Here is a 72,089-nt window from a genome sequence, read left to right on the forward strand (position 1 = left end):
TGATGGTGCGGGACTAGCTTCTGTGCATACTTTCATCAGGGGAAGGTCGAGATAGCAGATGTTGTTTAGGTAGCAGGCTGCCCAAGAATTTAAGAAAGCCTTGAGTCCGTGGCTTATGTCTCTTTAGTGGCGTCGATCAGCCAAATCCGTGATTTCAGTCAATATTTGAGCACGGATTCCAGTTTCTCCAAGTTCTTGACCATCTTGCAGAGACGCTCCAAAACCGCAACAGTTTGTGGTTGAGCACAGTCGGAGCAGAAAGCAAAAGCGTCCGCCTTCGTCGAGAGCCAAGCAAGTGTGTACTTCTTCACATTTACATGCCAGTGCCACATTTACATGCCAGTGCAGCTTCAATTCCATCAGCTTTTCTATTTGAGTGTTTCCATCCAAACTCGCATTCAAATTAAGACCCCCACCACCACTGTTCTATCCCAACAAACTTCAAAAAGTTCTGACCCACTTACATTGTTTTGCATATTGGCAAACATGTTGACATGCACATTCTTTAAAATCAGATTCCCGAGTCCTACCCCGGTGAGGTCATTTGCACAGCAGACTCCCTTATCTCCATCTTTGAGAACAAAGGGGATGAGAGAGCCATTTGCGCCTTTGGTTGTCTCTTTGCAAGCATGCTTTGGTTTGTGCCTTCCCGGCAGACCTCTGGGGCTCGCGCACATGTCAGCCTTGGACCAGAAACATGAAATTTGCATTCTTTAATTAAACCATTCACTGGCAGTGGCAACTTAAAACTCTAGTTGCCGCTGGTTTTTTTTAGTCTCACACACACACACACACACACACACACACACAACTCGAGAGGGGATTTTTGCTTTTGTTCTTTTTTTTTTTGTCTGCAAATGCTGGAAAAAGGCGAAAAAGCAAGTTGATTGGGTGACATTTGAGAGAGCATTTGAAGCAATTGTCTTAAAACAAGCTGTATGTCCCCAAGGGCCCTTGTTCTGAATGTGAAGGGGGGAAAAGTTTTTTGCGTTTTTTTTCCCCTCTGGAGTTACATTGGTGTGAATGGAAGGTGGCAGCAGGTGTCAGGTTTGGTTTATGACACAGGAATGTCTGGCTATGATGTATTGATTTCCTTTGTAACGAAACAAAACAGGTAAAAGCTCCGGTGGATTTCTATTTAATCTATGTCAGTATAAAATGTGCAACTGCCTGTGACAGGTCAGTGCAAAGCATTGGAACAGTTCTTTTCTGCCCCCAAAATGTCCAATTATGTCTGCACAAATCACAGCCCATATTTACTTTGAACAAAGGAACAGATGTGTTCTAGGCATTGAGGCAAACATGAAATGTTAACTTCTTGTCTCAAGGGCTTCTTCAGGTTTCTTTCTTTGTTCAAATGTAAGATGTGAAAAGAAAATTAACTTCTGTGCAAAATGTGTTAAATGACCGTATTTTCCGCACTATAAGGCGCTATGGCATATAAGGTGCACCTTCAATGAATGGCCTATTTTAAGACCGTTTTCATGCATAGGGCGGACCGCATAATCGAATAGAAGCTCCCGTTGTGGCTGTGTTTGCATTATGCATTCCCTAGACGGAGCTACGCTAAAGGGAATGCAATACAATACAGTTTTGTTTATATGGAGCTTTCACAGCCGCTGCAGCTGTAACAAAGCACATATCTAATAGATAAGGCGCATCGGATTACAAGACGTAGTGTCGGCTTTTGAGAAAACTGAATGCTTTTAGGTGCACCTTATAGTGTGGAAAAACAGTACTACTTTTGTTTAAAATAAGTGGATTCCACTCATGTTGGTTGCAGGGAGGGAAAATATTTTTCAAGCATCGGATTCCAAGTAAGACTGATAATACTTTCTCAAGTTAGTATCTTGAGTATATGTATCCCCGTCGGCGCATGATGCAAAACAGCTAACAATGGAAATGGGAAAGTATCCAGCAAGAAATTCTGCACACTTCCTGGTGCTAAATACTGTCCAGGGTCAGGCAAAATGATCTGACACATTTGTAGGTTAAATAAAAGGCAAATAAAGGAAAGAAACAAAAGTGTTTTAATTTTCGAAAAGTACATATAATTCCATTCAGTTTCATTATGTTTTAAAGATGAAGTGGAGTTCTGGCGGTGTGAGGTCGCCCGGTTGATTTTCGTTTCAATGCAGATCCAGTAGCTCTGAAGTTGGTAACCCATAACAAGATGGTGTTTCGAGCTGGTACGGGATCATGTCTACCAAGATTGAAGTGCAAACGGAACACTCGTTGTGTAGCAGTCACAGATTCGTTTGTTCTGATAAACGATTCTCACCAGTCCAATTCATGGCAGCAACTGAAAAGGAAAAGAAAAACAATGCCATTATAAAGAAACAAAGCTAATTGGCATCATATGAAAAAAATACTTTATTCACCTATAAATGTGTCAGATCATTTTCCCTGACCCTGTAGACACTTCTCTGCAAGGACCCCACTTCAAACAATGGCTGTGCTCTGTCTGTCTGATTGGCATCACTGGTGTGTGCATTGCACTGATTATATCTGATGGCACAAAAAGAAGAAGAAAAAAAAACATTTAATGATCCCACTCTGTCTTGCATTTTATTTTAAGTTAATAAATGACAGTGTGGTACGGCAATAAGGGTAATCCAGAAGAGGACGTCATCATCGGCTTCGATGGGCAACTTCAAACAAATTCCCCTTGATCAAATCTGATTGATGCATGGAGATAGAAAATGGGCCATCAAATCAGTGACGGCTGGAAGAGTTTTCTCAAGACCATACCGTTCATAAAATTATTCATTTTTTTGTTTGCAAATGCTGGGCATTCAAGTTACGAATGCCCTGTTTACGTACGTTTCGAGTCAACTCAACTCAATTGTATTTCTAGTGCACTATAAAACAACCACCACTGTATACAAAGAGCTGTAGATGGAGCAAAAATAATTCATACAACAAACAATAAATGGCTAACAAAGGCAGTAGAAAGCACACACACACAAAATCAAGTCTCACGCCGAATGAAAAGCCAAAGAATTAAATGGGTTTTAAGACGAGTTTGAAAGATGGGCACTGAGAGGGGGACTAAAGTAAAACATTGTTGCAGAGAAATTACTTCTATGTAGGAACTACCTTTGATACACAGGTATGAATGTTCTCGGCACGGACGAGTGGATGGATCCATGTTGTAATTCTTCTTTAACCATTGTTGACGGCATCCATTTCAAATTGCTGTGATCTGAAAATTAATTATATCCATCTATGGCTGAAGGCAGAAGCTGTGTCATGTGAAGGCCTCTTTGACGTTCTTGATCATCCAATCACAAATCGCTGTTGCGTTTGTGACCTTGGAAAGTCATTCTTTTTCGGCCCCAAACAGCTATTTAAAAGTGTATGTTAATTATTCAAATGTAGCCTTTTTTTGTTGAAGAACTTTTAATGTCGGTGTAATAACGTTGAATAAGTTTTGTAACCAGACTACTGTACGTAAGTGTTGTGATTTTTTTTTTTTTTGTCTTTCATGTTGAAAACTGACATTATCCAAGGACGACTCTTGATATCCAAATGACAGCTCAAGTGTATAACACGACTCTTTCTGAGAGCCCCTCCCCTGGCCCGAAAGCAAAGTTCTCTTCCCCTCGACATTTTTTTCAGGTGATAAGAGTCGTAGAATGTTAATTCATCTGTAGATAGAAAACTTAGATTTTTGCTCTTCTGTACTGTATATCTGTTTTTAATGTCAGTGCACACTAAAATGGCCATACGAGGAAGGAGGAACACACAAAAGCTAAGCTTGAAAAGCTCCACTGGGGCTTTGTTACCGATCAGTATGTGTCACCACATGCAAGATAATCAATGCCAAAAGACATCGGTTAAGTTCTATCAGCAATTTCTGGGTTGTCACTTGCCACATCAGACCCGCTGTCCACCCACAATCCTACAATCACACTGACAAAAACGGATACAATGTTTCTTGTGTTATCACTTGGCCACATCAGGAAGGATTCTGATTGGCTACTGTGATGGCTGACATTTGTGTTCTTGTCTCTGGGGATTATGCGACATTGCAAAACTGTGCAGGCTAACATTTTCACTTCGATGACTTTGGTCTCGTTCAAATGACCGAGGGTCTTAGCAGGGAGATACATGACATTTTGTGACAGGAATCCATCATCTTTTTAGCACTAGCTAATCACAAATCATCCATGCAGCAGTACACTATAGACATTTCACAACTTTGCATCGGATTTAGTAACCTTTTTGAGTTTATTCAAGATTCAGAAACTATTTCAGTCAGTGTTGCTGCTCACTTTTAGTTCCTCCTTGTCCATTGCACAACAAACAATTAGAATATTTATGCCATATATTTATTCAGCCCAAATTCAAAAGTGAGTCAGCCAACTTGAAATTGGCTTTGGAATGTGTTTAATTAAAACTATGTGTATCCATCACAAGTGGCACAGAAGTAATGGGAAACTTTGCAGAGCCAGGGGGTCAAATTATGTTCTCCATCATCTTATCCATACATCGCAACACAAGATGCTAAGTTAAAGTGCATTGGTATTGCGGCTGAGAAAAATGAACCTGAAAAGGAGTCTGAAGGATTTACTTGGAGTTGTGCAGATAAACCCGTTCATCAGTCAGCTTGACCTTGGGAGCACAAAAGGTCAAGGGGCAGATTAAAGGGAAGGCCTAGCTCAAACAGTAGGTGCACTCAAACATGTCAGCAGCTCTGCTGGGTTCACAACGGATTCTGAGAAGTCAGAGGAAACTTTCAGGCCTGACGCCTTTTGCTCCACAAAAATGCGAAGGCTGAATCGGCAGTTCACACCACACGCTGCCTATTATGAATGCAAACAGAGACTTCTTTTGAGGACAGACAAAGGACAAGCAAACCTGAACACGCTGGGACAGGTGTGCGTTCTACACTGTCGCTGCACCATTTTCCAGACGATTTTGAAGGTCAACACCAGCTAGTCTCATACTGAAACAAACACAGCCATCGGAATTAAAGATCTGTAACGCCTGGTCAACGGTGCAGGGCGTTTTAGTTCTCCTGCTTACACTCTAGCCCACTAGAATGCGTGACCGGCTAGTTAACAATAAAGGACATCAACTACGACCGAAAATTAAACCCCACCTATAAGTAAACCCCATAGAAAAACAAACCAAAATGTTATAGTGACGTAACCAGCGGGACGTGGCTCGGAGATTGCTTCCTCCAGCGAAACCCGAGTGGAGTGGTGTACTCACCCCCCTCCACGGGTTACCGTCTGTTTGCAGGGGCCGCTTCCACCTTGTGGGGGGGAAGCAGGACTTGTGGAGCCAACCCGACTCGAGAGTGCGAAATGGAAAAAAAAATAATCCCACGCTGTCCTCACCGAGTACAGCGTTCTTTCCTCCCACGATGTCCTCAGTGACAGGGAATTGCGATCCAACGTATTCAGCTCGGTCCTCAATCGTCAGATCGAATGATCAAGAAAGAGTTAATTTTTTTCTCTAAACGAGTCCGACGTGACCAGTTGTCACAGCCTACTTGGTGCGTGGAAAACCAGTCAACAACACGAAGTCGTAACAGCGAGAGAGCACACACCTCTACCTGCACGAGCGGCCGGTGGCTAACAAACATTTCCTCTCTCCTACCACGCCGACGTGTCCGCTCCTTTACCAGTCGCAGCCAATTATCACCACCTGTGCTATTTCCCGTGCCGGACCGGCGGAACTACCTAACAGGCGCACACAAACAAATCAGGGGCTCCAGATCTATCCCAAAATCCTTTATGACATCATATCCATCCGTTAATCTCAGGTTGTTACAGTCAAGGATGACCAAAGTAAAAGGGACGCATTTACTATGGTCTACCCGGTGTTGCTCAGTTGAGGTGAAGAAAATACACATTCATCCATTTCCAACACCGCTTATCCTGGACAGGGTGAAGGAGGGGGGCGGGGGGTTGCTGGATCCACCCTGAACTGGCCGCCAGTCAGTCGCAGGGCACATACGGAGACAAACAATCAGTCACACCGGTGAGAGAAGTATTGTGGATAAATTGACTATGAATTTTAGTTACCATTTTGGTGGTTTTCATTTTTACCATGTCACCTTTGCGGTATGGATTTAAGAAAAAAAAAAGAAACATCTAATTTCCCATTAGTATGCATCTTTTTTCATGATTGATCTTTACATTTAACTTTTACTGAAGAGAAATTGTCAATATAATCTACATGGTTGACTGTCTTAAATGATAAATAATAGCTTCCTTGGTGTTATCAAAGCAACCCCAGGTCTGGTTTGTGGTTGTGGTACTTTTGTGAGCAGTTCTTGTACAAACCTTGCCACATTGCCACACAGTCAAATGACCAAACACTTTTTGTGTCCCCATGTTGATCACTGCCCCTAAGATTATGGCATCAAGGCATTGCTCTGTTATACTATGCTGTATAAATCAATTACAAAATGTTAAAATCATATCTTTCGATAGCCTTTTAATTTGACTCATCATGTCATAGTAATACATATTCTACTTTGAGACATACTTTGTAATAACATTGCTCATTAAGTCTTCCAACATATGTTTCGGAACTGATTGCAAGCAGTGCATCCTGCTGCACAGACTTTAAAAATACTAATGTAGGAAAGCGAGGTCACCAACTTGAATCGGTCGGTGAAGGCCCTCGTTATCGAGGAATGCGGCCCCCAGGACAAGGCGACGGCTCCTGGTGCTTGTGTCAATAAATCAATTACAAAATGTTAAAATCATATCTTTCGATAGCCTTTTAATTTGACTCATCATGTCATAGTAATACATATTCTACTTTGAGACATACTTTGTAATAACATTGCTCATTAAGTCTTCCAACATATGTTTCGGAACTGATTGCAAGCAGTGCATCCTGCTGCACAGACTTTAAAAATACTAATGTAGGAAAGCGAGGTCACCAACTTGAATATACCGTACTTCAAATTCAGGAAACAATGAGTCAAAATATCACTACTGTATCATAATGACAAGCCACGACTTCCCTATAAAAATCTGTCTCTCGCTCAATTTCTTTGAGTTGCCGCTGGAGATTAGAGAAAGGGTGTTTCCAGCACCATAAAGTATTACACCAAAAAGTTGTCACATGTGGAGGATAATTTGGACACAGAAGCATGGAAATTTGAACAGTAAAGGTATTTATCTATGAAAATATAAAGTAACTACAGAGAGCAGGGCTGGGGACAGAAGACACAGAAGAGAGCTGACAATCTGACATATTGTCAGTATGTCACTGAGTAATCCGAGTTCACATACTGGAAGATATCAGGCTTATATAACACAAAAATAAAGGCCCACAGAACCTGCACCAGAATTGATTCATTAAGGAACAGCCAGTCACAACACATGTATTCATGCAGAGTATCATGAGGTATAAAAAGACCACATCCATGTGAAAATGTCATGAAACTCACAGGTATCAAAATCTTTCCCGAGATGAGGAGGTGGCGAGACAGTGACAAGGGGTGGACATGGCTTCCCCTAGCCACCACCTAGCTCCACCCCTGATTAACGGTTCTTCAGAACGTGAAGCAGATTGGTGAGCGGCCCGCTCTCTCATACTTTGCATATTCCATAGCATGTTTAGTTGAGGGCGGCCCGGTAGTCCAGTGGTTAGCACGTCGGCTTCACAGTGCGGAGGTACCGGGTTCGATTCCAGCTCCGGCCTCCCTGTGTGGAGTTTGCATGTTCTCCCCGGGTGCTCCGGTTTCCTCCCACATTCCAAAAACATGCATAGCAGGATGATTGGACACTCTAAATTGTCCCTAGGTGTGAGTGTGGGTGTGGATGGTTGTTCGTCTCTGTGTGCCCTGCGATTGGCTGGCAACTGATTCAGGGTGTCCCCCGCCTACTGCCCGGAGGCGGCTGGGATAGGCTCCAGCACCACCCGCGACCCTAGTGAGGATCAAGCGGTTCGGAAAATGGATGGATGGATGGATGTTTAGTTGAGCAATGACATCTGATTTATTGTGCATTGCAACTTTCTCTGTGCATTCAAGACACGAGGGAGTGAGCTGTGTTCAACAAAATGGAATGGCCACCGGGCTGTGTGTTTGAGACCCGTTTTCTTTACTCTTTTCACCCAAACCTGCCCACTTGTAACCATTCAATTATTTCTCAAAGGTCATAAGTAACCAACCACATTAGCATGGAGAAACTTCAGTATACTGGACAAAAGAATATCGAGCGCCAACGATCCAAAAGGTACCTTCTAGGCTAGACTAAAAAAGCTTTTCCCACAGATCAAGTTTCACAGATATTTGCCTTTGTAACAAGGACCATGTGGATTTTGAATGCATAGTCATGTCTGTGATCTTATCATTCGCGAAACCAATTTTATTTTACACTTCACATCACACATGTGCAAATAGAGAACTAGGGATTTGGGGGGTAGTGGGGTTCTCTGTATGACCAAGGGCACTGCAAATGAAAGAAAGTAATCACCATAAAACTCATAAACAAGACATTTTCCCTGTGGAATGTCCGAAGGAGACATACTGGTGAAAGCAGACGCCGTTATTCTTACTGTGAGCATATGTACATACAGTATTGACCTCACACACATCTAAAGGATCCAGGCGTCGAGGGAAATATCTGCCAAATTGGACTCTAAGCAGGCTACCTGAGTGTTCCTAATAAGGCGCTGATCAAGAGTACATGAGTGCAGTTGTATGACAGAATGGAAAAGGAGTTTATAAGCGTTACCAGTTTTGATACATCGAGGTATTATTATTAGGTGTCAGTTCAGCACAAGAGGTGGGCAGGTCAAGTCCCCTTGGTGCAGGAAATGAAAATCATACCAGGACTGGGTATTGTATTTTCCTTCATTAATGTCTTGCATCGTAGACAACAAACACCACTAAATTACATCTGTGCTAAGACCGTGTAACCCTTTCAACACCAGTTCAGGTAATGTAAAGCAGTCTCGGAATACATAGCATAAAAGGGACACTTGGAGGGGCTGAAGATAAGTGTTTATATAATACTGTAGGTCTGTATGTTAGCACTAAAATTCACAACCCTAAATTTATCTGTCGTGATTTCAGTGTTTTTTTGTGATGACCTTTACCATAATTGGCTTGCCCCCTTTGGGAGCTTGCCATTTCTTTCATGTCAGCCTGCCCACATCACAGCAAGGAGGCAAGCAGTGTAATATTGCCTGGTTTGTCACATTCTGTTGTCATCTAATGCAGGGGTCCCCAACCGCCGGTCCGCGGACCGGTACTAGTCCGCAGGGCATTTGGTGCCAGGCCGCACAGAAAGAACTTGCCTTAATTCCGTTTTATTTATTTCGGAATACAAAAGATGTTTTATTTTGAAAAATTACCGGATTCTCCGTTACATCCGTCTCCGTCCCGATTGACACGCGTCAAACCACGCTTCTGCGTCACGTGACCGATTACGCAAAAAAAAAAAAGACTTAAAAAAAATTGGAAAAAAACTGCTGGAGATCGCAAATGACGGCGGCCTTAAAAGGACGTTCGAGACAACAGGATTAAAGTTTTGGCTGAATATTCTGAGATCGCCACAATAGCCCTGTTGCTATTTCCGACATGCTCTACCTGTGTGAGGCGGGGGTTTTCTGCAGCAACGGCGACTAAAACAAAATTACGAAGTAGACTGGACATAAACCACACACTTGAGGTGTCATTGTCTCCTACTACCACGAGATGGGACCGTCTGTTTGCAGAAAATCAAGCTCGGGGCTGTGGTGAGTCGTCATTTTCATGCACTTTAAATTTGCATTGTACCGTATTTTGAATGCATTAAACATTACCATCGCCATCAGAGTGTTGCGGCCAGATTATAAGATCCTTGTGTTTATTGTTATTATATTTCGATAACGCCACCGTTTTCATGCAGCTCATAGCATATTATTTTGTTGTATTATTTCCGCCACACCTTAAATGCCAGTCCCTGAATATATTGTCTGACATAAACCGGTCCGTGAGGCAAAAAAGGTTGGGGACCCCTGATCTAATGCCTGCAACGGTGTCCATTCACCACCATATCCAACTTTTGTCCACTCCAACTTGTGAAAATATGAAATCGATCTGCACAACATATTGAATTTGTTGACATCAAACGTGAGCTCATATGAGTGAAAACCATGTCAAAAATATTGTGCTGATCGTTTCTTGATTTATATACGGTCAAAGTTTTTGAATATTTAGTTACGCTGAAGTTTTGTTAAGTTTCAGGATGCAGCCAACCAGCCAGCCATGGATGTTTGGCAACAATTACTTTTTGGAGATTTTGCAGAACAAAATCAGCTTCTTACCATCCAGACATGGGGATCCGTCAGAAAAAATATATAAATAAAAGAAACTACAAAACTAAACTAAACTTTTTGTGGACATGAGACTGTTAAGGTGTGCAAGCAAAAATGACGAAAAGAGACGTCATGCTGAGAACTAAAGAGGACACCGTCAACGCCTCGGCTGCATGTAAAAATTCTGTTCATCAAGGTAATGAGTAAAATTATGAATAATGGGAGATGAAGGACACACTTGGTCAAATCTAAGCCTAGCTGAAAAAAAAAAATCTGACTTACTGTGGGCAATGTGGACCAAATTTTGAGAACCGTTATACGAGAACTGAACAGTCCGTATAAGACTGTTGAAAGTGGGGACCACAACAATCCAATCCAGTATCACTCCCCACAATGCTCATGTGATGTTGCAGAGACAAGTCAACCAGGACTTTCTCACGACCATACTGAGCATTTAGGAACCCGGGGGCAGATATCATCCACCCCTCAGTTCCTTCCACCAATGAGGTTTTTCAACAATTTGATGACTTCAACGCCAGCTATAGATGAAATTGAGATGGTCTTCATCGAATCTTGACGTTCCAAGCTGAAGTCAGCAGCGCCCTATTCCCACTATACACAATGTTGGTGGTAAACTGTGAAGCATACTATGTCAGGGTGAATATGGGCCTTAAACTGCTTTCATAATTACCACTGAGAGTCGGTGTGTGGGCCAGAGAGGATTTAAATTCTTTTGTCTCTTCTGATGACTTCTGATGCTGTAGCAGCTCTATCAGCCTGAGCTGCCTAATTGTATCTGACAATTGCAAACAGTCTAGCTTTGCCAATAATTAAGCCTGGCTAATTCTACGATGCTTGGAACGTAAGCTGGATGGGAAGGAGTAGGCCACTCTTTATTTTTCATTCACTCTTTAGGTCAAAACTAACATGTAGGTAAAAATAATGTATGCAAAGACAGGTCCACTAGGGATTGTACGGACTTTACTACCACACAATGACATTTAAAGAGTGACATCATTTATCCTGTGTTTTTGTTTTCAGGAGGAGGCAGAGCTGCCGTCAGCAACAGAGGAGTGTGCTCACTGAAATTATTCCATCAGTCCTCAGTTGATTTAAACTGTCTTAACTGGTTAGGGGTGGACAACCAGTAAAAGGGGCAAAAAAAGCAAGACTCAACCAGGATTTTCAACTTTTCAAACCATGCTATCAAAGTGGAAGGTTAGCACCGCACACAAAGAGGACAGTGATGATTGCAAACATGGCAAATAGGGATACATCACAATGAAAATTCGAGTCCGACACCAAACGAAGAAACCAATGCCAAAAACCAAAACATGGGGAAAAAAATTTAATTCTTAAAAACCTTTAAAAAAAAAATAACGTGTTCAGATGAACAGGTACAATATCAGGCTTCCACAGAGCTTGCTGATGATCTGATCATTTCAATCCGGTGTGTTGCAACAGGGAGAGATGGAAACATGCAGGATAGCAGCCCTCCAGGACTGGGATTGCACACCCCTGAGATAGATCCAACAAAACAAGACACACATTGTGTCCATTGTCATTTGCCTGGAGGACAGTGTACAAAATTCGTAACATGGCTGACTGTGCTTTGCATCATCTTGAAACCTGACTGGAAAATCTCTACAACATTATGTTTATCCAGAATAAGATTTTTTACTGCATGTGCACAACCTTTTCAGAATTTTAGAAATAAAAGGCGGCTTTCAAATGGTTCTAAAATTAGACAGCGTAACTTGATCAAGGTCAGGTTTTTTAAGCAGGGTTTGCACTACAGCAGGTTTAAAATGTAACACTAGAAGACAAACTGCTGTTGACAAGAGCCCAAACTGATTCGCCAATACTCTGGAGAACCTCCTTTAAAAAAAGAGGAATAAAAGAGTCTACAGGGGAGCCCGATAGTTTAAATTGTCAACCACATCCTATAAAATATCAAGGAAACTGCCTCAAAGGAATCCAACACTGTGGAACAAGGAACATGGACAGAGGGTTCAAATGTGGCGTTTGAAACGAGAGCTGTAGGAATCTTATCAGTGGAAAACTGTAAAAATCCATGCCACATTTCAGGGGATGAGTCTGTACAAATAGGCTGATGAGGTTTAAGCACAGAATCAATAGTGAATAGAGTATGCGGATTATGCCGAGTTTCCTGAATAAGACTTCAGTTTTGTATTCTTTCACTTTGCCTTGGTAGCAACAGCAACTTATTAGGATTTGATAAAAGACCTGCAGTCAGTCTTCTTTCCACCTGCGTTCAGCTTTGCGACATTCTTGTTAAGCTGCATGAATTCCATCAGTAAACCATGGTTTGGGTTAAAGGCCACATAATTTTTCATGGAACCATGGAATCCAATATATTAAGGCAAGATGAGTGAAACCAAGAGCTGAGTTCCTCTGTGTTTGAAGAGAGAACACAAAGCTGATCAAAATCATCAGAGAACCAATTTGCAGTGGGAGCGTGAAAAATCAGCTGCACTCACTAGTTGGTATTTTTTCGTTTGTTTGTTTAGCTTTTCGAGATGGCCACTGCGTTTGTCGCGGCACCGCTTCTGCTCTGAGGGGATTGCGTGGACACAGAAGAGCACAGACGGGATGTCAGCCAGCAATGACGGCAATGCCTTCCCCCTACCATACTTGAATGCACCCGGACCTCCAACATGGTACAGTAAATATTCTCAAGTACGGACTTGTGTTTGCGCTGTCCAATTTGTCCTGATAACAGAAATTCCTCATTTGGGAAATGAGCATGGTACATGTCCTTTATGAACCTGCAAGTATGTTGACAAAATGCACGTGTAACAACACAATCAATAAAATACAAAAATATATTATCCAAAAACTGTTTATATAACAAAAACTGCAATACAGGTGTATCCCCAAAAAATCACAACAGTAAAATACGTACAGTATTTGAATGTTTATTTTTTTCTGTCTTGGGAAAAAAATGTGTATTTTGGATTGTTTTGTTGGATGCATTCTTTGGTTTATGACAATGTTTGCCTGCGTGTCATACAGTTTTCTTGCTAGTTGCAAGTAACTGTCCCGTTGATCACCGATGTCTGGTAATTCTTGTGCATACTGAAGGATTTTTGTTGCCATTTGCATTGCTTCCTTGCTGGATGGTGGCTTGTCATCAGGAGTTGAATCGATGCATTGTTTTTTAAAGCTTTGTAGATTTGCGTCTTTCCGAATCCAAGTGTCTGCTGGATCTTTTTAACTTTGTGTCCAGCCTCGCTCAAACGGATGCATTTCACTCGCTCCGCTCCAGTCGTTACAGTTCTTCTACGTTTCGATGCGATGATCTACACGACGTAAGTGAATAAAGTTAAAATCTTTCGCAATTACAGTAAAACGCACGCCAATAAAAAGTCGCTGACACGTCTTCGTTTCGAATCTGATGAATGAAAACGGCGAAGCGAACACGTTTCTTCGGTCATGTCGAGTGGGTGCTGCTTTTAAGCTAGTGCCGCGTTCTCCAGGACGTAAGTGAATAAAGTTAAAATCATTCACAATTACAGTAAAACGCACGGCAATAAAAACTCACTTGCACGTCGTCGTTAGAATCTGATGATCGAAAAACGCGAAGTGAAAACTTGTTTCAGCGTTGTGTCTTTTCCGTTGCATCGGGTGGGCGTTGCGTGTATTTAAGCTCCCGCGGCATGACACCTCCATCCGGGTTACGGGTAGTGGAATTTCCGCTTACGCAAGTTCCGGTAACACGTAATATCGTAGTCAAAATGTTAATGCATAGGTTTTTATTCCGGGTGAAGGATATTCCTTTCCATAGAATTCCGGGGATGGGAATATTTACTGTATTGCATGTCCAATAAAGTAAAGTGATCATACACTCGTCAAGTGTCCGTCAATAAAGCACCACTCACTATAAACACAAAATAAAGCCCAAGTATCAAGAGGCTCGCCGCAGACATCGGCACACTGTTTGCAGTCTTGATCATCCATTCCAGGGTCGAACATATCATAGGTTCGGAGATATTTTAGTTGATAAAATCCGTGAAATTAGCATTGGAAGTGACTGAAAAAAATGAGCTATGATGGCAGGTCAGAGTAACATCACAAGGGACCTGTCTGTAAATTGACTAATTTACTTGAAATATGGCAGAAGCTTACAGAAATGCAAAATAATAAATAAATATGGACATGAGGATTTGAAAAATGGTCTTACTCATTTATCAACCACAAATTCAGTAAATGCTGACTGGGGCTTGAAATTGTCCACCTGTTTCGTGTCATTGTTAGTGGTGCGATGAAAAATGCGATCACAGTGATACACGGAAAACAGCGGATCTGTCGTCACTCAAAATGCAGAAACTTGTCCACATTGAGTGATGACTTTCGAGAGCCTTTCTGCAGAGGGCCCAGATATATCGAATAAGTATGACTTTTCTGGTTCCTTTGGGCTTCAGAGAGGATATCCTCAGTAGCCAGGCAGGCTTCTCATCCCGGGCCAATGCCCGGGTGCCACGACAGGGACATTTAAGGCTCATTTCTCCGCCACCCACTTGCTCAGTTCAGCATTCCATTGGCATATATACAGCCAACTAAGATGCATTGCGGGCAGCCCTGTCACCGTGATGCAGCGCTACCCATAGCAACCATCCGTAAAACAAACTGTAAACCCTTGCTTTCAAGTTTTTTGATTGCGTCATGGCAACTTCCCATTTCGGCAGTGGGGTTTTTTTTTTTTTTAGCTAAAGCCACAAAAGTCTTTTGGACCGAAACCAAAAATGCACTTCTGGGGCATTTTTGGCCAAAATATTTCGGTGACCACCATGCATGCTGCTGTGGTTTGTTCAAGAGGACAGGTTTCCTCATTTTCTCAACTTGATCAAATATTATCTGGCTGTCTGAACGTCCGTCACAACTGAGTGAGAAGATTTTTTTTTTTTAATCTGGCTGGAAATATGATCATGCGACAGCAGACGAACCAGTGCTCTTATGTTCTAACGTGTATGTCCTGCAAAAAAATGGTGCATGAGCTATCCATTGTCAATTAATATAGATAATTGCAAAGCATCCCCTACTCCTTGAATTTATTATGATTATACTTTGTTTTTGAGGTTTGTTTTGGTATAGTATGACAAAGAAAAAAAAAACATCCATGGTCTCATGAGTGACTTGTGGACTTTGAATTGACTTTCATCACATTAGTCGTGCAAAACTTACCCCGCACACACAATTCTACATCCTCACATTAAATTATTCTTCAGCACAACAATCTATTATGTGGATTTCATCTTGGGGGCGAAGGTATTTTCTTTCTATTTGGAACCTCTAGCCTCAGTCCTCCTGAACTGCACTGTGGAATGGAGACTTAAAAGGGCCACTGGGTTTTTCTCTTCTTACCTTTCCCCTGAGTTGTGTGTTCCAAAGACATGCAATTAGACCAACTGGATCTCACTCTAGTCTGAGTCCAATTTTCAAAGTTGTTCAATTAGTCATGTACATTTTTATTATCAACAAATTAAAAAGATAATGAACCCTTAGATGCATGAGTTACACTTTCATAAGTGGGTCAAAAATGATGTGCATCAGAATCAATGTGCTATGTAGTCATGTTGGTAAAGTATTATCATATTGTTAATATGTTATGATGTGAAAAACAATTGTAAATAGCACAGCCACCTATCTATATCTATATTTATATTGCACTTATTTGAACGGTGTACATTGAAACTGTAACATTTATTTTGTGAATGCAAACACTTTGTTTTTCTTCTTTCTACCCACAGTATTGCTGCTGTAGACTGTAAATTTCCCCAGTGTGGGACAAATAAAGGATATTTTATCTTAATGCATTTTATTTGATGCACGTTTCTTTCAATTTAAAATGTTTCTACCTTTTTAAAACATTCGTAAAATCGTCGACATGTTCTCAACATGTTGATAACTGAGAATGAAACATCCAACAAAATGTCAGCAAACAGAAATGTCTGTGTATATTTGTGTGTAACTGATTTACCATCACAAAATAAAGGCTTAGTTACTGCTTTGTAAAAAAAAACAAAAAAAATGTTTTGCTTTTAATTATCTCTGTTATACGTGTTAAGGAGCCAACTAATTTAAATTTGTATTTATTTTGATTAAGAAATAAGGGATTAAATATTTTTCAATTTCATTCAGACAACTATCAGGAATCTGCCTCAAAAAATTCACATCATTCAGCTCCTAATGTCTAAATTATGAAACCCACAGGTTAAGGATTGCAAGTGGTGAAATAATTACTCAAAATACTCTACCAAAGTTATGCTGTATTTACTATCATGCAGGGTTACAGCAAAAAGCATATTGAGTATAGATCTAGGTAGAATGAACATTCCTCTACATTTATAGTTTCAAACCATCAACCCAATTTTAATAATGCCTTTCAAATTAATCCTTCAGTTTTCTTAAGAGCAACATCTCAAACGGCAGATGCTTTCCCCAAATGAGCAGGCAGGCTTTACATGTGTTTAAAATACAGTATCTAATTTAAAAAAAGAACAAACAAAAAAAAACCCTGACAACTTTTGACAAATTATATATTTTGACATTCAAATTGCCTAATATTGGCCAAATAAAAAGGTAATTTTTCAAAACATTTGCTAGATACAGAATGAGCAAAAACAAACTGTTAGGTTTTGTGGGAAATGAGCACAGGACCCACACGCAGACACAATGAACTCCGAACGGTTTATTGCCAGGAAGTGGGACAGGTCTAGGTGGCAGAAACTGAAAGGGAGTCAAAATGACCAAGTCGAGGAGTAGAGCAATGCTGGAGAGTAGCAGCTTGGCAGGAGAGGGTACGGCAGAAAAGATCGCTGATGAACTGGCAAGGGGTGGCTGTTCAGGCTGGCTTTTATGCTGCAAGTGGCTGGTGAGCAGAAGACTTGCAGGTGTGTAAGGGAGGCAGGTGCACCAATTAGCGAGACGCCCAGTCCACCCTGAAAAAAGGGAACAACAAAAAAGGAGGGGCGACACCGTGGACAAACAATGCATCCGAACCCAAAACGCCTGAAACTAAACAACAGTATTGAGGCAGTCTTGGAGGTTCATCAAAAAACGGAAAAAAACCACATGCATAAATACATTTTTACAAAAGTTTTTCGCAAGACTGTCCTAAAAAAATGGCCTGCTTTGACTGTGGTCCCTCTTTGTCAGATTCAACTGTTTGGAGAAACTATCATGCATATGCACACTGCTTGTGGTAGCTGAAGGCAAAAACATAGAATATCTAAAAGCACAGGGCAACTGTGCCAAGAAGTGTGATTCGAGATTGTGCTTGACCTGCAAATATCACAAATGATTGTGAGGCACGTTTAGCTTTTGCCTCAAGCACAAGAACCGCGTGGTAGCTGGAGGTAGTCAGCCATCTTTGTCCCACCCTAAGACAGACACACAAAGGACCATTTATTATTTAAAGAGCCAGTGTTTCCTCTTATGTATGGTTCTTGTCACTCAGCATGGATCAGCCCCCCTTGGGTGCTTTTTTTCCTCATATGGTTTCTCTGTGCCTTGCCATGTACTTTTTAATGTCAGGATCATTAGGTTAAGTGTGTGTGTGTGTGTGTGTGTGTGTGTGTGTGTGTGTGTGTGTGTGTGTGTGTGTGTGTGTGTGTGTGTGTGTGTGCGTGTGCATGCGTGTGTGTGTGTGTGCGTGTGTGTGTAAGCATAGGCTTGCTTGTGGGGAGAAAATATTTGCGAATGTTGAGAGGAGGGGGATCCTCTTGATATGTTGTCAGTTTGAAATGTTTTACCTGCACATCACTTTGAGTTGCATTCTTATGTTTGAAAAGTAACATTTCCGCAAGTAACATGGTGTCTTCATGGCACTTTCACAACCTTAGGAATTTGTAAGTGCACCGCACCATGCTGCACATTAATAGTGTTACTTCGACAATCACGTTTTAAAGAATGAGAGAAGCCAAAATCAAAATCTCAAATTTCAATAATTCGGCTAGCCCTGCAGACCAGTGGCGACATATGAAGGATATTTTGAATGATCGTTTATCAATTTGTAGAGCACACCAGTACTTGGTCAACATGAAAACTTCCAAGCATTGAATGAGCCAGGGAATGTCAGCACTTGACTAGCTTTTCCGGGTGTTGATCAGCGGATACTTGCCGCACCAGATTCACAGAAGCACAATCACTTGAACAGCAAGAGGATGAAAGTGGTGGGTGACGTGGCTTTCAAAGTTATTTAGGACAATGGTAAATTCATGAGCAAATTCTGGATTTAAGTTATTATTCTTTGAAGTGTTATTAGTGTTTTTAAAAAATGGGCATCTTGGCTCAAAAAAAAAGTACAATGGTGTGCTGCATGCAATAAACATGCATGCGTCAGCAGGCTATAAGTTTGAATTTAAGTGGGCCGATGCTTGATGAGTGAGGCTTCATTTTTCATGCTCATTGCATGTGATGACCTTTACTTAAAATTGTTGTTGCTATGAAGATGCAACATGGACAAAAAATAATTGATTATTGTTCACATATAATCATAATGATGAATACTAATACAAATGTGTGTCTCTACATTTTCGAAGTATAAAAACATAAACTTGTCAAATATATATATATAAATAAATATATATATACTACCGGACTGGCCTATATATATATATCCGGTAGTCGAGTGGTGAGCACGTTGACTTCACAGTGCAGAGTTGTTACCGGGTTCAATTTCAGCTCCGGCCTTCCTGTGTGGAGTTTGCATGTTCTCCCCATGCTTGCGTGGGTTTTCTCCGGGTCCTCCGGTTTCCTTCCACATTCCAAAAACATGCATGGCAGGCTGATTAAACACTCTAAATTGGCCCTAGGTTCAAGTGTGAGCGTGAATGGTTGTTTTTCTCTGTGTGCCCTGCGATTGGCTGGCAACTGGTTCAGGGTGTCTCATGCCTACAGCCCGAAGACAGCTCGGATAGGCCTGGATAACTCAGTTGGTAAGGCGTATGGCAGACTGGGGTTCGATCCCCGCTTGGGGCAATATGAGCATCCAAGGACCCACACCATCCAGTGTGGGTCCTTGGGCAAGACCCCTCACGCTAATGCGTATCTCATACCATGATGAGAGACAATAAAACGAATGACATGCCGGCTCAGACGTCGCCCGGTCAGGTACTGGGGAACCAGAGCACCTTGATCAAAAATGGGCGACTGGAACGAAGCGGAAATGGGCGAGATGTCAGAGGGGTTACATGCAGAGAATGTGGGCTAAATGGTTACTTCGAAACCCACAGTCACGGTTGACCACGAAACAACTGGTAGCTGAGTGTTCCAACATCCACAAACGGCAATTGCAATCACAACTTGAGATTGATGAGGTAAAACACAGATTCCATGTTGAGGGAGGTTATACCAGAGATTGAGAGGCAAGCCCCAATGAATGCAGAAGATGAGATTGGGAGGCAGCAACTGACCTGAAAGCTAAGATCATGGCGAGAAGGAGGGCTGGGCAACCTAGAAACCGATTGCAACGGCTGCCTGAAAGTCTCATAGAAAGTGTGAATGCAACACTGAGGGTGATCCCTACCGTAACGATCACGGAAACCAATGAGCTGATATCCGTTTCAGCATCAGTGATCCTAGACATGCTTGGCTATAAGAGCAACCATGGGAGCCATGAGATACGTTACCCCCCCATGGAAAAGACGGTTGGAGGCTAATATCAAGGCAGCTCGGAAAGATGTGAGTCAACTGACGGAGACCCAGAGAAGTGTGATGAAAAGGCCGATATCCGAGACGTACATCCAGATGACCATACCTGAAGCACTCGAAACTGCCAAACAAAGGCTCCAAGCCTTGTCCAGTCACATAAAGAGGTACACGAAAGAGAATGAGGCCAGACAAATAAACAGGCTGTTCGCAACACAACCTGTGAAAGTGTACGCTCTGTGGCAGGGTCCTAGCAACGGAGCAGACCCACCAAGACTGGAAACTGAAAAGTACTGGAAAGGCATATGAGAGAAGGAGGTTGCACATAACAGCAGTGCACAATGGCTGGTGACCCTGAGAGAGGAGCACAGCAACCTCCCTGAACAGAACCCAGTTACCATAACAGTGGCAGACATACAGGAAAGAGTCTCAGATATGAAAAACTTGACAGCACCAGGCCCGGACATGGTCCACACCTACTGGCGAAAGAAACTCACAGCACTCCATGAACGCCTAGCAGCACAAATGAACCAGCTGCTGAGGGTTGGGACTCACCCAGGACGGCTAACCGAAGGGCGAACGATCCTGATCATGAAGGATACCTCAAAGGGTGCAGTCCCATCCAACTATCGGCCAATAACCTGTCTCTCCACAACATGGAAGCTCATGTCAGGCATCATTGCGGCTAAGATAAGTGGACACATGGATCAATACATGAGCGAAGCACAGAAGGGCATTGGTAGAGATACCAGAGGAGCCAAACATCAGCTAATGGTTGACAGAACAGTCACACAAGACTGCAGGTCCCAGCATACCAACCTGTGCACAGCCTGGATTGATTAAAAGAAAGCCTATGACTCGATGCCACATACATGGATCACTGAATGCTTGGAGTTGTATAAGGTGAACAGGACCTTAAGAGCCTTCGTTGCGAGCTCGATGAGAATGTGGAAAACCACACTTGAAGCCAATGGCAAGCCACTTACCCAAGTGTCCATCAAATGTGGCATATATCAAGGTGATGCACTCTCCCCACTGCTGTTCTGCATTGGACTGAACCCCTAAGCCAAATAATCGCCACGACTGGCTATGGATACCGCCTCAGAAATGGAGCTACGATCAGTCACCTCCTCTACATGGATGACATAAAGCTGTATGCTAAGAGCGAAATGGACATAGACTCCCTGATCCACACAACCAGGATCTACAGCAGTGACATCAGGATGTCATTCGGACTTGAGAAATGTAGTCGGATGGTGACTAAAAGAGGCAAGGTAGTCCACACTGAAGGGGTCTCACTCCCTGAAGGAACAATAGCAGACATTGTGGACAGGTACAAGTACCTCGGTATACCACAAGCCAATGGCAACCTCGAACTGGCAACAAGGAAAGTGGCTACGGCCAAATCCCTCCAGCGGGTGAGGAAAGTCCTAAGAAGCCAGCTCAATGGCAACAACAAGACCCGGGCAATAAACAGCTATGCCCTGCCATTGATCAGATACCCTGCAGGAATAACGAGCTGGCCAAAGGAAGAAATTGAGACCACGGATGTTAAGACCCGAAAGCTCCTAACCATGCATGGAGGGTTCCATCGCAAATCCAGCACCCTGAGACTGTACGCAAGCCATAAGGAACGAGGCCGGGGACTAGTCAGTGTGAGAGCCACTGTCCAGGATGAAACATCCAAGCTTCATGAATACATCAAGGAAAAGCCTTCAACGGATGACGTACTCCGAGAATGTCTCAGACAATGGGGAACAGATGATGAGGTGCTGGAAGAGGGACCATCATGGGAGGACAAGCCCCTACACGGGATGTACCACCGGACCATAACGGAAGTGGCTGATCTCAAGAAGTCCTATCAGTGGCTAGAGAGGGCTGGCCTGAAGGACCGCACAGATCCCTCAGCCTGGCTGCTCGGGAGCAGGCGCTGAACACCAGAGCCATAGAGGCACACCTGGGACGACCCAACACATTACTGCACAGTGTAAGATGCTGGCAGGGAAAGCTTACATGGAACGCCATAACCAGGTGGCTGGTATAGTCCACCGAAACATCTGTGCGGAGTATGGACTGGAAACCCCAAGGTCAAAATGGGAAACACATTCAAAGGTGGTTGAGAATGACCGAGCGAAGATCCTGTAGGACTTCCAGATACAGACTGACAAGATATATATATATATATATATATATACTGTATATATATATATATATACAGTATATGCTGTATATATATGTGTGTGTGTGTATTTTTTCGGAAGCCAATCCTTTATTATTTGTGCTTATGCATGGTCTTATCTTTTTAAAATTTGTTTATAGAATATGTCCAAAGATATTGACGAATCACACATTGACAAATCGATGCATATGCAGAGTTAGTAGATGAGGGCTCATGTTACTATACCACTCCAGCTTCCACAGGGGAATAACTACAGAAGCATATGTCTCTCAGAATATCACTAGTGTGTTGTTGTTGTTTTTTTACAGAGCCGAGTTTGCCAAGGGCAATAAAAACTGTACTTCAGTGGCAAATGCAATTCTCCTGCTTCACAATAAAAGACCTCTATGTGAGGATTTTAGGTTTTTATGTGAAAAATGTGTGTTTGAAAAAAATAAAAGTGTGCCATGGACACAGCTTGTTGTGTTCACTACAGGTTAAACGCAGAGGTAGAAGACCCCCAACCAAAAGCTCAGGGATGATGAGCTCGGTCGTGTGCACTGAAGTTTGGATTTGACAAGTTTATGTTTTTATACTTCGGAAATGTAAAGACACACATTCGTATTAGTATTGAGCATTATGTTTATATCTGAACACTAATCAATTATCTTTTGTACATGTTTCATCTTCATGGCAACAACAATTTGAAATACAAGTCATCACATGCAATGAGCATGAAAAATGGAGCCTCAGTCATCAAGTATTTACCCACTTAAATTCAAACTTGCAGCCTGCTGACTCATGCATGTTTATTGCATACAGCAGGCCATTTTACTTTTAAAGTCAGAAAAAACCCATCTTTTCCAGTTCTCAGAATGTTCTTCCAATAGACTGAAGATCAGCGCAAGCATTGCGTCAAATGGATCCAAGTGGTGACAACGCTGAACAAAGACGAAAACATAACAACCTTGCCAGCAGATAAAGGAAGATGCACAGTAATCCTTAACACAATAGACAAACAAAACAGTACTTACACTTCTTAACGATGCCGCTGCATACTATATGAGAGACTGAAAAGAGATCCAACCACTGGGTACAAGACAAAAAAAATCACTGAGTATTTGTAAACGCTACAGAAGATGGGAGCCATCATACACAACAGCATATTACCAGGTTTATCCACAGGAGGCCATCCCTCGAATTTATGGTCTGGAAAAAATACACAAAGAATAGGTATCTCTCACATCCATTGTAAGCAGTTTCAACTCATTGACTTACTGTGTAACATTGCCAGTACAATTACTGTCATGAGACCGGAAGGTTCCGGACAGAATCAAACCCTACAAATGTAGTCTCATGAAAGTTGATTGAACAAAAATATTGATGACAAAAAACAGGTGCAGGGCTGACAAAGTACAAATAATCACGCTGGTCAACAAGGCGGGAATAATGCGAAGAAACCGAAAAGCACTTGCACAAGGCAAGGAAAAAACAAAATAGCTTGTAATAAAAGCACAAGACCACTGTGATGTCCACATTGGGGACAAACCCACACACTCAAACAATACTCTTAGACACACACCACCCACTGGAACACAAACTGGGTAAAATTATCAGAACCCTAGAACACAGAGTTGATAATCTGCCAACCAGCCCACAGGCCAACAGAGAAAGATTAAGAGCCTTGGTTCATGAGCGAGGCCCTCAAAATCTGTGGTTACCCCAGCTGGTCATTTGCGAAGGGAAGGGAGATTGGCAAGGTGGATGTGAAATCAGAGTGGCAGATGCACAATCTTGTCATTCCATATGTAACGGAGTGATACATTGTGTTTATTAAATTATGACGGAAGTGACGCAACAGCGCACGGTATGGCACCAGCTTCCCGCCGTAGTTCAGGCAGAGCTACCAGGGAAGTCACAGGTTATTTTTGAGACTGAAAAGCCGCGTGACTTCACCTATCCCTCCCGCCATACTGTGTTGCAGGCAATAAAAAAAGAGAGAAAAGCCACATCCTAGTGTCTGGTGTTCTTGAGGCGGCAGCGACGTGGAGCTCGAGACCATCATAGTTGTGACCTCGTCACACATATTTTAAATGTATCATTCCTGTCTGAGACGGATTTTCAACCAACACAACATCCAGGTATACTTAAAGCCCGGTCAGACCCAGAGACAAAGATAAGTACAGCCCAACGACCGCACACCCTCAGAAAAGCAATCTGATGTATACAGTTGTGTGCAGTAATACGTGTAACGATACATACAGTATATTGAGAAAACCAAACAATCACCCACCAGAAGGGGTAACTCTTCAGGTCAAGACCCAGTTGTCTATCTGCACCTTAGAGAGAAGGAGCACTCTTTTGAGGACTAAGATATACATATTCTTGACAGAGAAGACAGATGGTTTGAAAGAGAGATGAGAGTGGCCATCTCCGTGAGGTTGAAAGACCATCTCTAAACAAAGAAGTTGGTTTTCAACCAATCCCCCACATACAATGACATTCTTTCCTTCACCCCACAATAAAACTCAATGACTTTGCCTCCTACGCAACACGGTCACCAGCGACTGTGGAGGAAGCTCCACTACCTTTTACAGCTGAATGGAATATCGAGGAGGGAGTTGCCACCCAACAACTTGTTGACAGACACAGGCCTCAATGCAAGGCATCTTTACGACTCTCATTTTGCATTCCAAAAGAATGATGGCATTCGTGGTGGAGAGTGCTACGACCTTGGGGCGTATATAGTTTGGTTTTCCAGAGCAATTTACTCTGGTGCAGTCCTACCCTCTCCTTGAAGCATGAACTGACGAAGACTACTAGGATGAAATTCGAACTGTCTTCTGGGGCTAACAGAGCAGTCCAGTTGTGATTGATTCCATTCCTTGAGAATGATCTTGATGAATGAAGAAGTCGACAAGCATCCAAGTGGTTGATACCAAAGCCTATCTATTTAATTCGAAAAGCATCAACAAGCTTTCCCTTGTCTCCTGCTGTAAATTAAAGAGCAAGGTCCATTTTCCTCAGTTGGAGCTCAAAATGTGACACTGCCATGTGTGGCGTGATGCATGTATGCAACAGAGACACTGCCTCCCTGTCAGATTGATATGTACTGTTACTGTAGTATGTATGATATGTGCATGCGAGAGTGTTACTGGGCGTTCAAGCTGAGATATCTCTGGCTTGACACACATCAATGTGGTAGGAGGCAGTAACAACGTGAACAGAGGAGCAAGAACTTTGTAAGATGCGAACAGACATATAATTTGAGCCCTCTCTCTTCCCTCCATTTGTTTATTCTGCTGGCTGGAAATGTGACTTGGCGCATACGTGACTGGATATAAAATTACAAATTGATACTTATAAATTGATAGTAATTGATACTTAATTGCAGAAGTAATTTTTTATCTGATGACTAGTCTGGAAATGAATGCTCACACACATGGAGAATTAGAGGGAACATTGCCATGGTGGCTCACATACTCAGACAGATGCTTCCCCATGACTACCCATACGCACTCCAATGTATTTGACGGCAGCCAAGACACCACCATAAAATACACACATTCTCTCTTGTGAGGCGACGCTATATACTCGTCTCAGTGTCTGAGATGGAAAGCTCACTGAAAGAGTGCAGCAGAGTTAGCTTTGGCTCCTGTGACACCCCCCCCCCCCCTCCCAACCCTTCATACCTCCGCTCCGTCATCTTTACAGTAATAATCGGATGCTTCCCCCTGCTTGATCTCCTCCAACATCGGTCAAATCTCAGCCTTTGCAAATTGAAAATCGCTGAATTGCATTTGCAAAATAATCTATCAGCCCTATTTGGTACATTTATATTTCTGTAGGACTATGGACATCACAGGTCTCTCACTGTTTTCCCACATTTAGATTTATTCAACAGCACCCTGTTTATTTATTTATTTTTTCCATTGAGGTATTTACATTTGTTTTGGCCACTACTTTTACTTAAAAATATTCATTCATTCATTTTCCACCGCTTATCCGGGGTCGGGTCGCGGGGGCAGCAGCTTTAGGAGGGAAGCCCAGACTTCCCTCTCCCCAGCCACTTCTTCAAGCTCTTCCTGGCGGATCCCGAGGCGTTCCCAGGCCAGCCGGGTGACATAGTCTCTCCAGCGTGTCCTGGGTCATCCGCGGGGTCTCCTGCCAGCGGGACATGCCCGGAACACCTCACCAGGGAGGCATCCGAATCAGATGCCCAAGCCACCTCATCTGGCTCCTCTCGATGTGGAGGAGAAGCGGCTCTACTCTGAGCCCCTCCCGGATGACCGAGCTTCTCACCTTATCTCTAAGGGAGAGCCCGGACACCCTGCGGAAAAAAACTCATTTCGGCCGCTTGTATCCGGGATCTCGTTCTTTCGGTCACGACCCATAGCTCGTGACCATAGATGAGGGTTGGGACGTAGATCGACCGGTAAATTGAGAGCTTCGCCCTTTCGCTCAGCTCCTTCTTTACCACGACAGGCCGATACAACGTCTGCATCACAGTAGACGCTGCACCGATCCGCCTGTCGATCTCTCGCTCCCTTCTGCCCTCACTCGTGAACAAGACCCCAAGATACTTAAACTCCTCCACTTGGGGCAAGATCTCCTCCCCGACCCGGAGAGGGCACTCCACCCTTTTCCGACTGAGGACCATGGTTTCAGATTTGGAGGTGCTGATCTTCATCCCAACCGCTTCACACTCGGCTGCGAAACGCTCCAGTGAGAGTTGGAGAGCCCTGCTTGAAGGAGCCAACAGTACCACATCATCTGCAAAAAGCAGAGATGCAATACTGAGGCCACCAAAACGGACCCCCTCAACGCTTCGGCTGCGCCTAGAAATTCTGTCCATAAAGGTTATGAACAGAATCGGCGACAAAGGGCAGCCTTGGCGGAGTCTAACCCTCACTGGAAAAGATTCCGACTTATTGCCGGCAATGCGAACCAAACTCTGACATCGGCAGTATAGGGACCGAACAGCCCGTATCAGGGGGCTCGGTACACCATACTCCCGAAGCACCCCCCACAGAACTCCCCGAGGGTACTTAAAAAAATATATTTTTTAATTCTTATTCTAATGAGTCATAGTGTATTGTCTAATTTTGAATGTTTTAAAGCATTTCTTTTTGGGAATATTTAAGCACACTGCTCTTATTTTATCCTTTTTATTTCTCATACTTCCAAAATCATTATTTTTCTGAAGACCAATAAAACAACATGTTTGTCCCACCATTGACATTGCAACATAAAAGACATCAAGCCATTTTCAAAACATTAGATTGATCAGTAATTTGTAAAAATCCCATACACGCGCGCACACACACAAACACACACACACAATTTGATGTGTGGCTTGACCAACAGTATTAATTTGTGAAAAAGAATATTAAATTCACCAAATTTAGATTTAGTGAATTTAAACGTGGAATGAATGGTGTAAATAGCAGTGTGCGAGCATGTATGTGTGTGTGTGTGAGAGATGTTGAAATGTAAGTGGAAAGCAACAATAAAAAAAATAGAAAAATAAAAGTGTGGTAATTGTACATACTTCTATACATTACAGATTGTCCAACCAAAAGCCAAAAGATGACGACTCCTCGCTTTGGTGGTGGAAAGAAAGGTAAATAAAATTATTGTACCTCACTCTGCAGCAAGATATATTTGCAACTTTTTATGTTTCTATAATTTATAGGTCGTGCATCTGGACGTGGTGGGATGAATCGATGTGGTGACAAACTGGATGGAAGCCAAAAAACATCTTCTCCACAGCTGCACTTTTGTTCATAGTTCAATAGTTTTGTTGTGTGCAAATAAATTATTTTGCTACAAAAACATTATTATTGAAGATATCACCTATGTTATATGTTTAGCTTAAAACTTTGTATGATAGACAGGTCGACTTTGACTATTAGGTCTCTGTCCTGAACATCCGCTACTTAAAACAAAGAATGTAGTGTGAAGCTGGGGTCCTATTTCCCCTTGAGTGATTAACAGCCCCCCAAGTGTTTTCTTTTGCGTCTCCCACCTTGGGAAAGTCCCTGAAGGCTGTCAAGTGCCTTCGAAGAGGAACCCTAATCTCAAGATTTGTGGACCAGCAGATATGGTCTGTACTTTGTCAAAATGCCAAAATCGAACTTTGCTTGACTTTCTTTGTTTCTGATTTTTACATGAGGGGAAGGACTGCCCGCCCCTAATTAATATAATTAACATACTATGCCTATATGTACGTGTGACTGTAGTTGCTCGGGGCTTCCTGATGAAATCTGAGACTCACAGGAGCCCGAATCGATTCGTGTTGTGCCCTGAACGTTCAGTAAAACATCTTGCAAGAACTTCTCCATTTCCAGCCTCTGACTTTTGCACATCAACTCAGCCCGAATCAAACGAACACGCGGAGGACCTGGGGAAGTGGAGAACGGTCAAGGGATCCCGCTGTGTCGACAACAACACGCTTCCCCCTGTTTGATCATCCTCCAACATTTGTCATGTTCTTTTGTAGGAGGAACTTGAAATGATGCTTGAAATGCATGCTTTTACAAAAAGCTCATTTTCTCTGGATTTCTGCAGAAAATCGGCCTTTCCCATAAAACTTAGCAGTTTTCTAATGCTGATTGCCAACAAACGGAGAAAGATAGAAACAAACTTTTTTTCTGCTGAAAGAAGAGAGTCTCACCTTTCTTTTGACAGGTTGCATGTATATATAGCCATAGAACAGAAAATTCTGTGGGCCTTGCAATTCAGTCAAAATTCAGTAAAATATGAGGGATTGAGGGGGTTGCTCCAGTGAAAAGGGGTGGTATTCAATGAGTTAAGTATCCTTTTTGGTGTCTCGCGCTGCCGTGGCTGCCAAAACAGACATGGGCGTGTACTTCTGCGCGCGCTTGTTGTTTTCTTTTCTGGTTTATTTATAGAGCAACTAACATACGCTGTGACGTGTGCCGCGTTAACCCTCTCAGGCTCAAAATAAGTTCTTGTTACTGGTAAAGTAAAGGTAGTTGGTTGTTACAAATCTGCATCACCTGCCCTGAGAGGGTTTAATCTCGTGAGAAAAAAAAATAATCCCGTTAAAATTCATTGAAATTAATGCCAATAAAAACACGCTCAACTGACAGCTCTAATATGTGTGTGTGTGTGTGTATGTGTGTGTGTGTGTGTGTATATATATATATATATATATATATATATATATATATATATATGGTGGTGGCCGAGTGTTTCACGCGTCAACTTCACAGTGCAGAGGGCAGAGGTGGAGGGTTCGAGTCCGGCTCTGGCCTCCCTGTGTGTAATTTGCATTTTCTGAGTTTTCTCCGGGTTCTCCAGTTTCCTCCCACATTCCAAAAACATGCACGACAGGCTGATGGAACACTCTAAATCAGGGGTGGCAAACTCAGGTCCTGGAGGGCTGCTGGCCTGCATGTTTTCCAAGTCTCCCTGTTGCAACACACCTGATTCAAATGATCAGATCATCAGCAAGCTCTGTGGAAGCCTGACATTGAACCTGTTCATTTGAATCAGGTGTGTTGCAACAGGGAGACTTGGAAAACATGCAGGACAGCGGCCCTCCAGGACCTGAGTTTGACACGTATGCTCTAAATTGTCCCGAGGTGTGAGTGTGAGCGCGAATGGTTGTATGTGTGGTATTCAATGAGTTAATGTGACCTGAAAAAAATTGTATCAATAAGCAAATTTCTGGCATCAGGAAATTCCTCGCTGGAAGTCGCCGGGGAGACGACTTGTGGGTGATGTGGGGCATCGGGAGCCACAAAATGCTCTGCCAAGCGATGATCGCTGACGTGGAGCAAGTTCATCTTCATCAGATGAACTCGAAACTCGGCGTGAGCTATGCGGGCTGCGTGTAGCACGCCATGTTTGTGCAGGCCGACGTTCGTTTGACGGGTGCCGCTTTCGATTAGTGACCGAAGCGTCATTTTCTCTTCCACACAAACACCATCTCCTTTGTTGTTTTGTTTCGAGGATGCTTTTATACCGAAAAAAAAATCATTTTTAGTTAGTTATTTCCTTTTCTCCATCGTTGCTAGTTGCTAATGTTCCAATCCACTATCCACATACGCCCCTCCTTCACTGCACGCCCTTTCTACTCCTTCTGCGGCGTGATCCTGGTTGATTTTTGCACCACTGCCAACCGATGGCCATTTTTTTGCTATTTAACATTGCCGTCAAGCCTAATCCTGTGGTGAGAAGTTGCATCAGACTCTCTTGCACCCTCCCCCATGAAAACACGTGATTGACGTATTAATACGTCATGGGGAGGGAACGGCTATGCGCAAATTGACGTATTTATACGTCAAAGGGTGTAAATGAGTTTAAAAAAATTGTAGTTGTTTATTACTCTTTGACACTGATTTGCACATGATCCTGGGATCTGTGAGCGCATTCCGAAGCGATTCTGTAGATTGGTGAACAGTTCACTTTTGAGTGGGGAAATCTTCATGCAGAAATTCTGCCGAATAAACCTCGGGTGCTGAAGCCTGTGGTAAATGCACTCCATCTGTCAGTATTTAATTACACAATAACAGCAGAAGAGTACTTTCATTCGTTCAGTCTGCTTCCTAACTGTTCCAACTACCTAATGAAAAACGCAGCCGTGTTGTGAAAGCTGTTTGTGGTTCTAAGCCTGATGGACAAGTGTGGGCTTTGTCCATGTTATATAGCTCTTCCTTTCATTTTTATTGCAGCTACAAAGTGCCCATGATATAATTCAGCATCAATGTCAATTTTTATGCAGAGTGTGCTTTGGTCATTTGCAAGACAAACATGCCGTACCTATTTATCTATTATATGTCAACGTCTGTCTCTTCTTTAGTCATGATACACCCACTAAGAAAAACTGCTCTTCAGTCTTGGTCCGGATTTGAAAAAAAAATAAAAATCTACCTCTATATGATACTTCAAAATTTTAAAACGAAAAAAAAAATAAAGAACAATGAGTTGGTTTACATGGCAAAAAATGCAAGAGAAAACAGTCTTATTACATTTCGCCAACTACAAGCTTGCGATTTGTAGTAATTGAAATGAGTTACAGTATGTTTTCGCTTGAGATGAGTCCAGTATTTGTGCATTGGCAAAAAAGTCCTGCAGTACAGGATTTTCCATTTCTTTGTGCTTTTCAGCAAGCAGATTAACGTTTCAGCTTTTTAAAATTCATGCAGATAGTTAAACACAAGGGACATCATGAACAAGACAGGTATGGTGGTTCTTTGAGTTAATTGACTGATTGATAGAGGGCAAGTGAACAGATTAATGTTATCTGCTTGGTTAGCTGAGTGCTCCCATGGGGAACATCATTTATCTTTTGAAGCTACATTGATCTGTTACAACCGAGGGTGCAAGTCGCCAAAGTTGTGTCGAGTAACTCAAACAGCTTACTTACACATTTAATAAATTGTCCACCTTTTGTTTCTTTTCTTTCTTTCTCATACTTTTTTTTAAATTTAAGTGTCAACAGAGTGTGCACATTTTCAGACCCGATATAAATCAGTAATCTGAATAAGTAATCTGAAAATTTGTTGAAAAAATTCTTAACATTTTTTTAAAATGCTTGCCGGTAGCTCAACTGTGTTGGTTATGGTTTTCAAATGCCCCATTCTAGTTGCATCAGTAAGAATTTATGGCCTCACTGCTTTAACGCTTGATAAGGTGGATTTGAAACAACGTGTGACATTTGTTCAGGAGAGTGCTTCCTAAAGGCTATAGATGATTGTGAAATTACATGCCTTCACTGAAAATGGAAAAAATAGATTGTCAAGCTGCGAAGTCTGAGCAGCACTCTTGTCTGGGCTTGAAGTCTACAAACAGCACTTGCGAGTAATTTTTGACTCAAAATTAATTCCAAGAAGCTCTCTATTCTGGTAGACCCAATTGCTGGAATGAATTCAAGTGAAGTGGAAACTCTGCTTGATGGACTGGATAAGTAGGCATGCTGAGGTTTGAATTGGTTTGACAGTAAGGTTCTTTTTTTCATTTTTCTATATCTATATCAATATATATATATACTGTATATATATACTGTATATATATATATATATATATATATATATATAAGAGCTGTCAAACGATTAAAATATTTAATCTAATTAAAAATGCAACTGTCGTAATTAACTCAAATTCACTAAAAATTAATCGTGATTACTCACGCATCTTTGCTCATTTCTGAATTTACTTTTATATTTTTTTGTCCTATTTTCACCCATTTTAATGCTCTCATCAACATGGAATCATGAATCAGTTTTCTATGTGCAAAATGCAAATATTTACTGAAATAACAATTTCGATTTTCAATTTTACATGAACATTTTTCACTTGGAGCAGTTATTCACACCTAATCTCTCACACAATATTACTGTCCATCAACAACAGTGAAAAAAATATTTTGTCACACAACAGCTGCTTCAACAGCTCTTTTTATGGACTCAAAACAGAGCAATAACATTATAAAGTGCACATCTAAGGTTAACTAGAACTCGGCCAAGAGTGGATTTAAACCATGGTTGCATACTTCGTTTTTCTCAAGTTTGCTTTGAACACAGCAGTCAGGCTATGTTGATTCTGTTGGTCCTTCTTGCGCGGAAGTCTCTCTACGGTTTTGTGTAGACATCATTTCGGATGACGACACTTGGCTAGATGACAACACTGGAGTCGTTTTATTTTCGCTAGGTCGCTACCACTGCAGCGCACCGTCACTGTCAGACGAACACAGAGAAGCTCACCCGCTCTATTTATATGGACACGGAACACTGTAACCTTCCACACAAAATAGTTCCAAACAAGTAACAACCGCGTCAGTGGCATACATCGTATACCTGTATGATACAGGTCACTTTGGTCTTGTCAGTGGAGCAATCTGGCAACTTTTTAAAAGTAAAATTTCCATTCATAAACTCTTTAAGTATCCGTTTTCGGTGTCTCGCGCTGCCGTGGCTGGCAAAACAAAGTGCGTGGACCTATGCAGCGCGCTTGTTGTTTTGTTTCTGGTTTATTTATAGAGCAACGTAACATCCGCTGTGACGTGCTCCGCGTTAATCTCGCGAGAAAAAAATTTATCCTGTTAAAATGAATTTAAATTAATGCCAATAAAAACAGGCTAAACTGACAGCTCTAATATATATATACTGTATATTTTAAAAAAAAATCCTTGTCTCACCCCTTGGGTGGTGTCCGTCCCTCATTCAGCTCGGGTCCTCTACCAGAGGCCAGGAAGCTTGAGGGTTCTGCGCAGTATCCTTGCTGTTCCCAGCACTGCACATTTCTGGACTGAGATGTCCGATGTTGTTCCCGGGATCTGTTGCAACCACTCCACTCATCTAGTTTTGGGGTCACTGCCCCGAGTGCTCCGACCACCACAGGCACGACTGTCACCTTTACCTTCCAGGCTCTCTCCAGCTCCTCTCTGAGCCCTTGGTATTTCTCGAGTTTCTCGTGTTCCTTCTTTCTGATGTTTCCATCACTTGGGACCGCTACATCCACTACAACGGCTTTCCTCTGCCCTTTATCTATGATCACGATATCTGGTTGGTTCGCCATTACCATCTTGTCAGTCTGGATCTGGAAGTCCCACAGGATCTTCGCTCTGTCATTCTCCACTACCTTCGGAGGTGTTTCCCATTTTGACCTTGGGGTTTCCAGTCCCTACTCCGCACAGATGTTTCGGTAGACTATGCCAGCCACCTGGTTACGGCGTTCCATGTAGGCTTTCCCTGCCAGCATCTTACACCCTGCAGTTATGTGTTGGATCGTCTCAGGTGCCTCTTTGCACAACCTACACCTTGGGTCTTGTCTGGTGTGGTATATCTGGGTCTCAATGGCTCTGGTGCTCAGGGCCTGCTCCTGAGCAACAAGGATGAGTTCCTCTGTGCTATCCTTCAGGCCAGCCCTCTCTAGCCATTGATAGGACTTCTTGAGATCAGCCACTTGTGTTATGGTCCGGTGGTACATCCCGTGTAGGGGCTTGTCCTCCCATGATGGTCCCTCTTCCAGCGCCTCATCCTCTGTTCCCCATTGTCTGAGACATTCTCTGAGTACGTCATCCGTTGGAGCCTTCTCCTTGATGTATTCATGGAGCTTGGATGTTTCATCTTGGACAGTGGCTCTCACACTGACTAGTCCCCGACCTCCTTCCTTTCGGCTTGCGTACAGTCTCAGGGTGCTGGATTTGGGAAGGAACCCTCCATGCATGGTTAGGAGCTTTCGGGTCTTAACGTCCGTGGTCTGAATCTCTTCCTTTGGCCACCTTATTATTCCTGCAGGGTATCTGATCACTGGCAGGGCATAGCTGTTTATTGCCCGGGTCTTATTCTTGCCATTGAGCTGGCTTCTTAGGACTTGCCTCACTTGCTGGAGGTATTTGGCCGTAGCCGCTTTCCTTGTTGCCAGTTCGAGGTTGCCATTGGCTTGTGGTATACCGAGGTACTTGTAGCTGCCCTCAATGTCTGCTATTGTTCCTTCAGGGAGTGAGACCCCTTCAGTGCGGACTACCTTTCCTCTCTTAGTCACCATCCGACTACATTTCTCAAGCCCGAATGACATCCCGATGTCGCTGCTGTAGATCCTGGTTGTGGATCAGGGAGTCTATGTCCCTTTCGCTCTTAGCATACAGCTTTATGTCATCCATGTAGAGGAGGTGACTAATCATAGCTCCATTTCTGAGGCGGTATCCATAGCCTGTCTTGGTGATTACTTGGCTTAGGGGTTCAGTCCAATGCAGAACAGCAGTGGGGAGACTATATGCCGAGTATATTGAGTATATTGGTATATGCCACATTTGATGGACACTTGGGTAAGTAGCTTGCCATTGGCTTCAAGTGTGGTTTTCCACATTGTCTTCGAGTTCACAACGAAGGCTCTTAAGGTCCTGTTCACCTTATACAACTCCAAGCATTCAGTGATCCATGTATGTGGCATCGAGTCATAGGCTTTCTTGTAATCAATCCAGGCTGTGCACAGGTTGGTATGTCGGGACCTGCAGTCTTGTGCGACTGTTCTGTCAACCAGGAGCTGATGTTTGGCTCCTCTGGTATCTCTACCAATGTCCTTCTGTGCTTTGCTCATGTATTGATCCATGTGTCTACTTATCTTAGCCGCAATGATGCCTGACATGAGCTTCCATGTTGTGGAGAGACAGGTTATTGGCCGATAGTTGGATGGGACTGCACCCTTTGAGGGATCCTTCATGATCAGGATCGTTCGCCCTTCGGTGAGTCCCATCCCTCAGCAGCTGGTTCATTTGTGCTGCTAGGCGCTCATGGAGTGCTGTGAGTTTCTTTCGCCAGTAGGTGTGGACCATGTCCGGGCCTGGTGCTGTCCAGTTCTTCATATCTGAGATTCTTTCCTGTATGTCTGCCACTGTTATGGTAACTGGGTTCTGTTCAGGGAGGTTGCTGTGCTCCTCTCTCAGGGTCACCAGCCGTTGTGCACTGCTGTTATGTGCAACCTCCTTCTCCCATATGCCTTTATGTATATATATATCTATATATATATAGATATATATATGTGGCGGATGCTGGTCTGTCAAAGAGGGGAAGCTCAATTTTGGCCGACATCAAAAAATGTGTACGTTTATTTATACGTGAATTCTACTCTCCGTTCCTTTTCAAGAAAATGATCTGTGACCCCGTCATACCAACAAGGTGTCTTTTCCAGGGACTTAATTAGTGTCCTACAACTACAGGAACTACAATAAAACCCACCAAAAATAAAAGATTAATTTGTCGCTAGTTGTTTATCACAAAGAGTGTCGCTAAGATGATTAGGAGAAGTCTCCAGCTCAACTCAGAACAGAATGCGAATTGAAAAATTGCTCACACGGATGCTGACACTAAAAGGTCGGTGATTGGCTCATTTCGATGTCAATCAAACTAGCACACAGGCTCAGAGAGATCATCAAATCTGATGCAGAAAAGCCTGGCGTCCGGTACCCTCCCACTGCCATCCAGTCCCAGAGACGCAGAGCGTCCGTGGGCGGGACAAAAACCAGCTTGTATCCAATGACTCGTCTCCGTTCAACGCATTGGGACAACCTACCCTGAACTCTCGAGACGCTCGGCGTCCGGGCAGTCGACGCTTTGCGGACGCTCAGCATCCACCGTTTAAAGCACAGTGAAGCTGCGGGAATGAATGAGAAGGGAGTCGCATCGGAACCAGTAAGAAGAAGCTGATTCGGAACTTACTTTTATATTTTTTTGTCCTATTTTCCCCCATTTTAATGCTCTCATCAACATGGAATCATGAATCCGTTTTCTATGTGCAAAATGCAAATATTTTCTGAAATAACAGTGTATTCTCCGCTTCGTACAATCTCTGTGTACAGCTTGTAATGGAGGCTCTCGCTGGCAATCCGTAGTGGAGTCGTGAGATGCAATGCGAATGATTTCAGCTTGAGTCGAGCTGTGGACAATGTTGACAGGCTTGCATGCGGTCGCCATACATTTAGCTATGGCTTCAGCAAATTTGTTCTTCATCGTGTTATCCATTTTCTTCACTTTGAAATGATCCACAGCTGTCTGTCTTAGATGAGGGGGCGGAGTACTCACATCAGTTGAGTGAACGCTGGCGCGTTTTGGCTGCCGCTGCTCTCCCACAAACTTTTTTGTTTTACGGTGTTTTTATGGTGTTTTTACGCTCGATTGTTTTACTGTTTCGCATGGAATCACTATCATCATCTCACAGTCATTCCACTCCAGCCCCCATCTACGCCTGCCTCGCACTCTCAACCATCTTCGACTGTTTCGTCCCGGCGTCTCAGCGTCCTACCTGTCAACCTGTCGCTCCTCCATCGATCTGTCAAGGGTCTGCTCCAGTACTCGGTGGCTGAGCTCCTTAGGCTCCGCTTCCAATGGCTGGGCCCTCCTCCTGCTCTACACCTGCTCCCGGACATCGTTCGCTTTCCTTCCCGGAAATACATTCATCGTGGGTCTCGTCGGGGCTTCTGCCTCAACCGATCCAACACCATCACCTCCTTCTGGTCTTCCTCCCGTCGGCCATCCAGAAACGCCGGCCGATCCATCGACCATCGTGCGTTAGCCGGCTTGGCTACGTCGGCTAACGGTCCCCGCAGCAGCGAGACTGCCGCCGTCAACTTCGGGCTACTTAACATCCGTTCGCTTACTGGGAAGGGTAATCTCATTCAAGATATCCTCACGGACCGTAAGCTTGACATTCTTTGCTTAAATGAAACCTGGCAAACTCCCAGGGACTTCTCACAGTTGAACGATTCCACTCCCCCGGGATTTATTTACATTTCCAAGCCCCGCGATTCTGGTCGCGGAGGAGGTCTCGCGATAGTATACCGCAAGAAGTGGAAAGTACTTCTGGTTTCTCTCCCTCCACTTTCCTCCTTTGAATGCCTTGCCTGTCAAATATCCGGATCCATTCCCACTGCCACAGTGTACCGCTCCCCCAAACCCCACCGCGACTTCTTAAATGAAGTGTCTGCTGTCCTCACCCATCTCTCCTCTCTGTCACCAAATGTAATAATCCTGGGAGATTTTAATATACATATGGACAACACTGCTCTTCCTCTCACCTTTGACTTCACTTCTTCAATTAACAGTTTTGGTTTTGATCAATTTGTAGATTATCCCACACACATCAAAGGTCACACCCTGGATCTGATCTGCTGCTCTGGTATTTCCCCCTCCAACTGTACTGCTGATGAACTTCCAATAACGGATCACTTCCTTATCTCATTCAACATTACACTCCAGCTCTCAACTGCCAAATCACCCCGGACCATCGTTTACCGTAATATTAAAGACATTAACATTGACTCTCTCACTGCATGGCTGACCACCCTGACTCCGGACATTGATTCCACTCCTGATGATTTGGTTTTCCGATATAACTCTGGTCTCATCAGCATCCTCAATACGCTCGCCCCTGTCAAGTCCCGCTCTGTCCTTTTTACTCGGTCTGCCCCTTGGTTCACCCCTCATCTCCGTTCCTTGAAATCCCAAACCCGGCAGCTTGAGAGACTTTATAGGAAAACCGGCCTCACTGCTCACAAGGATATCTATGCAGCTCAACTATCCCTCTACAAGGATTCCATCTCTCAAGCAAAATCACATTACTACTCTGGACTCATCTGCTCCAATGCTGGAAATACTAAGACTCTCTTTTCCCTTTGGAACAGAATCACTCAACCCCCTGACTCCCTACCACCTCACTTTTATTCTCGTGACACCTGCAACACACTTCTTCTCTTTTTCAACGAAAAAATCAACAGAATCAACCAGCATCTGGGCTCCTCTGTACCTTTCCCCTCCTCTGACCTTCTCACCCCTTGCAAACTGTTCTCTTCTTTTGAACTCCCCCATCTCTCATTAATTTCAGACCTCATCATTAAATCCAAGACTTCCTCCTGTCAGCTCGATCCCCTTCCCACAGTTCTGGTCAAATCCTGCCTACCCTCTCTGCTTCCCTTCATCTCAGCCATTATCCATTCCTCTCTGTCGACTGTAATTGTTCCCGTGCTCTTCAAAACTGCAGCTGTCACCCCAATCCTGAAAAAACCCGGTTCAGATCCCAATGACTTCAATAACCTACGCCCCATTTCCCATCTTCCCTTCATTTCGAAAATTCTGGAGAAAACTGTCGCCTCTCAGCTCCACTCCCACCTCACCGACAATAGTCTTTATGAACAAGTCCGGCTTCCGTCCCCGTCACAGTACTGAAACAGCCCTCATAAAAATCACAAACGATCTTCTCATGGCAGGAGACTCTGGCCTAATCTCCATCCTCATCCTCCTTGACCTGAGTGCAGCCTTCGACACAATCTCTCACCCCATCCTCCTCAACAGACTCTCTACCATAGGCATCACCAACACCCCTCTACGTTGGTTCCACTCATATCTCACTGGCCGCTCTCAGTTCATTCAACTTGATTCTTTTACTTCACAATCCCTCCCCGTCTCTTCTGGTGTTCCCCAGGGTTCTGTCCTAGGTCCGCTCCTTTTCATTGTCTACCTCCTTCCGCTCGGAAACATTTTCCGCAAATTTGGCTTACACTTTCACTGCTTTGCGGATGACACCCAGCTCTACCTCTCCAGCAAACCCGACGCTTCTCTCCCACCCTCATCCCTCTCTCACTGTCTCTCAGAAATCAAATCTTGGTTCACCCATAATTTCCTCAAGCTAAACAGCAATAAAACTGAACTCCTACTCGTCGGTACCAAATCCACTCTAAACAAAGCCGACAGTTTCTCCCTCATAATTGATAATGCCACTATATCTCCTTCCCCTCAGGTGAAGAGTCTGGGTGTCATCCTTGACAGTTCACTATCCTTTCACTCCCACATCAATAACATTACCCGGTCCGCTCATTTCCACCTTCGCAATATAAACCGCCTCCGTCCCTCACTCACTCCTCACACCACTGCTATCCTTGTTCACAGTCTCGTCACTTCCCGTATTGACTACTGTAACTCACTCCTCTTCGGTGTCCATCAAAAATTCCTCCATAAACTTCAACTTGTTCAGAATTCAGCAGCCCGGATCATCACAAGAACCCCCTCCTTCCATCATATCACCCCCATCCTCCGACAGCTCCACTGGCTTCCTGTCAAACTTAGAATCAACTTCAAATTACTTCTCTATACATTCAAAGCCATCCATAACCTTGCGCCCCCCTATCTGTCAGATCTTCTTCAAATCTCCATTCCCTCTCGCTCACTCAGGTCCTCATCCTCCCTCCACCTTTTTCTACCCTCTGCCCGTCTCAGTACAATGGGGTGCAGAGCCTTCAGTCCCTCTGCCCCCAAACTCTGGAACTCACTTCCTCCCAACATTCGTAATATTGACTCTCTTTCCATATTCAAAACCCAGCTCAAAACCCACCTATTCAGACTTGCCTACCCGCCTTCATTCTTTCTTTCTTTGTTTATTATTTTATCTGTGTTTTACTATTGCTCTTGGTTGTACAGTGTCCTTGAGTGTTATGAAAGGCGCTTACAAATGTGATGTATTATTATTATTATTATCAGCTGTGTGCTTGCCATCATGCGGTAATTCAGACTCGACGTGCGATGATGATAGCTCAGTTTACTACTGCAAAACATCCAGGTAACTTTGGTCTTGTCAGTGGAACTATCTGGCAACTTTTTAAAAGTAAACTTTCCATTCATAAACTCTTTAACTCATTTACACCCTTTGACGTATAAATACGTCAATTGGCGCATAGCCGTTCCCTCCCCATGACGTATTAATACGTCAATCACGTGTTTTCATGGGGGAGGGTGCAAGAGAGTCCGATGCAACTTCTCACCACAGGATTAGGCTTGACGGCAATGTTAAATAGCAAAAACATGGCCATCGGGTGGCAGTGGTGCAAAAATCAACCAGGATCACGCCGCAGAAGTAGTAGAAAGGGCGTACAGTGAAGGAGGGGCGTATGTGGATAGTGGATTGGAACATGAGCAACTAGCAACGATGGAGAAAAGGAAATAACTAACTAAAAATGATTTTTTTTCGGTATAAAAGCGTCCTCGAAACAAAACAACAAAGGAGATGGTGTTTGTGTGGAAGAGAAAATGATGCTTCAGTCACGTAATCGAAAGCGGCACCCGTCAAACGAACGTCGGCCTGCACAAACATGGCGTGCTACACGCAGCCCGCATAGCTCACGCCGAGTTTCGAGTTCATCTGATGAAGATGAACTTGCTCCACGTCAGCGATCATCGCTTGGCAGAGCATTTTGTGGCTCCCGATGCCCCACATCGCCCACAAGTCGTCTCCCCGGCGACTTCCAGCGATGACGGCAAAGAGGCTGCATTGCTTCGCATGGCCGACGCCGGGCACACGTCAGCGATTCGTTGGAATCGTCTCGTAGACGACGGCGAAAACGATGAATTGGAGAGCGATTTGGATCCCGATATGTCGGACGAATATGTGCCTTCGGACATAACGGAAAGCAGCTGAGAGTCCTCGCCAGAGCCGCTGGAACGAGGAGGTAACTGCTGACTAGCTTGCAAGTTCCCATTCAAAACTTCATCACTTCTTATGCCTCCTCAGTCACTTTTATATACCGCTACATTCCCCGCTATACTATGAAGTTGCCAGTAACACTAATCATTTATGTACGGTTGATGCGTCTCGTAGATGTGGATGAAAATATGCGCTGACTTGCATGTCGCCATAGGTTTAAAAAAAAAAAACAGGACACATTTGGTCCGCTCAGCTCTGCTAAAACCACTAGTGTTAAATTCAAATTCCATTTCATTTCAAATTGGATGCTGAGCAACGTGGAATGAATGGTGTAAATAGCAGTGTGCGAGCATGTATGTGTGTGTGTGAGAGATGTTGAAATGTAAGTGGAAAGCAACAATAAAAAAAATAGAAAAATAAAAGTGTGGTAATTGTACGTACTTCTATACATTACAGATTGTCCAACCAAAAGCCAAAAGATGACGACTCCTCGCTTTGGTGGTGGAAAGAAAGGTAAATAAAATTATTGTACCTCACTCTGCAGCAAGATATATTTGCAACTTTTTATGTTTGTATAATTTATAGGTCGTGCATCTGGACGTGGTGGGATGAATCGATGGTGACAAACTGGATGGAAGCCAAAAACCATCTTCTCCACAGCTGCACTTTTGTTCATAGTTCAATAGTTTTGTTGTGTGCAAATAAATTATTTTGCTACAAAAACATTATTTGTCATGTTCTTTTGTAGGAGGAACACATTATTGAGGTATTTGAGCTGCCACAAAAGCAAAAAATAGTGTAAAATTTGAAATGATGCTTGAAATGCATGCTTTTACAAAAAGCTCATTTTCTCTGGATTTCTGCAGAAAATCGGCCTTTCCCATAAAACTTAGCAGTTTTCTAATGCTGATTGCCAACAAACGGAGAAAGATAGAAACAAACTTTTTTTCTGCTGAAAGAAGAGAGTCTCACCTTTCTTTTGACAGGTTGCATGTATATATAGCCATAGAACAGAAAATTCTGTGGGCCTTGCAAATCAGTCAAAATTCAGTAAAATGTGAGGGATTGAGGGGGTTGCTCCAGTGAAAAGGGGTGGTATTCAATGAGTTAAGTATCCTTTTTGGTGTCTCGCGCTGCCGTGGCTGCCAAAACAGACATGGGCGTGTACTTCTGCGCGCGCTTGTTGTTTTCTTTTCTGGTTTATTTATAGAGCAACTAACATACGCTGTGACGTGTGCCGCGTTAACCCTCTCAGGCTCAAAATAAGTTCTTGTTACTGGTAAAGTAAAGGTAGTTGGTTGTTACAAATCTGCATTACCTGCCCTGAGAGGGTTTAATCTCGTGAGAAAAAAAATTAATCCCGTTAAAATTCATTGAAATTAATGCCAATAAAAACACGCTCAACTGACAGCTCTAATATGTGTGTGTGTGTGTGTATGTGTGTGTGTATGTGTGTGTGTATATATATATATATATATATAAATATATATATATATATATATATATGGTGGTGGCCGAGTGTTTCACGCGTCAACTTCACAGTGCAGAGGGCAGAGGTGGAGGGTTCGAGTCCGGCTCTGGCCTCCCTGTGTGTAATTTGCATTTTCTGAGTTTTCTCCGGGTTCTCCAGTTTCCTCCCACATTCCAAAAACATGCACGACAGGCTGATGGAACACTCTAAATCAGGGGTGGCAAACTCAGGTCCTGGAGGGCTGCTGGCCTGCATGTTTTCCAAGTCTCCCTGTTGCAACACACCTGATTCAAATGATCAGATCATCAGCAAGCTCTGTGGAAGCCTGACATTGAACCTGTTCATTTGAATCAGGTGTGTTGCAACAGGGAGACTTGGAAAACATGCAGGACAGCGGCCCTCCAGGACCTGAGTTTGACACGTATGCTCTAAATCAGGGGTGTCAAACTCATTTCACATGGTGGGCCACATACGGCCTCGGTAGATGTCAAGTGGGCCGGACCATTAAAATGATACCATACTTTGCTATAAATAACCAAAACAATATGTCTAACCTTTGTTTTGGTATAAAGAAGCACAAGAACATTAGGAACATGTTGAAATTTAATGAACATATCTTTTACAAAACATTTCATGAAGCACCTTACATTTCCTTCGACAATTTTCTTTTATCATTCACATATATGCATTGCAACTGATCCCACTGATTGTACAAACTTTAACAATTAATTGGTTTTGAAAAATATAGTAATGCACTTTAAGATTAAATGAAATTTATAAAGAAAAGAAGTTTTAAACCATTTACACGTGCATATAAAATCTAAATGTAATCCCTGCCTACACCTTACAAACTAAGGAGAGTGCTATTAAATGTGTAAATGTGAGAGTGCTATTGATAGCGTCTGCTGTCATGGGTCTGTCTCAGTGACGGACTGAGGCTGCTGCTGTCTTCTTCTCTGATCAAAACAGTGTCCCCTAGCGGATACTCAATGAATTGCACCTTATTAAAAATATTAATTCTGTATCTTTTATGCATTTTTTTCCCACTTTTAAATTATCCTGCGGGCTTGATTGAACCTCCTTGCGGGCCGGTTCCGGCCCGCGGGCCGTATGTTTGACACCACTGCTCTAAATTGTCCCGAGGTGTGAGTGTGAGCGCGAATGGTTGTATGTGTGTGCCCTGCGATTGGCTGGCAACCGGTTCAGGGTGTCCCCCGCCTACTGCCCGAAAACAGCTGGGATAGACTCCAGCACGCCCGGCGACCCTTGTTATGATAAAGTGGATTGGAAAATGAATATATATATATATATATATAGAGAGAGAGAGAGAGACATCAATCCATTTTCCAATCCACTTCATCCTCACAAGTGTCACGGTGGGTGCTGGAGCCTATCCCAGCCGTCTTCAGGCAGTAGGCGGGGGACACCATAAACCGGTTGCCAGCTAATCGCAGGGCACACAGAGACAAACATCCATTCGTGCTCACACTCACACCTAGCGACAATTTAGAGTGTTCAATCAGCCTGCCATGCATATTTTTGGAATGTGTGAAGAAACCGGAGTACCCGGAGAAAACCAACGCAGGCCCGGGGAGAACATGCAAACTCCACACAGGGAGGCTGGAGCTGGAATTGAACCCGGTTTCACTGCACTGTGAGGTCGACGTGCTCTCTCTCTCTATACTGTGTGTGTGTGTGTGTGTGTGTGTGTGTGTATGTATATATATATATATGTATATATACAGTATATATGTAAAGGGCGGAGGAAAGCCGTTGTAGTGGATGTAGCGGTCCCAAGTGACAGAAACATCAGAAAGAAGGAACACGAGAAACTAGAGAAATACCAAGGAGCTGGAGACAGCCTGGAACGTAAAGGTGCCTGTGGTGATCGGAGCACTCGGGGCAGTGACCCACAAACTAGATGAGTGGTTCCAACAGATCCCGGGAACAACATCAGACATCTCAGTCCAGAAAAGCGCAGTGGTGGGAACAGCAAGGATATTGCGCAGAACCTTCAAGCTTCCTGGCCTCTGGTAGAGGACCCGAGCTGAATGGGGGACGGACACCACCCGAGGGGTGAGACGAGGATTTTATTTTTTTTAATATAAACCAGTAATATTAAATTATGAACTTGATTTATTTTATAACGTTACTAGAGCGCTATTTAATTTTTTTGGGTCGAAAAAAATAAATTCACATAAGTGTAAATGACACTGATGGGCTGCAAAATGTAAACCTAATGTACACTCTCTGTAAGACTTCTTTCATCACGTCATTCACGAACACAACATTTATTAGATGTGTGACAAGACGATCAAGGATACGGAGTTGGAACTTCTGCTTACATCTGCAACAGTATCTGGCCTTCGCCCCAGAGGGTTACCTCTCCCTGACCCGGTGACTTATACCACAGGGTTCAGGGAAGGTGCTGCACAGGTTAAGAGCCGCTTAGCAGATTCGACTTTCCGGAGAGTCCCCGTGTCACACGCTCAAAAATTAAGGTCTTGATTTGTTAGAGAGAAAATCTGCGTCTCTGTGATCAATTGCTCTTCCGAAAGTACCCAGATGTCTGTCAGTCGAACTGAATTTCTTTTGAGATCAACTGAATTTGTATTTGGAAAAGCCAGCGTGAAATACTCAGAATTGAATTTTCAGTGAGGATCAAATACAGGTAAAAGAAACGAAGAATATATTTCCCATTTTTTAAATTGCAGTTTATTGGACTTCAGTTCCAAACTAATACATTTAAATTCAAATTGTACAATTCAGATTCAGTTTTTTTATGTCATAATTTGAATTGAACAATACAAACTCAATTTATAGAATTTGCATGAAGCTTGTCAATTATTCATGTTTAGTGATTTGAACATTCAAATTCTATTTGTCGTGGCACCTATTTCAGCCCATGAATGAGGGCTTTTTTCATGATTTTCAGACTTTGATGTCAACGAACAGGGCAGCAATATCAACCTCGTCACTCACTGCACCAGACAGTACAGTTTGCCTGTGTGCCCTGACAGCTGGCCAGCCCAGTGTTTACCCCACCACTACCTGAAGTCATTTGTGATGGGTAACCGAAAGAGCAAAAGCAATATAGACAGTTTGTATAATTGATAAATGAGGTGTCACATTTGTTATGCCTTCACCCTAAAATCCCCATACTGATTGTCCTTCACCCTTAACAAAATTACCACCGTTTTTGCTGAGTACGACTGAGTAGTCAAGAAGCAGCAAAGCGCCAGAAGGTTCCCAAAAGCCCGCTTAATCCTGGAATAGCTTTCATAAGCACTGTTGTACATTTTCACAGTACAATCAATGTAACGTCTTTAAACCCCCAAGGATTATTCGCAAATATACAGAAACAATTTATTTGGAAACAGTTTGACACAAAACCACTAATTCAGTGTACATGTCATGGAACAGTATAACCTGGCCTAGCTTGCCCTTCACGGAGTGCGCATAGGTGAGATGGCTTCATCGGCTACATAAAATAATTGAACATGATAGCAGGTCAAAACAGTGAAATGAATTATGAAAAGAGGAGCAGACACAGTGACATTTCATCAATGGCAATTTGCACCTGCTGTTCTATAAGCCGTTGGGTTTGTCAGGAAATCTAACCCTAATGCAACCTACCTTACTTGAAACTTTAGGTCATGAAACTTGACATATATTTGCTGCTGATCATTTATTGTTGCGCTCGTCATGGTGTTATGCTTCAAATCAGGAGTTTAATTTCCTGTCCAACTTTGTCAATGAGCAAGTGTCATTGCAGCTCTTATGAATCCTTTATAAAGTTACACAACATCATGTTTTCACAGATCCAATCATCCATACAAATTCTTCCAAAGAATGGCATTGTCATCGGTTTGAATAGCTGTAAAAGGAGAAGCTTCTTCTTTTGCTGCTACTCCTTCCCTCTGCCGTTTCCTTTTCACATGATATGGGTCAGTGCAGTACCGCTACACTCAGCTGCCAACAAGCATATCATTTTCCATTAAGATCACGCTCAATGGATGCTGTGGCATTATTGGTTCAAGGAGTAGACAGAGAGTAATGGAGCTAAAGTGATGGCTCTGTCAAACTGTGTCTGGCAGTAAGTGTGTGCCAGAGTTGTAATAATGCACAGTCAGAATCAACCGAGGATAAGATATGGCTTGGAAATAGTATGTCATAAAACATTTAACTAAGTAAACCATTTGTAAAGTTAAATACATTTTTTTTTGTCTGTGAGATTTTACTCTATGACCCTAAAAATTAAATAAAGTAAGTCCGCCTCCATTGTGGGGGTTTTGCGACCATCTCCTCTGTAAGTGAGATCTGCTACGTTGAAATACCATCGACAAAGGAAGGATTATTTGATTTTACACGTGTGGCGAGATTGGTAGTAATAAATTAGTTTAGGTTGGAAAATACTCAAGAGTGGAAAAATACACCTCTATGTTGATATATTTCACTTTTATGCCCACATTTTCAACACACGGGTACATCATTGATGATTCCAACGAGACGTAACGTGTGAAATTTACTGCCGGACAATTGACACATACTGGACAACAAGGAGGTCACAAAGGAAAACAATGCCATAGTGCATGTAAAAACATTTTGCAAGGTGTCGACCAGAAACAGCAAAGAAGGTGCTGTAGAAGAATTTACTGCTTAATGTTATTTACTATTTCCTTTATTGCTTTCTAATTACACCCACTTTTGTGAGGATTATCCAGAGAACATGTTAAACATAAAAAAGGAACTGTTGTCTCGAATATTTATGTTGCCGGCACCACAGGAAAGATCATGCTGAGGACAGCAGGGTGGACTGTTCTGTCTCCCCACAGACCATTTTTTATGACTACATCAGATCACATTGGATTGTGCCTTCTTTGTTACTCTTTTATATGTGGGCATGACTGTCCGCCTCTCATTAACATTTTGCCTCTATGTATACATGTACTTGTGTCTGTATTTTTTTTAAGCGCGTTCTGACAATGTCTAAAGGACACAGAGGTCCAAATCGATTCATATTGTGTTGTGATGTGAGAATAAATAGAAGAAAAGACATAGGGGTGTCGGGTCTTCATTCCACCTTTTTGAGAAAGAAAATAAACTACCGGTATGTGTAAAGCAGGGGTCGAAAACCTTTTTGACTAAGAGAGCCATGAAAGCAAAATATTTGGAAATAGATTTCAGTGAGAGCCATATTTCTCTCTCTTTTATATATATATATATACTGTGTGTGTGTGTGTGTGTGTGTGTGTGTGTATATATATATATATATATATATATATATGTGTGTATATATATATATACACACACACACACAGAGAGAGAGAGAGAGAGCGGGAGACAGAGAGACATTTTATTTTTGTCACGGTTCTGTTTTCGGTCTGGCCAGCAGGTGGCATGAGCGGACTTCTGTGCACACCTGCTGCCAATCTATGATTAGTAGACTCTGTATTTAAGGACCCCTCTGCTGTGCACCTGTTGTCGGAGTATTGCCTTTGCCTTGCTACTTCCTTGCTCATAGACTGTTTTGCTATAGACCTTGTCGTGTTTCGTTTTTTGAACTCTCGGTACCAATGGTTTTGTAAGTATGGTTTTTATTTTGTGATTTGGCTTTCGCTTGCGTGTATTTGATACATTGTTTTTTGTTTGTCTTCGCGGTTCTTATTTTCCTCCCTTGCCTTTTGTGCAAGCGCTTTTTGTTATTCGTTTTTGTTGCCCTCTGGTCCTTGTTTTGACCAGCGCTTTATGTTACTTCTTTGGCGGTGCGATTTTTGTATATTAAAACCTTTTTTCTACGGAGACCTTGTCTGGTGTCTACACTTTTGGGATCCCAACTTTATTCGGTTTGCCCGAAACGTGACAATTTTAAAAGTGAATTCAACAAAATTTCAGTATAATAGGCCTCTGAATGTATTTTGTTTAAATTATGTTGTTATAATACTCACCATTAATGTAAATGATTTTCCATTCCTCACGATTGCTCACAATCCAGCAAAGCTAGCGGAATTATAGTCAGCTTGCCGGGTCCATACGCGGAGTTACTGCAGGCTAGCTTGCAACCTGCTCAGTAGCTTGCACGCTACCTTTCTACTGTCTCCCGCAGCGTATTTTGATGCGAAAGTAGCATGGCATGTGTCAAAGTGCCGCTTTACATTTGACAGTTTCATCGATGGTATTTTGTCATTGCAAATTAGACACACCGCAGAACCTGCTCTCGCCACAAAGGCGAATGCTTTGGTCCATTCGTCCTCAAGTGTGCCATACTTGTCATCTTTTTTGTTTTCGCCATCTTATGCGTCGAAGGATTAGCTTTGAGCAAATGACCGAGCGGGCTGATTCAAAAGAGAGTGTTTACCTGTTTCTCCAGCAACGGCCTAAGTAGGCCAGTATCATCCAATGAAAATTGCTCCTGCAGCCCTGAACAGCACATGAGCAGTAAACAACAACGAAAAAAAATAAATGGATGGATTAAACAAGTGAGAATATGTAGTTTTATCTGCGAGCCAGATGCAATCATTAAAAGTGCAATATCTGGCTCGTGAGCCATAGGTTCCTGACCCCTGGTGTAAAGGATCGCCAAACGGTGGAATCCAATCTCTGCAAAATTCGCTGTCACGAACAAGATTTCACTGGAAAAAGACCAATAATGTTTTTGGGGCTTCCAGAATCAGGCAGAAACCAAGAGGCGGCCCACTCTAAATAAGGTAACTAACACATACACACACCTGATTCTGTTATCACGGGTACAGTGACAATATTCGGCTTGAGTCCAATACAGGCAGAATTAATCAAACTACTCTGGTCCTGAAAGTGTTTGTAGCGGCAACTTGGTATCCTTTTGTCGCTACGTCAGCAGGGCATGTAGGTTTTTGACTTGCGCTTTTCTTCGACGGGCTTTTCCTTTCCACGACGACGACAAGGAATACACGAGGCCGCCATCGTTGATCCAAAAAAAATGATTCGCTTTATTTTCTTGAACACAAATTAAGGCTTTATCAAAATTAAAAAATAAAACTTCTACAATACACTTAAACGAAATACGAAATCGGTTCACATGAAGTACGAAATAAGCAAACACGAAGTACGGTCAAAAAAAGGTGTTGCTCCATGCCCTACTGTCTTCCTAATGATGCTTACATAAATCTAGCCTCTTAACAGACTAAAAACAGGACAACCAATGGAGCCCAGATACTTCGATATTCTTAATAAATTTGTTCTAAATAAAATATCAAATATAAACCAAACCGTTTGCATCTATTAAATTCTAATTATTCAAAAAGCTACATCTATAATTTAACCAAATTTTCCTTATGGCTCTAACAGTGTTCAAGCAAGTATTGTGATTGAATTTTTATAGGTTGTGAATAACGAAGTGCTAATGAGTTTTTGTTGTTGTATATATGTAAATAAGGAAAAGGAGGTGACGGGTATATTCAAAACAATATACCGTTTAAAACTTGCCACTGAGTTAGATAACAGAATTGGCAGAGTTATTGAGGCACCAAGTATGAGTGAAAGAGTGAAATCAACAGTGAATATGAAAGAAACGTGATGGATTTTAACTTGGCTGGAGGGCCTGAAAGCCCAGAAACTATTAAGATAGAGTTAGGATGGGCATGGAAATGCATATTGAGGAATGCTGGATGGCTCGAAGGATAAATGACGTGGACAAGAAAAGAAAAATTGTTGTTAATTTGCAGGAAAGGAAGTTGTTGCCAAGTGAAGAGAACCGAATATTTGGAAATGGAAAGTAAGAAGACAATGTTGGAATGAATATGTCAACTGAAGGTTTTTGTATGTGAGTATTGAGAATGAAAGCATTCAAAGGAAGAGTAAAGCTAAAATGAGTTTCGGCATAAGTTTGAAAAAAAAAAGAGGAACAAGCTATTTGGGATTCAATTTGAGCGATATTGGATTTCATGGCCAGCTTAAACCAGTGCTGTCCGCATTCAAAAGAAAAATAATCAACAAGAAAACACGTAAAAAGAAGTTAGCGCTGGAGCCTCCTCCACTGTCTTTGGGTGAAGAAGGACACTGCAATCATGGCCCCACTGTATGCTGTGCGTGGCCACCTTCACATAGAACAGGCAGGAGAACAGGCAGTGAGTGGCCAACCTGCGAGCAGGGGGTCTGAGCCCACCGAAAGCATGAAAAATGTATCTTTCTTCATCAGTATTGCAGACACAACTGGGAGGAATTAAAACCCTAAGTAGATTAAATGATACACAGCGTCCATTAAAAAGCGACACAGTATGTGAACTCTGCAAGCGCTCTTGCTGGGGTCACAAGCCCTCAGGTGATAAGGTAAAATCATTTTGATCATCATTTGGGCTCTCGGCCAGAACCACAATGTGTTAAATGTTCCCCTAACTTGCCCAAAGCAGTTCATCAACAATTGGTAAAATTGGAAAAGGGCATGCAAATTAAACCGGATGAAGAGAGCGCTCGCGTTGGGGATATGACCATCTTTATCGCAAATGAGATGGAAGTTACTTGGCGAGTGTTGCTAGAGTTGCCTAAAATAGACTATAATAGACAAATGTGTGCAATTGGTTGGCTGAGTAAAGATTTCCCGAAAGAAATAATGGACCTACTGGGAAAGGGAGTTTCCAAGACATTGAGAAGGTCCAATTACAATCAATCAATTTTAAAAAATAATTGAAGAAAAATGCAGACACAAATACTATTTCCAAAGTGGAAACTATTATGTGTCCATATAAACGCTATTCAATTATACTCCTTTCCCACTGCTGCAAAATCACGGGTAAACACGCTTTTTTGGGCAGGGGAAAGGAGTGTCGATCCGTGCTGATCCGTGTCCACCAACACGCCATCGGAAGCGGGCTGTGATCGCCTCAGATCGCCTCCGCTTGCAGTGTGAAAGCCTAACACGGGACTTTACGGTAATTATGTGATGACATAGGGCGGTACGTGATGAGTCATAACATTGCGCGCCATTGGCCTCGTATATAGCAGTCCCCCTCAACAAAGCTAGGAGATCGCCCCTGAAGCTGTTGTCCCAGTAATAGCAAAGAGTTGATCCTCCGCTGCTTTTGAACCATGTTGAGGACTGTAAAAAGCATGATAAAAGAAAGAACACTCGCTTCCATGTTGCTTTGTTTACCACCAAAAAATCTGTCGCACTATCATCTATGCAATCACAGCGTAGATGACGCAAAGTGGTGGAAGGGGGGGGAGGTGCAGAATCGCCTTCTGTTTGTCAATGGGAATCAGACAATATGCCAATTGGTTGCGTGTCGCCACGGGTCACTACTACCCGCTAATTTCAGTGGGAAAGGGGTATTCCTGACTTGATGGCTATTTTTAATATGTGGCCACTGATTTCCTAGGAAAGCGCAGTTAAATGCGTAAAATACAAGCAGATGTGGAAAATGCGATGACTAACTCTTCCACTTTTCTCACCTCAGAGAATGCAAGCTGGCACATTAATTTCCTGTTTTTTGTGCAACAATCCCATACCAAAGCCAGGGAAGAGTGAGAAAACCTTACGATTTATTGCATTTACAAACAAGAGGTGAAGCGGGCCTCCTGTCATACATGTGAAGAGATAAAAAAGGCTGAGAAATCTAACTTAATGTCTGTTTGTGTCTCAGGCTGCACCCTGGCTGTCTCCACCCCAGCACAGATGGCCCGCCTCCTAGGCAAGAGCGAGGCACATCGTCGAGGTGAAAAATCTTAATACATTTTATTATTAAGCACCTTTCAAAACACTCAGGGACACTTTACAACCAAGAACAAAAACAATAAAATTGAGAGGGCCGAGAGAGGGAGGCTCCTTCATTTGGGGTGACGTAAATCATTTGGCACTGGAATGCCCGACCCACCATCATTTGCCTGTCCAACAAACATACTATGACAAACAACCTCTGATACAGGGGCTAGATACACTACACTCAGCTTGCTGCCTCCACTTGCCCTTTTGACCCACCAGTCTCGGTGCCTCGTCGAGCTTTCCAAGAAACATTGGTGGCCTCACTAATGACTGCACCCCTTCATGAACAGTGGGTAGGAATGACATTTGAACCTCTATTCGTTTTCCAAAAAGACCGCACACTGAATCTACTGGCTGAGACATACTCATCAAAGCCAATGCCTCCAATCTTTGCAGTCTGGATGGACTCAAGGTCACGTTACTGAATGGACCGTTTTTCAATGCCGACTGACGCAAAGTGGTGATCCCTTGGTTGTCCATCGGGGATCATATTTCGGGTGGCTGTTGCTCTACCACCAGACTCTGTTTTGTATCTGTCATGTTGCGAGGTGGTGGTGGACCCCAAAAGCAGGCAGGAGCAGGTTGTGCTTGAAGAATTGTATTGATAAAACAGAGAAAACTAAATCCAAAACAAAGTCCCAAGAACAAAACGAATCCTATGTAGCAAACAAAAACCATAGCAGAAGCTAAAAACTCTCAATAACAGAAACATGACAGGAACAAGCATGACAGCATCAACAAAACAAACAATGACCCGACACCGAGTGGTCGTGCCGGGTAGTGATGGGACGATGATACCTCAAGGAGTGTATTGACCCACTTCACAAACTGTGTCAGCACTGAATTGGCACTGTGTTGGTCACCCAATAGTGACCCCTGCAGTAGTTATAAAATCATTGCAGGGAAAGAAATTCCTTGTTTGTGTAAATGCTAAACTGAGTTGGTATGTAAAATATAGCAAATTTGAGTTACAAGTCAGATTTTTAACTTATGTAGAATTTTTTTGTTAAATCATGTGAAAGAAAAGACAAAAAAGTCTCCAGTTTATGAATTTTTATTGAGGAATAAACGTTTTTGGAGTGTCTTTGCTCCAAGGCGATTTCTCCTCTTAAACACCAGCTCCCCAGCCTCAGAAAATACTCATTCACATGGTTCAGATGACGATAGTGAGCAGAGAGTTTTAAATCAAAGTTGATGCAGATGTGGATATGTTTTCTGGTTCCATTTCCAATATTGTAAAGGGTCTTGGTTTCTGGGTGTGTTTGCTTCTGACAAGCAGCGTTGGACTTCAATTATGGAGGATCTCACAATTATAAGACAAAATGAATAAAGCAACTGTAAGGCTCTTTAACTGACTATCATATGTACAGTATAACAGGTCATTCACTTGATAAACTGATAAAGTGGGTGCAATGCGCCACCGTAAAAAAAACAAATGTATATAACAGTGAACAATGCTCAAAGGAGAAAAAGATTTACCAAGATCAAAATTATTCCACACTGGGGAAAACTTCTTAGAACGAAAACTCCAGCCAACAAACCCACGACATGTTGATACAGTTTGTGTCCTTACAAACACACTTTGGCGCGGCACATTCAAACGATTCAGTTCCTGTATTGGTCACGTGATTCTTTCTTAAAGCAGTACACGCACCGATACGGGGTTTCACTCTTGAGCTCTCGGCACTGTGCTCACACACCAGTGTCGCTCGTCCCATCACTAGTGCCGGGAGTCCTTTTAAAGCAATAATTACCTAACGACCAACGGATGTGCAGCTACAGAGAGAGCCCTACATTGCCACCTGTTGGTCACAAACCGAAACATGACAGTATCAGTACCGACAATTGTGATCAAGAGAGGGATTTCTAGAAGAATTTACTGCTTCATGTTATTTACTATTTCCTTTGTTGCTTTCTAATCACCCCCACCTTTGTGAGGATGATCCAGAGAGCACATTTAAAATGAAAAAGGAACTGTTGGCTCGAATGTTGATATTTCTGGCACCACAGAAAGGTCAGGCTAAGGACAGCAGCGGGCAACTGGTCTGTCTCCCCACAGATACCAAATGTTACGACCACACCGGGTTTTGCCTTCTTTGTTAGTGGTTTACATGAGGGCGTGACTGTCTGCCTCTCATTAACATGTTGCCTTTAACTCATTGATTACCACCCCTTTTCACTGGAGCAACCCCCTCAATCCCTCACATTTTACTGACTTTTGACTGATTTGCAAGGCCCACAGAATTTTCTGTTCTATGGCTATATATACATGCAACCTGTCAAAAGAAAGGTGAGACTCTCTTCTTTCAGCAGAAAGAAAAGTTTGTTTCTAGCTTTCTCCGTTCGTTGGCAATCAGCATTAGAAAACTGCTAAATTTGATGGAAAAGGCCGATCTTCTGCAGAAATCCAGAGAAAATGAGCTTTTTGTAAAAGCATGCATTTCAAGCATCATTTCAAGTTTTACACTATTTTTTGCTTTTGTGGCAGCTCAAATACCTCAATAATGTGTTCCTCCTACAAAAGAACATTACAAATAATGTTTTTGTAGCAAAATAATTTATTTGCACACAACAAAACTAGTGAACTATGAACAAAAGTGCAGCTGTGGAGAAGATGGTTTTTGGCTTCCATCCAGTTTGTCACCACATCGATTCATCCCACCACGTCCATATGCACGACCTATAAATTATAGAAACATAAAAAGTTGCAAATATATCTTGCTGCAGAGTGAGGTACAATAATTTTATTTACCTTTCTTTCCACCACCAAAGCGTGGAGTCGTCATCTTTTGGCTTCTGGTTGGACAATCTGTAATTTATTGAAGTATGTACAATTACCACACTTTTATTTTTCAATTTTTTTTATTGTTGCTTTCCACTTACATTTCAACATCTCTCATACACACACATACATGCTCGCACACTGCTATTTACACCATTCATTCCACGTTGCTCAGCATCCAATTTGAAATGAAATGGAATATGAATTTAACACTAGTGGTTTTAGCAGAGCTGAGCGGACCAAATGTGTCCTGTTTTTTTTTTTTTTTTTTAAACCTATGGCGACATGCAAGTCAGCACATTTACGGCGCATATTTTCATCCACATCTACGAGATGCATCAACCGTACATAAATGATTAGTGTTACTGGCAACTTCATAGTATAGCGGGGAATGTAGCGGTACATAAAAGTGACTGAGGAGGCGTAAGAAGTGATGAAGTTTTGAATGGGAACTTGCAAGCTAGTCAGCAGTTACCTCCTCGTTCCAGCGGCTCTGGCGAGGACTCTCAGCTGCTTTCCGTTATGTCTGAAGGCACATATTCGTCCGACATATCGGGATCCAAATCGCTCTCCAATTCATCGTATTCGCCCTCGTCTACGAGACGATTCCAACGAATCGCTGACGTGTGCCCGGCGTCGGCCATGCGAAGCAATGCAGCCTCTTTGCCGTCATCGCTGGAAGTCGCCGGGGAGACGACTTGTGGGCGATGTGGGGCATCGGGAGCCACAAAATGCTCTGCCAAGCGATGATCTCTGACGTGGAGCAAGTTCATCTTCATCAGATGAACTCGAAACTCGGCGTGAGCTATGCGGGCTGCGTGTAGCACGCCATGTTTGTGCAGGCCGACGTTCGTTTGACGGGTGCCGCTTTCGATTACGTGACTGAAGCATCATTTTCTCTTCCACACAAACACCATCTCCTTTGTTGTTTTGTTTCGAGGACGCTTTTATACCGAAAAAAAATCATTTTTAGTTAGTTATTTCCTTTTCTCCATCGTTGCTAGTTGCTAATGTTCCAATCCACTATCCACATACGCCCCTCCTTCACTGTACGCCCTTTCTACTACTTCTGCGGCGTGATCCTGGTTGATTTTTGCACCACTGCCACCCGATGGCCATTTTTTTGCTATTTAACATTGCCATCAAGCCTAATCCTGTGGTGAGAAGTTGCATCAGACTCTCTTGCACCCTCCCCCATGAAAACACGTGATTGACGTATTAATACGTCATGGGGAGGGAACGGCTATGCGCTAATTGACGTATTTATACGTCAAAGGGTGTAAATGAGTTAAGTATGTGTCTGTATTTGTTTAAGCACGCTCTGATGACACCTAAGAAATACAGAGCCCGAATAAATTCGTATTATGTTGTGATGTTAGAATAAATAGAAAAAAAAGACATTGTGTCAGGTCTTTATTCCACCTTTTTCAGAAAGAAAATAACCTGTGTGCAAAGGATCGGCAAATGGCCAAATCCAATCTTTGCAGTGCACACTGGCATTTTTGTCTAGCTTCTGTGTGCGCAACTGCACAAGAACAGGCATGCATGTGTGTGCAGCAAATATTGCAGGGACAAGGTGTGATTTACAATTGGAGAGGAGAAATGCCACACAGGTGTTATTAAAACAAACACCGTGCTGAGTATTTTTAACGAGCAAGAAGTGGGACATGAGCTTATCTGCATGACCAAGGAAATGGAAACTGTCTTCTTTCAACCCTTCATGATTTCCAGTGAGCGCAGGTGTAGGCGTTGTGGGCATTATGTTCATAACACGAGCGGAGCCTGCGCTCATATATTCAGCTGCTGAGACACTGGAGAAAAGCAGTGCTCTGACCATCATGCGGATAAGGTAGGAGGACATTATAATTACAGCATTGTGTGCCTGTAGCAAGTGAATGCCATGGCAGACATGGTGCGATACATCTGGGTCTATTACTTCTCCAAAGTGTCTTTTGTGCCATCAAAAGTCCATCCGGCACTGCATCCTTCACACAATCAGTGGAATCTCATTCGATAGACTTATTTCATTGTAGTGACTGGAAGAGGCATGGCTTCATTCCATCAGGATTGATGCTATAGCCGGACCCCATTCGCCGAAGTTGTGTATGTACATCATTGTGCAGTCAAGTCCAACGTTTACACACATTTGATAATTATCTAGTGACGTGCTTAATGAACATGGTGGACAGCTGTATTGGTTTTTAAAATCGTTTTTAAACGTGTTAAATCTATAAAATTAATTATAGACAACATAATTTTTCCTGCTGCAATTGGTATACATCTATGAAATAGCCATTAAATTTTACCCTAAGCAAGGGTTGAAAAAGCTACTCCTGCAGTTTTATGCAGGTTAATCCCAGGTACCTGAAGCAAAAAGATTTATTAAATAATACAAATATGACTATATAACAAGTGAGCCGCTCCTCCCAGCGGCACAAACTATTGAGGCCTCCTCGGTTTACAGAGCAGTCCAGTTATGAAATTTTCTTTGCCTTGAGGATAAAATGACCTGAATGAATGATATCCACAAGCAAGAAATGTTGCATACATTTTTGTTGGTATTTCAAAAATGTTTACACGAGTGGAAAATTTCTCCCCACACTTCTAATTTTGCATGCACAATCTGCCAACAATAATCATTCAGATTATGCAATTTGAGACACAAACCCAGCCAGCGCAATTGTTCTCTCAGGTTTAAAATAATCACGTTGCATGTGCTCAATGTGTGCCGATCCAAAAGGAAGTGTGCAACAATTTTGGCTGTTTGGTAGACAGACACCTGGTGGGTGGATCAGTATCCGCATCTGTTTGTGCCCGATTAGGCATGTGCATACCTGAATTAAATAATGCAAAACATTGCTGCCAACAGTTGTGAAGTCTCTTACAGCAAACACGCAATTTAGCACCGTCTATGATTTTAGTCAATCTAAGTGTCTCATGTTTAACTAGTGCATGGTGAAAATCACGTGTTTAAATAATGTTGTCCTGGGGCACCCGTTATGGGACCATTTCCATCATCCAGAAACAGAACAATAATAGTTTTAGAAATATATCCACTGCTGAAGGTGGACGTTGACATGCAAGATAGATGCATGGGAAAAAGTGGAACAGGAAGAGTCGAAGGCAGGACAGGCCTAACACAACATGGCTGAGAGTCATTTGCCTCAGCCATTTGATTAGACACTGATGAAAGAAAGCTAGCTCGGTAGCTGAGGGAGATAGCCAGCTAGCTGGCACAAAAGGGATAGTGGTCCTGGCCAGCGAATGCGAACTTTACTGAGAAAAGTGAAAACCTGCCCAGGTTCGACTTTTGGCCAGAACAAAAAAGAGAACATTTCGATGGAGAAGCATCCGACAAAATGTGCCAGCATACTCTCCTTCTGGTCCCAATGTGCCCACGCATTGTGTATCACGTCTTTCTCTAGACCAGAGGTCACCACTGTGGTGCCTGCGGGCACCAGGTAGCTCCCAAGGACCACATGAGTACCCTGCGGGCCTGTTCTAAAAATAGCTCTTCATTGATGGGAGATTCTTTTCTAGGAATGTTGTTGAGGTAATCATTTGAAAATGTAAATAAACCCTGGCAAAGATTCCTCAAAATGTGTTACATCTGGTATTTGTCGTTTTCCAAATATTTGAGAAATCATTAAGTTGATCAGTGTCTTCACAGAAATCATTATCATTCGGTTTTAACAATAGCATGAAGTTTATTTAGCAAATTGTTTTCAGCAGTCTGCATCAAAGTGGTAGCACTTCACATTACTCAGTACACAGAAAGTAGCTTCAAAGGTTGGTGACTCTTGCGTCATTGTCAGTCGACAGCCTTTTACTACAATATTTTCCCTGTAGGGTGCACTTCAAAGTCTTACATTTTCTCCAAAATGGACGAGGCGCCTAAGAATGCGGGGTGCCTAATCTATGCACAGAGTTCCAAAATCTGTGTGTGTTGCAGTGCGACTTTGATGAGCGCGCCACTTGACTATCTGATGTTATGCAGACACCGTGTTTATATAGAGCAAAGGTGGACGTAACTGAGGATGGCATGCTGACGTTGAATTGGAAGGGTGGGCGAGAAAGAGGACGCGAAAGGCACATCCATCAGTAGGTGGATATAATCCTGGTACGTGCAGTGGGCAAAACAACTTGTAAATGTCACCTTTGAAGAGAAACGCACAGTTCAAACTTAAAGGCATCAATTACGCAGAGGAACATAACATGTACGTACATTGAGCAGGCGCAAGACAATTCAGGACAAATCCATGCTTCGCAAGTGGAGGGAGCAAAAGAACGACCATCGCCAAGTCAAGAAGACGAAGCTGAGTTTCCGTGGGAACAAGGTGAGGTGGAGCAATGGATTCACAGTCAAAAAACAGCCGGGAGAACCATCTCTATAGTCCACCATGTATCAGAGGGAAAAAATGCTTACAGAAGAAATGAAAATCAAATCTTTTCATGGAGGTCCATTTTGGTGCTTTTGTTTTATGAAATGGCACCAACTATCCATCCGGGCAAGGACTACCGTGGTGCAGCAACGTCCGGCGGGCTACAAGGAAATGTTGGCCACCTTCCGCTCTTGCTACCCTAAAAATAGTGCCAACAAACACATCCAGCCCTACCACATCACCAACAGCGCTGGCCAAAACGCTGCCAAAAAGAAAACATTCCAGCCAAAGTCACCGTTAAGGCGTCACAAAAGGTATGGATGGATGAGGAAGAAATGAGCGAGTGGCTGAGTGAGGTGTACGTGAAGAGACCAGAAAGTTTTTTTCCACGCTTTACAGTCCCTGCTGATTTGCTACTCCATGCGTGCCCATCTCACGGCCCCTCTGACAAAAAAAAAAACAAAAAATAAAATGTGTAGAAAATGAACCCGGAGCTTGAAATAATTCCAGGAGGCTTAATGAGGGAACCACTGGACATCGGTGTAAACAGAGCGTTCAAAGTGAAGTTGCAAGCTGCATAAGAGCGATGGATGACAGGTGGCGAACACAGCTTTATAAAGACTGTAAGGCATCATCTTGAAAATAAATAAATAAATAAAATAATGTGAGTGTATTAAGTACCACCAAACTCAGTTTTGCTCCTGTTGCCTTTTTAAAAACATAGGCTGACGTGCAAGCATGTTACTGTTTTTTTCTTTTCTTAAGCTAGCATACATTTGACCATGTACGTCCAATAATGCAGTGTGTCTTGTGTATGTATCAAATACAGAAATAGCACCGTAACTGACACTGCATTAAAACTGATATGGTGCATTTTTCACGTGGTTATGAAAATACAGTAATTGTTTTAGTGTTCCCTTGATAATTTTTACTTCCTCCTTTCCGCTCGTCTCCCTCTATGCTCAGGGGGTAAACAAGAGCCGAGGCCCAGTGGCTAGAAGAAAAAAAAAATTGACATTATATAAGAAGTGCTTCATGCCATCACTGGTGTGTATGTGGCTAATGGCTCTGAACCACAGGCTTGCTCTTCCCCAATCAACCTTAATATGTTTCTGACAGTGGGTGGCATTGTCGGAAGGGCCTTAAAGCCGGAAAAACTGGCTTTATCCGTGAGTCCAGCAGCTTTGGACAAGTGTTGGCATATCCTGTAATCGTTAGGAAATGACAAGTGCACATTTAAGGTGAGCAAATGTTTCATTTCCTTTTGGCTCGCTGTGAAAAGGTAATTGGTCAATAAAATTGCAAGGCTCTGAAGTTACATTTGTTGCAACATCCATCCTTCCTTTTTCAACATGGCTTTTTCCTGAGCAGTGGCACCGGGGGTGCTGGAGCCTATTCCAACTGACTTTGGGCAGAAGGCAGACTCCACCCTGAACAGAGACAGACAACCACAGTAACACTGTGGGAAGCGATCCAAAACTGCCCGCACACAAGTCAGGCGTGTGTACCACCACACCATCAACGACATTGTTGCAAGTAAGAATCAAAATCTAAAGTAGCCAAGGCCACAGACTAGATGTATGTTATGATATGTCTTAAAGACATATGATGCAAATTTGTTCATTTTAGTATGGAGCAACGTTTGTATGAGCAATCATTCTCAACAGTAAAAATAGATCTACAGTGCTTTCATAAAGTATGCGTCTTGCCATTGACTGGTGCCCGATCGAGGGCAAAATCAGCTGGTGTAGGTAATGCCTCACTCGTAACATTAATGAAGATAAACAGTCGAAAACTGGATGAAAGCAATGGGCAGGAATTACAAGCTTGTCAAAATATCATTTCCTGTGAAAGTATACCTCCAGCTAGGATAAATATTGGCAAACATGCAAAAGATGTCTCAGTTTTCATCAATCTGTTGAGTCTCACTGTACGAAGCTAGAATTAGCCCCTGTCTGGTCTCTATTACTTCAGCTGTCACACAAAAAGCCGTTTGTCATCGCTGTGATGAGAGCGTTGAAATCAAGTCATATTTCTGTTTCCACAAAACAGTCTGTAATAAGCACCAAACCTCCACCATCCAAACAGACAGATGATTTTCAAACTTCTTTTTGGTTCTGTGTGACGGCTCTAGTGTTTCGCTTTTGCAATTGTTCTCAGGTATTCTGAGCAGTCAGGTGGTCAAGACAAACTGTCTGTAACATCAACAATAGTTTAAAAGTAGCTCTTCAAACATTTAATATGTGCCTAAAAGAATGTTGACATGGTTGCATTAAAGTTGGAAAAATAAGTTTGGTACAAAGTACCGAGGGACTCTAAATTAATCATGGGCTTCCTTTTGACATATCATGACAGATGTACTCACACTTTGATACACTGCCATTTAAATAGAGCATCTGTCAGCTTGGATGAAAGTTAACTTGTTTATCACTTGTCTTGTCTGTGAGAATATGTCACAGGCTGAAAGTTTAATTCTTCATACCCTTGAGAGTTCTCCTGTCAAATTTGCCCTGTTAACTTTCACTGCTGCAACGTCCCACGATATCTGCTGCCTGGATACTAATGTGCCCATGTAAACATTCTTCTATTACAGGAGACAGTCTCTCTAATCCGGTGACCTTTTGTATTAAACCGGACAATACATTTACAGTACATTAACGGCCATTAAACCTTCACAAATGCTGCCGTTATGTATGTGAGAGATTTAAATAATAAATGAAGGTGTCATGCCTCGAATGCACAGGGCCTGGAAGTGGAAATACTTTTGCAGCACAGAGATTGTTACTCATGTTTCATTAATATGCATGTTTAGATTCACGTTTGGGTGGCCCGGTGGTCGACTGGTGAGAACGTCGGCCTCATAGTGCAGAGGTGCAGGGTTGGATTATGGCTCCGGCCTTCCATGTGCAGTTTTGCATGTTCTCCCTGTGCCTGTGTGGGTTTTCTCCGGGTACTCCGGTTTCCTCCCTCATTCCAAAAACTTGCGTGGAATGTGCACAAACCTACTGACATAAAATAATGTATACCGGTAATCGACTATTTAATTGATTAACACTAAACCTCGAACATTCTGCGTCCTGGGCTACACTATTTGGTGGTTGGTTGAACTGTGGGAGGACACACACCTCAAATGAGCAGATAATGTTTGTTAATGTTGGTAATAACTAATTCAAGGATTCCAGGAATTTCACGATGATACCAACACACATTTCCACATGATATGGCACGAAGTATGACATCAGAGTTCCTTGGTTAGCGCAGTAAGCCCCAAGACTTGTGTAAATAAAAATGGAACAACAAAATAAGATTTACAACATATGATAAAGAGGTTAATGTAAGGTGTGGATCCAGCGGAATGAAAATGTAATACGTTCACATTGTAAATGATATTGACAAGGTCGAAAACAATCGAGTGTTCATGAAAAACCTGTTCAATGTACTGTACAGGGATGAATGTCATGGCTGGGGCTGGGATGATGATATCACGGTACAGAGCACTGCTAAGAACAGCTTGCAGAAAGAAGGTTTTCTTCAATCTGTTGATACTGCTCTGGATGCTCCCTAACCTCCTGCCTGAAGGGAGGGAATATGCTGGGTCATTTATGATGCTGAGAGCCTTCCTCCTGCATCTGCTGCTGTTCCGCACAATCTTGCGAGCAACCTTTACGGTTCTTTGAAGAGTGAGCTGCCGCTGTGCCACACCATTATTCTGGTGTGTTTTGGCACCAGACTGACCTCAAGATACTTGTAGCTGGAGACCACTTCCTGAGTAGCGAGGGGCAGAGGGCATCCGTTCTTCCTTGAGTCCATGACCATCCCTTTGGTTTTCACAGTCCACCAGCTGCTCTACACCTCATCTGTACTCTGAAGGCGGAATTTCCACCACACTACTTGACCAACAATCAAATACCTTGGCGGACTTCCGGGGTGCTCGTTGATGGGCTCAGGAATGACCACATGCACACGTCCATAGAGTCAGTAACACAGAAAAGTATTTAATCTCTAACAAATAGTCTAATACAGCATAGATCAAGCCAATCATTCTAAACAGAGCTCTGGGTCATCAACTTCTCCTAACCACGAGGCGAGGCATAGTGACAAAAAAGCCTTTCCCTTTCATACAATTCCCCAAAAAGGGTGTGTCTCTTTTTGTGTGGGCGTGTGTGTTGAGGCATAGACAAGTGGTCTGCGAGGTCAGTCCAGGTGTTATAAGCGGCATCTGTCAGATTAGGTGTGAATTGTCCTCCTATTGTAAATCTTCCTTTGATGTGACTTCCACATTTGGCCAACTTTTGTTGTTGGAAGCGGTCATCTTGCTGTGGGGCCTTTTTGAGTGCCGATTGTGATCTCTGGCCCAGGGGTCCGGCCGACGTCTCCCCTTTGCTCGTGGAACCTTGGCACCCCCTCTTCCTCAATCACACTCGAATGCAAACAGTCTCTCATTCACACTCAGAAAAACCTCATTATTTGCAGTCACGCATTCCAATCCTCCACCCGAATCATCTATAACCATGAAAACAGCACTGTAACAACAGCAAGTATTGCGTGACTATATGAAAAACCGCGATGCAGCAATACTGAAGTGTATACTATGAATGAAAGTCCCTTCAACTCAGACTCATGTGTCGTCCACAAACTGAACTTATATGAGCGCTTGGAAATTTGGCAGTGCGGTCATTGGTCAAATTTTCTGCACGGTAGGGGCCTCAGCACGTAATCCTGGGTGGAGCCAGTGCTGAGGGTGACTGAGGAGTTGGTGTTTTGGATTGGAGAAATCCAGGAGGAGCAGGCAGAGTTCCTGCTTTGCAAGTGGGTGAGGACTGTGTGCACCACTGATGAGATGGCATAATCAGTGGACTCCTTGTAGAGTGTCCATTATGACGTCAATTTAGTTTTGAACTGTGCCATCATTAGCTTCTCAAAGCATTTCATGACAATCAGAGGGAAAGCTTCGGGTCGATGGACATTCAGAACTGTTATTGTGAAGTTCTTGGGTACGGCGACGATGGAGGCAGTATTTCGCCAAGCTGTGTGCTAGTAGGAGTGAGGCACTGAAAATGTCTGTTAGCACATCAATCAGCTGGGATATTGTCAGGGCCTGCAGCTCTGCGGGGGGGTAATCCTTTGTAGGGTCACTACATCTGCTGCGGATAATTTGCAGGGTGGTGATGGTGTGAGTCTGATGTAAGAGAGGTTATTATTTGTGTCCTCAAAGTTCTCTTCTTGCTGCCCTAAGTGCTGATACTTTGTGTGCTGCGAAGGCAGCACTTCTCGCTTTCAGGATATTGCTCACCTCTGCTTTCAGCCAGGACTTCAAGTAGATGTAGATCGTGATGGTCATCATCAATATATTTTGAGAAGAAGCCCTAGATGCATGAAGTGTATTCCTCCAGGTCTGCTTCTCCTTCCCGAGTTGCTGCGGATACGAGCCATTACAGTTTCACACATTTCGCTGTCAATAGACATGGTCCACGGTAATAAAAGGGAATGTGGAAGAGGTGACAGTTGAGAAACATTTTTTGTCCGACAAGGCAGCGTAGAACAACAAACTACTGTTTCCATGGTTAAATTTTTACTTTATTCATTGCAGCAGTATGCAGCCAACAAACTGTTACATTACAACATGTTACATAACATAAATGATAAACACATCCCTCTCTGACAAATGCTTAAGGCCTCTTTATAATACAGTGTACACCAGTGGCGGATGCTGGTCTGTCAAGGAGGGGAAGCTCAATTTTGGCCGACATCATAAAATGTGTCTGTTTATTTCTACGTGAATTCTACTCACCGTTCCTTTTCAAGAAAATTATCTGTGACCCTGTCATACCAACAAGGCGTCTTTTCCAGGGACTTAACTAGTGTACTACAACTACAGCAACTAAAATAAAACCCACCAGCAATGAAAGATTAATTTGTCACTAGTCATTTTCAACAAAGAGAGTGTCGCTAAGATGATTAGAAGAAGTCTCCAGTTCAACTTAGAACAGAATGAGAATTGAAAGATGCTCCCACGGACGCCTACACCAAAAGATTGGTGATTGGCTCGTTTCACTCTCAATCAAAAAGAGATTCAGCCTCCGACAGATCATCCAATCATCATGCAGAAAAACTCAGTGTCCGGGTCAGCCAATACACGCCCACTGTCCGTAGACTCCCAGAGACGCTGAGCGTCCGACGGGCGGGACAAAACCAGCATTTATCCAATGACTCGTCTCGTTTCAATGCATTGGGACAACCTATACTGAACTCTCTCGACGCCCAGCGTCTGCGCTGTAAACGCTCAGCGTCCACACAGTTTAAAGCACAGTGAACCTGCGGGAATGAATGAGAAGAGAGTCGCGTCGTAACCAGTCTTAAGAAGCTGATTCAGAACAAAAGTTGAGCGCGTTTTAGCGCGTATTTAGTCAATGACATGTACACACAATTGTATGTACACACCTATATTTGATCACTTATTTTTTTGACATTTTAGGGGAAGCTGAGCTTCCCTTGCAGTCTTAGAGCAATCGTCTCTGGTGTACACAGGGGTGACAACGACCGCATTGTATTTCGTGAGCAATGCGTTGTGTCGTGCGGCAACTCTACGTTCCCTCTGCAACACGTGACAGCACGACGGCGCTCACGACAGAAATTGTTGCTGTGCATTGAAAGCCGTGTGCATCGTCTTTTGTGATTGGTTTTCTGAAACCTCTGGCCTTGGACCTTCTGGCAATGCCAGCAGGACGAGACTTTGCCAAGCGCGTCTTCAGCGTAACTGCTGACCTCTCAACAGGTCGCCGCAACAGAGAACGAACCACACCGGAAAGAAATGCTTTTCTCAAGCTGAACAATGTCTAAATAAACTGTGTGATGGCTACCAGAGACTATTACTAACAAAACCCCTTTACAACACCAAAACATTGCATTTAGACTGACTTGACAAGTGCGTGTTTTTTTTTTTTTTTTTTTGCTGCTCAAAAAAAAGTTAACTGTTCACTGTTTAAAAGATAGAGCAGCATTGTATTCATGTGATCAACTTTTACCGTACATGTTGCATCAGACAAAGAGAGAGAGAGAGAGAGACTCCGAGACATACAGACAGACAAACAATTTGTTGCCATGTGTTTTTGTAGCTTAATGGTTAAAACGCACAACTGTGATTCAAAATTCACTCATCTTCAGTTCATTTGCAAGTCAAAAAGATTCCATTTTCTTACAGTAGTTTTAGCAAGCTCTGCCTGGTTTCACCTTAAATACTGCACCTGTATATGCCATGTGAACTGGCTTGCTCGGAAGCACTGTTGTATCCATTTGAGTTATTTTTATTTTCAGAACACTGACCTCAGATCCATTTCTTTTATTAATCTGTGTGAACTAGCTTTTAAGAGACAGCACTTACTGTATGCTAAGTTCATGAGGCACTTCATTTTATTGATTTTTCCTTCCTAAGATTTATTTTATTTTTTCGAATGTGAGATTCAGTGTCTCTGTCTCTGAAACACACCAATATTCAAATTCAGTTGGAACATGATCCATGTTTGGATGTAATCATTAAAATTGGGTTTTTCATCAAAAAGATGATAGAAAATGTTTTGTGAAATAATTTTAGATCAAATGGAAATGTTCAATATTATCTGCTGACAAAAAAAGGATAAAATGACTAAAATCAGACTAGAATGTTGCCAGTTGTTGACTCAAACTAGACAAATAAAATTGTGTTTTCTTGGACTAAAATAAAGACTAAAAGGCTCGACCTATTGTTGACCAAATTTGACTGAATTGAGATGAGGTTGACTAAATGTGAGCACAACTCAACTAAAGCAGACTAAATTGAAAAATGGCAACACGAAAATAAAAATAAAATAAAAAATACAACTTGGTTAGTCACATGCTGTGATGGCATCATACTCATCTTTTCGGGCTGGATTCCTTCTACAGAAGGCCTCTTTAAGGGTAATTTATTTGTCACCATGGAGGAGACGATCACACCACGCAGCTTGTTGCTAGCTTGGTGGCAGCGTCGGTGGTACGTGTGTGTGAAAAGAAGCCTACACATGCACATATCGCCAATGCCGCCACCTTCTTGAACAATGTTGCAGTACAGTTAAATGCATCATCTATTCATCTAGACCACTCTCTTGTAGCAGGCAGCGTCTCCACTTGTCTCTTTGGTACTTGCACTGCAAAGTAAAAACGGCGACCGGAATTGGCGAACGCAAAATGCGGAGGAAACTCCACCTCGTGTTGTCCTGGCCAATACCAGCCGTAGCAACACCCTCTGACTTGGAGTGAAACTACAACACATTTTCAAAACAACGTATGTGGATTGCATGCAAATGTAAAGGCAAACTGCGTGCGACTATATACATAAGCCTTCAGTCAAAGCTTTTTCGGCGGATCGGATAATGGATGGGTGGTTGGATGTTTAGAACTGGAGCAGGTAAAAATTCAATTCTCTCGGGCCCTCTGTGACATCAGTGATTGTTGCCCAGTGGCATCCCTGCTTTCCTCGCGATTCTTCGCCCATGTGACTTTTCTGGTCCTGTGTGTTATTTTTTCATTAATAAGGCTGTCATCATGCAAAGTTTGGTTAAAGGAACAAAGCAGTTGGTCGCCATAACTTTGCAAGTCGAGAGGAATGAGTTTTTTTTCAAGAGAGCGACCACGCCTCCCATCTAAAGTCACCTGGGCTTGGCTCCAGCACACCTTCGACCCGAGTGGATAGATTTAATCTAGGTTTACTTCTTTTTCCACTTATACGTTGTGATCATTTATAGATAAATGAGGTACAGTACATCTGTGACACAAGTCACCTTCACATAATTTATTCAAGTGAATGACCTTATGCTGAACTGTAAACGGCAGCTACAATATAGACGGGTTTTCAAAGATCATTCTGGATGTGGACTGAATTGTTGAGTGGGGGGTAAATATCAAGGTAATGAGTTGGGTTGAGCAACCACAACCCCGCAGCACTGCCTCAACTTAATACGATTGATATCCCTTGGATTAGCCTCAGTTTCTCACTCAGCAAGTTGGCCCACACAATGCAGGCAGCAGGCTGTGACATGCAGAGTGGACGCGGGGAGCAGCCATTCCGCTTTCCATCAAAGCTACTGATGCTGATGTGAGCAAGGCAATGAAAGTGAGGTGCAACACTTGGCTCAGGTTCAATGCGGCACTGAGCAGGTGGGTCATTACTGTGAAATATGTGTTTGATGCTTTATTGTTCCTTTAGCTTGCCACTTAAACACAGTCTCTGCGGCACAGTGTCTGACAAACGTAAAATAAAGGTGAGCTATGACTCTACATATATTGTGTGTCACCCATGAAATTGTTAAGTGGAAACAAAACTACAAGGATTTCCGTCATATGCAGGCTTGCATGTCATTTAATCAAAAGATAAGCCGATGAACAAATCAGTGACGGGTATTGATCAACACAGCAAGCCATGTCGCCATACTTAGACCATCCATCCATCCATCCATCCATCCATTTTCCGAACCGCTTGATCCTCACTAGGGTCGCGGGGGGTGCTGGAGCCTATCCCAGCCGTCTTCGGGCAGTAGGCGGGGGACACCCTGAATCGGTTGCCAGCCAATCGCAGGGCACACAGAGACAAACAACCATCCACGCTCACATTCACACCTAGGGACAATTTTAGAGAGTCCAATCAGCCTGCCACGCATGTTTTTGGAATGTGGGAGGAAACCGGAGTACCCGGAGAAAACCCACGCAGGCCCGGGGAGAACATGCAAACTCCACACAGGGAGGCCGGAGCTGGATACTTAGACCATACAATAATAATCCCTGAAAATATGATTAGTTATGCTGCTGTTTCTTCCATATTCATCCCATCCTGTGTAATGTGACGGCTGAAGTATGAGCATTATCGTGGACCCCTGAATAATACATGATGTAGAAGCACATATCCATTAAATACTCGTTGCCGTTACTTGACACTAATAAATGTACATTATGATTGGGCGCGATGAAGGGAATCACTATACAAACACGCACACACAGATGGAGACCTGTGACTGACTCAAGTGCTGACGGTGATGTAAAGTGGCCGTTTAATAGCATCACCGGTCTAATTGCTTGTAGGAAATGATCATTATCCTGGGCAAATTAGACCAGAGAGTACAGTATATTTCATAGATGCCCAAATTGAGACAGCTTAGTCATGTTTTATGAAATGTTTTGCCACCAGCGGTAAATATGGAAAAAATTCATCACATGACTTTGCAAATGCAGCGCGTCCTGAATTAATAGCTAGATGATATTCCAGCTCTCGGGATCATTTGTTCATAAGCGGCAATGTATGTTACCTCTTCTGAGAGGGACGTGGGTTGCATTCGGTAGCATTGGCATGATCTTTGTTTCCCACATTGTTGGCCCTTCGGCTCCCTTTCTCCGTCGTTCCCACCCTTAGAATGGCAAGCCTATTTATAATTGTATTTATTTGTACTAAGGTGGGTGCGCACCAAGTGGGGTTTGCTCGAGTGGGGAATTGTTTTCTCCTGAGAGAGAAAAAAAAACATGCAGGAAGACCTCTCACTCGCGTGCCACTTTCCCATGCATACCAATGGGCCCGAATCGATGCCATCTTTTAATTGGAGATGGATGGAGCACTTTATATGCAGCCAGATCTGCCGCACCTTTCGCCCCGTTCCCGGCTGGTGCCATGATTGTAGATAATACATGTGCTGCTTGAAATGTGTTTGTTTGATGCTCAAAGCTGCCAGGAGTATGACTCTGAGACTTTGAGACCACGAGAAACACTCGCCTACATGCCATTAGTCAACGACAGAATATTTAATCATACCCCTGCTCCGGTATTGATTTACCATTTCTCGACAACTATTTAAAGGAAATCTTCGATAGAATCCTGCACGCAAGCTGTACCGCCAATAGACGACCTTGGACTTGTTTTGTGGTATCAAAACACTGCATCACGTACTGCCACAGAGCTTTGCAAGGTCTAATAAATCACTCCGAAACGCCCAGAAGGCTCTCTTGATTATGCTCTGGAGACAACATAAGGGATTCATGGGAGAACATAAAGTGGTGAGACAAGGAAGACAGCTCCCAGGTGCGCCACAACTGTTTGCTAACTTTTGTTTTTTCAGCAAACGAAAAGACTACTTCTTTTTTGGATTTTCGTCTCAGAGTCCACTCACATTTCCAAGCACAAAGGAGCGATTATACACATCCTATGTGACTATTTCAAAGCTTTAACTGCAAACAGCTCTCTCTCTATCTCAAACACACACACACACAACTCAAAGCTTTTATTTAAAACTAAAAACAAGTGCACTCTTTTCAGGAAAATACTGCATTCCTCCAGTGATTATTTCATGTTGATAAGTCAAACTCGCTTGCCAGTATGATGTAAAACATACTTGCCACTAACATTAACAATAATAATGATTTTAAATAAATGTGACTTTATTATATTCATGAAAGAAAATAACATGATAATATTATGCCAATCTGCCACATCTGGGACATTCACAGTCAGGACATTTTGAGTACATTCCTCATAATAGCTTTATTTATTTTTTTTATTTTTTTTTTGCTTTATTTAGTTTTTTAGTAAAGTGAGTCTTGTCCATTTTCTTTTCAAAATTGCAACCACAAATCACACAAAAATGTACTTGACATATTATTTTGCTGAACTGTCTTCAACCTTTCGTCGCTGAATAAAGCAAAACAAAACAAAAAAAGTGCTGCAGGCAGCCCATAAAAATAGGCCATACATAAATCACTCAACTATAAAAGTGACATAAGTAATGCAACATCAGTAATACACGAAACTCTTGAAAAATACATGTACAGTACTGGATAAGACTGTATATTACTCAGGAGACTGCTATTCTGTAAACTGGCGGTGTTAAACACACCCTTGCTCTTAAAAGAAACATCCAGTGTAAACTATTGAAATTGCACAACCACTACATAACTTAGAACATTCTGAAATCACAGCAGACAGCTTCCGACAATTTATTATCCAGATTAAAGGTAATAATGCAAATATGGATTTTTTTTTTTTACATGCCTAATTGAGACTAAATATGCCACATCCAGTGTTCTTTCGGACCTAGAAAACCTGAACAATTAGAAGAAAAAGTCAAATGTGACACCTCTGCTCAGTTTTCTGTTGAAAGAAATTATGTTGAGAAAACTAAGAAATGAACCTATGAATATTACATCTCCATCCAGCTGCACTGATTTGAGTTAAATAAATTAATGTTACTTTGTGAAATTACAATATAATAACTAAGGAGCATATCCTTCCATTCGCACCTTTTTAATTTTTTTTTTACGTGCCTGCAAGCCAGCACTTTTAACGTGTGGCAATTCTCCCTTCTGGACTTGTGACACACCCACCACGCGGAACCTGAAAATTCATGCTCAACCACAAAGAGGCGTGATTCTGCGCAGTTTGCGAGTGGCCCTAATTTCTTGCCTGAGGAGTTTTCAGGAGACATGGTGAATTCCAAAGAGATACATTTGGAAAATATGTCACACTTTAAATACGAAATTAGATGTAAAATTAACTTGCGGAGTGGATACGATAGCTATTCTGATCACCGCCAGTGACGTGTCGGCTCATCTACAGGCTACTTTGAAGGAGCATGTGCTTTTGCATTCACTTTTTGACGACATTATAAGTGATTTGGTCA

The 72,089-nt window shown here is 42.7% G+C and overlaps 3 long non-coding RNA genes and 1 pseudogene across 4 annotated transcripts; 3 read left to right on the forward strand and 1 right to left on the reverse strand.

The window, feature by feature from the left end:
* Window positions 1-2,011: 2,011 nt before the first annotated feature.
* LOC147211344 (uncharacterized) lies at window positions 2,012-5,574 on the reverse strand. Its single transcript, XR_015102534.1, has 3 exons — window positions 5,221-5,574; window positions 2,382-2,508; window positions 2,012-2,302 (listed from the first exon to the last, which is right to left on the reverse strand). It is a non-coding gene; the product is annotated as an uncharacterized LOC147211344 (long non-coding RNA).
* A 3,992-nt stretch (window positions 5,575-9,566) lies between these two features.
* LOC147211345 (uncharacterized) lies at window positions 9,567-28,136 on the forward strand. Of its 2 annotated transcripts, XR_015100447.1 has the most exons (4): window positions 9,567-9,717; window positions 12,810-12,959; window positions 27,675-27,731; window positions 27,804-28,136. It is a non-coding gene; the product is annotated as an uncharacterized LOC147211345 (long non-coding RNA). The 2 variants fall into 2 exon arrangements; XR_015100437.1 differs by having other exon boundaries at window positions 27,675-28,136.
* On the forward strand, window positions 19,360-20,644 carry LOC147211346 (uncharacterized; annotated as a pseudogene).
* A 13,381-nt stretch (window positions 28,137-41,517) lies between the features above and the next one.
* On the forward strand, window positions 41,518-41,772 carry LOC147211347 (uncharacterized). Its single transcript, XR_015100699.1, has 2 exons — window positions 41,518-41,560; window positions 41,633-41,772. It is a non-coding gene; the product is annotated as an uncharacterized LOC147211347 (long non-coding RNA).
* The last annotated feature ends 30,317 nt before the right edge of the window (window positions 41,773-72,089 follow it).

The sequence above is a fragment of the Hippocampus guttulatus genome, chromosome 1 (genome assembly GCF_054856545.1).
Source record: "Hippocampus guttulatus isolate MCC_2025c chromosome 1, RoL_Hgut_1.0, whole genome shotgun sequence".
In the NCBI taxonomy this organism is placed as follows: domain Eukaryota; kingdom Metazoa; phylum Chordata; class Actinopteri; order Syngnathiformes; family Syngnathidae; genus Hippocampus; species Hippocampus guttulatus.